At 37.9% G+C, this 72,089-nt stretch overlaps 2 protein-coding genes, 1 long non-coding RNA gene and 2 other non-coding genes across 9 annotated transcripts; 1 reads left to right on the top strand and 4 right to left on the bottom strand.

Moving 5' to 3' along the window:
• Positions 1–9,187: 9,187 nt before the first annotated feature.
• LOC122306134 (zinc finger protein CONSTANS-LIKE 4-like) lies at positions 9,188–10,444 on the bottom strand. Of its 2 annotated transcripts, none has more exons than XM_043118547.1 (2): positions 9,786–10,444; positions 9,188–9,661 (listed from the first exon to the last, which is right to left on the bottom strand). In XM_043118547.1, the coding sequence occupies exons 1-2, from the start codon at positions 10,299–10,301 to the stop codon at positions 9,416–9,418; spliced, it is 762 nt and encodes a 253-aa protein (XP_042974481.1). In that variant the 5' UTR covers positions 10,302–10,444; the 3' UTR covers positions 9,188–9,415. The 2 variants fall into 2 exon arrangements, with proteins under 2 accessions (XP_042974481.1, XP_042974480.1); XM_043118546.1 differs by having other exon boundaries at positions 9,188–9,664; positions 9,786–10,442.
• A 9,895-nt stretch (positions 10,445–20,339) lies between these two features.
• On the top strand, positions 20,340–20,447 carry LOC122308585. The gene has a single exon (XR_006242105.1). It is a non-coding gene; the product is annotated as a small nucleolar RNA R71 (small nucleolar RNA).
• Positions 20,448–26,405: 5,958 nt separating this feature from the next.
• LOC122308564 lies at positions 26,406–26,512 on the bottom strand. Its single transcript, XR_006242085.1, has one exon. It is a non-coding gene; the product is annotated as a small nucleolar RNA R71 (small nucleolar RNA).
• A 19,270-nt stretch (positions 26,513–45,782) lies between these two features.
• On the bottom strand, positions 45,783–47,745 carry LOC122306786. Its single transcript, XR_006241515.1, has 2 exons — positions 47,271–47,745; positions 45,783–46,317 (listed from the first exon to the last, which is right to left on the bottom strand). It is a non-coding gene; the product is annotated as an uncharacterized LOC122306786 (long non-coding RNA).
• Positions 47,746–58,106: 10,361 nt separating this feature from the next.
• Positions 58,107–63,115, bottom strand: LOC122307993 (G-type lectin S-receptor-like serine/threonine-protein kinase At4g03230). Of its 4 annotated transcripts, none has more exons than XM_043121141.1 (8): positions 61,704–63,115; positions 60,693–61,220; positions 60,316–60,486; positions 59,966–60,199; positions 59,698–59,895; positions 59,332–59,569; positions 59,044–59,194; positions 58,107–58,955 (listed from the first exon to the last, which is right to left on the bottom strand). In XM_043121141.1, exons 1-8 carry the CDS (start codon positions 63,064–63,066, stop codon positions 58,647–58,649), a joined length of 3,192 nt encoding a protein of 1,063 aa, XP_042977075.1. In that variant the 5' UTR covers positions 63,067–63,115; the 3' UTR covers positions 58,107–58,646. The 4 variants fall into 4 exon arrangements, with proteins under 4 accessions (XP_042977075.1, XP_042977077.1, XP_042977076.1 ...); XM_043121143.1 differs by having other exon boundaries at positions 59,966–60,196; XM_043121142.1 differs by having other exon boundaries at positions 60,316–60,483.
• Between the last annotated feature and the right edge of the window lie 8,974 nt (positions 63,116–72,089).

Genomic DNA, 72,089 nt, shown 5'->3' with positions numbered 1-72,089 from the left:
TCGGTGGCTATTTTCGTTGTGTCCTTTGGAGAGATGAGGGTGTTCATTGGCATGCACCCTTCCATTTGAGCTCGCTAAATGATATCAAAAGCATATTGGGACTGTGACAAGAGTAAACCATTAGAAGTATGAGTTATTTGGACACTGAGGAAATAATGAAGAAAGCCAAGATCTTTAATATCAAATTCTTTATAAAGATCAAAAATAAAATTGTTTATAAGAGTAGTATTGGACCCTTTTAAAAGAATATCATCAACATAAAGAATGAGCACTAAGATGTCACCCTTATTTTTGTAAATAAAAAAAGGGGGTTAGCAACACTACAAAAAAAAAAAAAAAACATATTTGGTCAAAAACATGCTAAAACGTGCAAACCATGCCCGTGGTGCTTGTTTAAGACCATGCAACGCTTTGTGCAATTTGCAAACATGATTTTGAAAAACAGGATCAATAAAACTAGGAGGTTGTTCCATAAAAATAGTTTCTTGGAGAGAACCATGTAAAAAAGTATTTTTAACATCTAATTGACGAATATCCCAATTTTTTGAAAGGGCAGAAGAAAGCAAAAGTTTGATGGTACTTTGTTTGATTACGGGGGAAAAAGTCTCATGGTAATCGATGCCATCAACCTGAGCATATCCTTTGGCGACTAAACGAATCTTAAGGCATTCTAAAGTACCATCAGGATTGAGTTTTGGTTATAAACCCATTTATTGCTAATGGTGTGCATGTTGGATAATCTGGAAACTAAACTCCAAGTTTCATTTTTTTCAAGAGCATGCAATTCTTCTTGCACAATGTTGACCCATCCCTTATGTTGTAAAGCAATTTTAATAGTCTTAGGAACTTGAGGGATGGATGTAACAGTATGAAGATTTGCATATTTAGGATTGGGTTTAGAAATACCTACCTTCCCCCCATGTGATCATGGAATGGGCAATGTTTGTAGGAATACTCGAAGGTAAAGCCGTAGGAGGACCAAAGGACGTGAGAATAGAGGGACTCTCTATTTCAGTGGCAACGATGCTTGGGCTAGTGGTTACCTCCAAGGTCATGCTCGGGTGGGGAAGCTCAATGATGTGTGAGGGTGAATCAATGGGAGATAACATGGATGATGTGGATGCAAATGAAGGAGGCTGATCAAGCCAGTCCGAAAATGATGTAAGGGTGTGAGTGGCATGTGGATGTGAATGAAGTGTGTTTTGATATTTGTAAGGAAATGTTTTTTCATCAAACACCACATGTCTAGAGACAAACATTTTGCCTGATTGAGGTGAAAAACATTTGTATCTTTTATGCTTGTTACTATAACTCATAAAAATACATGGCACAGTTATAGGATCAAACTTATTATTTTTGGTGTGCCAAGTATAAGGATAACATTTACAATCAAAAATTCGAAAAGATTTATAATCAGGATGCTTGCCATAGACTTTAAAAAAGGAAGAGTCACTATGATTAGCAAGGCATGGCAAACCTCAATGATAAAGCATAATAAGGCCGAGCTCACGAATGATTTGATGACGACACTCAACAACACCATTTTGTTCTGGGGTATGTGGGCAGGACAGATGATGGACTATACCAAGTTCCTGCAAGTAATTAGTGAAAGTGGTGCTAAAAAATTCGCTCCCACCATCACTTTGCAAGATTTTTATCTTGCGAGAGAATTGGCGTTCAATAAAAGAAGCAAAAGCATGAAAATGTGTAAAAAATTCAGTTTTTTTTTTTTTTTTGCAAGGAAAGAAGCCACAGATATCAACTATAATCATCAACAAGGCATGCATGATATATAAATTTGTCATTGGAAATAATAGGTGTTGGTCCCCAAAGATCACAATAAAATTTTTCAAACAGTCCATAATCATTATTTAAATGAGATAAAAATGGTAATTTGCTAAGTTTGCCTAACTGACAACTTTCACAAACCCGAACTTTATTTTTGCCTTGCAACGAGATAAATCCTCTAGAATGCAAAGTTTGAACAACAGCAGATTGCGGATGGTCGAACTGTTAGTGCCAAACATCACTATCCACTTTTTGAAACTGCATGGAAAAATTTGCCTCTGGTAAAGTCTTGATGGTATACAAGTTACCCCTCTTGATTCCTTTTAGTAGAATCCGGTTTGTCCCCTTTTCCTTAATAGCAAAGCCAACACCATTAAACTCACAATTGATAGGATAATCATTGGTCAGTTGGCCTACAGATAAAAGATTACGCTCTAAATAGGGAACAAGCAATACATTATCAAGAGTAAGAGCATGCGATTTATGACATAAGATGGCTTGTCCAATATGTGTAATAGGTAATAGCATACCATTTCCAACCATAACATGATCAGTGCCATGATAAGGTGTGAGATTCTGTAACATACCAGCATTGGATGTCATATAAGATAAGGCACCATTGTCGGTTGTCCATTCCTAATCTTCAATAGCATCATGAAGTTGTAAAGCAGCGAAGGCCTCTTGATCAGGGGTATTGTCATCAGATTGGTCATAGTGAAACCAACACACAGAAGCCTCATGACCATAGTGTTTGCAAATCTGGCAACGAACAGTGGCATTGGATGGTTGACCTGAGGATTTGGAGCTAGTGGGTTTGTTCTATGGATTATTCTCACAATGTGCAAGTTTGGGTGAAGAATGAAATTTTTTGTTTTTGCCCAAATGTGTCTTGTTGTGCCTAGATGAAGGTTTTTTTATTTGTGGTGCCTTGATTTTGGTGACTAAAGAAGGCAACATAACTGTTGAATTGTTGTGTATGGGTGGTAGTACGTATTTCAAAAGCTTGAAGTAAAGGATTCATTTCTCCATAGGATGGAGTAGGTGGTTTGAGCATAGAAGAGACAAAAGGTTCATATTGAGCACCTAAGCCATTCAAGAGAGAAAATACATTTTCTCTGTCAGGAACAGGTCGTCCTACAGCTGCAAGACTATCAGCAATGCGTTTGAATTGATGAATGTAGTCATAAAGTGTCATTTCAGAAGTTTTGGTAAGGGAATTAAACTAATGCAAAAGCATGAATTGCCTATCTTGAGAAGGCTGGGCATATGCCTCTTGAAGTGTGCTCCAAACCTTGGAGGCTAAATCCAGTCCAATAACAAGGCTAGGAGCTTCTTTAGTCAAGCTTCCAATAATCCAACCTTGTAAAAAAAGATCATTCTTCTGCCATTTCACATGTTTGGGGTCGGGGATGAAACTAGTTGTTGACGATTCTGACCCAGAATGATTGGTGTGGGTTCTTTTATATCACCTTTGAGGTAGCCAAATAAGTCTTGGGTTGCAGCAAGGATCAGAATTTGCTCCCTCTAGAGAGCATAGTTGTCTGATTTCAATCGAAGGGTAACAGAGTTACCAACAACAATTGTTGCAGAAGCTATGGAAGAGTTGCACAAGATTGAGTGGAAGAGAAGTTCTTGTGTGGATCAATAATGGTGATTTTTTTTTTTTGTGTCAGCAGATGGCTCTTGATACCATATAGAAAGATACAAAACAATGAAATTTATGTGCACAACTCTCCTTAATGAGAGGTGATAGACTTTTTGATGTAAATAAGATTCAGTTACAAAAAGAAAGGAATGAAGACTTTTGCAGAATAATACAACTTAATTGTAACATTGGAGGGATTCCTTTTGTGGCTCCAATGGCTCTGTTTCTCCAGCATTTCGGGCCAGATTTGTGTGATTAGTTGTATCCTTAGTTGCAGAGGGTGACATATGATTAATGGTTTCCTAATATTATATACTCCATGATTATATGTAGAATTACTCTTTTTAGTGAAGAGAAGTGGGTTTGAAAGATAAGAAGAGGAATGATATATTTGTTTTGTGTGTATGGATTTAGAGGCCAGGTATGTGGCAATATGTTAGCCTTTTGTGCCAGTCTTTCGACAATTTTCCAAGTGAAATGGATTTGGAACATCAATAGACATCGAGCATTGTGATGCAATGTGAATGATGTTTTGATGATTGGATGACAATATGAGCATACTACGACTTAAAGAAAGGATAGAAAATATTTATAAATATATTTTAGAGGCCCAGGTATGTGGCAATACATATTTATAAATATATCTTATTAGTTTTACTATATAAATATAGTAATATGTTTCAAGTATAGATCTTAATACTTTGTGCAAGTTGTAATATAGTAGGTGTGGGCAAGGGGTGGGGCAGATGAGGGGTTCGCCCCCGCCTCTCAACACCGGGATGGGAGACCCAGCCCTCGGAATGCGAGCTTTGGGCTCTCCACTAGTGCGGTTGAGTCTATCTCTCACCTATCTCTCCAAGCCAAGCTTCACTCTAGTACCTAACATGGTTGAGTCATCACCTACCTATCTCTTTAAGCTAAGCTTCATGCTCGTACCTAACACGGTCAAGTTATTGACCGCCTAGCTCCCCAATTGAGCTTTGCACTCAGTTCTTCACTGCTTAGCACAAACAAACAGAAAATCGAGAACCAATTCTTAGAATTTATTTTTCTATAGTATTTCATAGATTCTCTGTATCATGTATTGACTTGAAGATTATCAAGGCCTTCTTGTTGAGAAAATTGACCTTAATAATTGCGGGCATGCTAAAGAGGATAAAAATAGCAAGTTTAGATATACCAAGTCTATCTCATCAAATGGTCATCATCAGGAGGCAAATGGGGAAATAAAAGAAGGGGACAAGACAAAAAGGAAAAGCAGGGTGTTAGAGAAAATGTGAAAACTAACAAGAAAAATGAGAAATAAGAGGAAGAGAGGGGATCAGACACGAAAAGTAGACAATGAGGTGACATAAGGCTTGTATTGTACACTCTCAAGACGAAAGCAGCTTCTTCTTCTTCTTCAACCTCAAACAAGGCGAGACAACATTTTTTTTATCTTCTCTAGGTAAAAGGGATCTTGACCCTTGCTATATTGTGAGATATGGAAGACCATGAAAGACTGTAAAATACAGCTTCTATAATAGAGGATTTGCCCTCCAAACAACCTGTGAATGTAGGCCTTGTGCCAATCATATAAATATGTGTGTGTTGATCTCTATTTATACCTTCTATATTTATTTTTTATCCATTGCCAACGTGGATTTCAGACCACATCATTGAGCTCCGTGTCACCTTCGTGGGCCGAGAATGATTTTTTCTCCCATTCCAACCTATGGGGCGATTTTCTTCCTTAACAATCTAACCCACGACTCTTGGAATTGATTCTTTGTAATCATTACATACTATGTATATAATAGATGTACGTAGCAATTTTTTAGTTTAGAAAAATTCCATTTATAAACATGCATGGATAACACACTAAGTATTTGCATGACATAATTTGATTTGAAAAAAAAAATTTAAATTTAAATATTATAAATCAGATTTTACCATTTAAATGATATGGATGATGTTCTCTATACACTGGCTTGATAATACAATTACTCTTCAGTTTAAGGTAATATAATACATGTACAATGTTAAGGTGTGCAATCTTGCGTATTCCATTTGAGAAAAGTGCGTAAAGATGAGATTCGCGTGAGCCCAATATGAACACGATACTGGATTTGTATTTGACATAAACGGGTTCACATCCAAACGGGTTAACTTGTTAAGACATAAATAATAAATTGGTTAATAATGAGTCAATTTTTTTTTTCCTCAACAAGTAGGAAATTTTATAGATAAACTATCGGATACAAGATACAAGTTCAGTGGGGTGAAAATCCCCTACAGTATTTCCAAAGCCAACACATTACAACACAAAATAAAAATAAAAAAAGTGGGTGATTGGAGCCAAACAATTGGCTTCCACCCAAATCCCACAAAGGAAGACCCCCTTGGTGACAATTTTGAAATAGTCTGATGAACAGACCATAAGTCTACAACTAAAAGCTACAGTAAGGGGTGTACTGCAACGTGTTGGTCAGGACTGGACAAAAAACTGCCACTATCACTTTCACTCGATCTTTGGTTAGAGAAAGCGGTAACATAGGAAAGCAAGGAACTGAGATGAATCTCCGATGAAGGACCTCCACTGTCAGTGATGGCGAGTGAAGCACACGCGCCGCTACTGGACAGGATAGAAAGGTTGAATCATGAACGAGAAATGTCACTGATCCCAACCGTGCCGCACGTGGCGGCAGAAAATGTCCCCAGGCACGGTGACACGTGGAACTTGTGCACAGCATAAGCCGCTCATAAGACAAATGCGCCGCTTGAAATAACAAACTCTTGCTATCGACTTGAAGATCGGCGCTCGAGGAGGCTAATGGTGGGGTGCGTGACAGACAAAGAACACCGGAAGTCAGTAGATCGCCTAGTTTCAAGGCTAACGGAAATAAACTAAAAGAAAAACCATGAAAAAGGGAAGAAAAGTGCCCTAAGTGGCAGCTGAGGCAGGCGGAGGAGGGAGGTTGGTGGAGTCGAAGCTTCAGCCCCTCTCCCCTAGGCGAATGGAGCAAGACTCTGGCGATGGGTTTCACAGGGAGTTTCGCATAGAGAGAGAATGGAGAGAAAAAAATATGAAGCTAACAAAGTCAACTTGCTTGAACTAAAATCAACTTGCAATAATCCGTTTATTTCAAAATTAGAATTTTGCTATTATTAGGTTGTAATATTAGTATTTTTCAATATGGTTATGTTTTTATTGTTAAGATTTTAATTATGGACCTATGCTCATAGTTGTTATTGTTGGGTTTATAATATTGGTTTTTATTATAGACTAAAATCTAAAAAATATTGATATGTTTTGTTAATAGGTAGACTTATTTTTTTTTAATATGTTAGCTACTAATAAATATAGGTTTTAACTTTTATGTGAAATTATAGAAATCAGATGAAATAGATTATATGGGTTAGTTCAATCCATTTAATGAAATTAGTTAAAATGAGTTATGTCGTATTGACTCGTTTCTAATTAATTATTAAACGGGTCAAAACGGATGACACGATACAACTTGTTATTTAAATGAATTCGTATAGGGTTTGAAGATCTGACTTTTTAACTTAACAGGTCGGATTCGAATTAATCTATATAATCGAATGTATTTAACACTGCACAAACACGAGCTGCAACACTAATTGCCGCATCTAAGTAGTACACATACTCAGTTGTAGCTTGCAATTAAAGCAAGTTATGGATGAAGTAGTTAATATACACATTTGAAGTTTGGCCATTTTACGTGCCACACTTAGGAGTCGTTTGGATTAAAAATTCATCTCATTTTCTTTCATCATTACAACTTTATTAAATTTTCACATAAAATATAATAAATAATTCAACTTTTTAAATTTTAAAATTATAATAATATTAAAAAATAATATTCTAATAATATTTTATTCAACTTTCAACTTTAATCTAAAACCATCTTATCTCATTTCACTACACAAATAACTCATTAATATATGCACATATGGGCATGCATTTTGGGGTAGAGAGAGAGACTTCTTTATTAGAGGGCTCTGTAATTAGTATATGTATCTTTTCTTCTTTCTCCAAGTGAGTTCTTCCTCTCATAATTCTTATACTATATATTTATTAAGAAAAAAATAAAAAATAAAAACAACAGTATGGTATAAAACTGATGAATAAAATTTTTCTATTAAGCAATTCGATGTAGCCCTCTGTTGCCGTAACAAACTAGTAATGGTGCCATTATAAAGCAAACCCACATCCATTACCTGAGTTGAGAATCCAGAATTTAAATAAACGACTAGTTTTGTCAATATGATAAAAATCATGAAAGGATGGCCAGAAGAATCCTAAGAAGGTTCATGGTCATGAATGAGACGGCGGTGATAATATCTCTAAAAAGTTTGTTTTAAGAAATTCCAGAAGTTAAACAACAACAACAACAACAACAACAATAATAATAATAATAATAATAATAATAATAATAATAATAATAATAATAATAATAATAATCATCCAAGTGACATTTTACAGACTAATTGCAAGATGATACATTGAGGCTGTAATTTTTTTTTTTTTTTAAATAAGAAACCCCACATGATTGATTAGACATAAACTAAAACACTATAATAGACCGACTCCTAATATCAAATCTCCATATAAAATATAATAAATAATTTAATTTTTTTAAATTTTAAAACAAAATTAATATTAAAAAAATTATATTATAATAATATTTTATTTATTATTATTCAAAACATCTAATCTCATCACATTTAAAATGTATAACTAAACAGAGGGTCTCGAAAATTATTCTGATTGGTGGCCAGAGTAATAAAAATTATGTTTGATGGCAATCATCACAGACCACGGTTTGTCGGGGTAGTTGCCTAAGCAGAAGTTAGAAAACCTTCGATACAAATCGGGTGCAAGTGTGCTGGATAAAAAATGTTACTTGTATTTACAAATTTTACTTACGTAACCGCACGTATTGACGTGTTAGGTTAATACGTTGAAAATTTTGAAATTTAAAATTTAAAATTTATATATTACACTTATTTTTTATTGCTTTCATTCTGTTAAGCGGAATTAGAATTTAAATTTAAAAAAAAAACAGGTAGAATGAATTTTGCACATAAAATTATAAGAACATATAGTACCATTCCTATGACATTTGGAGGCCAGACCCAATATTGAATCTAATTGAAGTTAACTTCACAATAAAATCTCTTGGACGATAAAATATTTATTTAAAAAAGAGTAGATCACTATCTTGGACTGTTTATTTTCTTTAATTCGAAATGGATTAATGAACGTGCTGTTTTCAACTAGAATAGAACCCATGATAAACCAAGGGTGGATGCTACAAGCCTCTCACTAGCACGTGCTGTAAATGTCTAAACCCACACGTTATGATCATTGCACAGAATAATGCAGGAAAATCACCAAAGCAACAACTTCTAAATTCATAACATTGCTGTGACATAAATTCATTTATAAAATTTTTCACTGACAACTTTTTTAAAAGGGCAACACGATACACATGCACTTCCACGAGTCCCCACAGGTGACCCCCACATCCCTTACCCTTCACGTTTACAGCTTTAACTGGCGTGCCTCAGTTTTATACACACCTCAAATCTTCTGACACTTAGGCCAATTTCTACGACGTTTACACTCTCACATTCCTTTCCAACCAAACTGTCCCCATTTCTGCATCTTCCATCAACAAATAACAACTTCAACCATAGATTAGGTTGGATTGCCCGCCTTTTCTTTTCAAGAATTTCAAGTAAATAGATTCCCAAATTGATACGACGTCTTTATCTAATATGTTAGCATTGCTTACAACAAAAATTACGACCACAATCTCCTCCTTCGTGAACCGTTCCGTTCCACCAAATAATATCTATCTGAACAAGTTAAATTAAATAGTCAACAACTACCGCTCTTCTTGTTAGAAGAGGGCTTAAATTATGATTAAATAATATTTCTACCGTAACCGCAGACTACTTCAAATCCGACGGCTAACTAACACTATTCGAGGGATCCTCATCAACGGCTACGGATTCTTTGCTCTGCTCACATAAATCTCGCCCACGGATTCTCCTCACCGACTCCATCATCGCCGAAGAAGATGCCGCACCGCCGTCAACCTGAACCGCCCGATCCTTCCATGGCCTCAATGAAGTCGCCTCGCCGTCGCCGTCACCCGCCTGAGCCGTCAATGCCGCATCGTTCCCCCGTTTATATGAACAAAGGCAGAGATCGTCCTGCTATATTAACAAAAACGTAAATCCTAACCGTTCATTCGAATCTCGATTACCAAACATTACAAAACGTAAAGAATCAGCCAAGGCGAGACATATATAGAAATATAACAGAGGAGACACACACCATAACCCGAGGGTTTCGAAGATCTGAACCATTCTCACGCATTCGCTTTAAGGAAAGCGTTGTGACCGACACTTCTTCGCTACTCGAAGAGCTGGTAGCAGGCGGAGGCAGTGTCGTAGACAGTGGCACCACTTGATTATCAGCTTCCTCCTCCACTTCCTCCTCCTCATCACTTTCATCATCAAAGTCATTATCATTGAAAATATTATCAACCTCATTATCATCGTTGTCTTGTAGGAGATCAACATCGTTGCCTTTGTCGCTTTGTTGTTGTTCTTTTTTGTTTCCAGTTCCACGGAAGCAGCTCTCGCACACGGAGACCGTGTGGCCAAGCTTGGATCCGGATGCTTTCCAAGGGGTTTGGGAATGGCACGAGTGGCAGAGGAGGGTCCTAGAGTGGCGAGCCACGAGGAAGTTGGCTCCGTGGACCTTGGCGTCGCAGTTCCAGCACAGGCTCGCCTGGTCCGACTCGCAGTAGGTCCGAGCCGGGACCTTGCAGAGCTCGCAGTTCTTCATCTCTTCCCTCCAGAAAAGTTTCGATTCGGTCTCTGTATTTTCTCTCCGCTCTCTCACCCTTTCTAGGGAATTTCCTCCCTCTACTTTCTCTCTCCTCACCGATGGATGCGTGAGAGGAAGCGAAGAGAATAGAAAAGGGCAAGTCGCAGTCTTTACAGTAACCAACCCCTATGTTTCTCTTAAATTACGAAAATACCTGGACTAGAACTACATTGGAAATAAGGGTATGATCGGGAATTTAAAAGTGAAAGCGAGATGCTCGAGACGAAGATGGGGTATCGGGCGAGAAAACGATGATTCACACCGTTCCAAGGGTGTGGTGTGCCATGGTGCCAGGTGTTGGCTCCTGAGGGAACAACAGGCTCCTTCGGTTTGGCTTCCTGGTTCGTGCAGCGATATTTCTCTTGGCTCGACTCAGAGTCTACATGGCAGTTAGATGGCAGAGATTCTGATTCGCTTACGTGGCAGGATTTGGTTCAACAACTGAAACCATGTGGGCTGCACCGATTTGAGGGCCCCCCTTGAATATTTTATCTCTCCCCTGTTGTCGATGGCGATTTCGTGAATCATTCCACTCAGGCGTTCCTGGCTGCTGGTTCGATTCTTTCTGAACCTCCAAAATGAGTATTTCTATATGGAAAAATCCTGCAAACCGGTCGGGCTTACTAAGGGCAAATAACAGCCCACCAATAATACAATGACACGTAGCCTTTCTATCATAATAATATTATCATGCACTACATCAAATTGGAAATCCCTTTCTCGTTTCCCAACCCCCTCTCCATGAAAGATGAAACCCACCTCTCCAGGAATCGCACGACCCACTCTAGTCTCTCGCAGCCTTCGCACCCACTCTCAGTAGGGAACCCCCCTTTCGCACGGTTGCCTTCGCCCTCCGTCTCCACCCACTTCATCTATCTCCCCTTCATCTCCAGTGACCCACTCCGTCTAACGCCCCTTCATCTCTTCCGATTTCCGCATCTTCATCTTCTTACTCTGCTTTCCGCTTGAACCAAATCAGTTGAAGATTTATCGTGACAGTATCCACTAGAAGGCATCACTGCAGCTGTAAGAGAATGGCAGCCTCTTCACTGTAACTATACATGCATGTGTGTGCACGATTCTATTTTCTTTCACCTTTCTTTACTGTAGAATCCATTCTAATTCTCCCTCAAGAAGACAATTAACAATTGGACTACGACATCCAATCGATGTATGTACCTGGCAATCCGACACTAAATCCATTTCTTTTTGCATGTACGCCCCCAAAACAATAAAATAAACTCCTGATCATCAACACCAAGTATATTAAAACAATTCAAACATCGAGAAAGAAGAAATTTTACTCAAACTGGTGCAAACGAAACAAGAAATTGATCGCGCAACATTTACTAGTCAAATTCCAGACCATGAAATTGGGAAAAGTATACATCAAATTCAAAATATTAATAACGGTAATAATGAACACAATAAAATAAAATGATCACTTGAAACAATAAAACCTTAGATGTACATGTAGAAAATGTAGAGAACGAGTTTACGTAATTACACCAAGTCCATGAGACGAGTGAATTAGAGAATCGTTCACTAAGTTAAGGGTTGCAGGAAATTTCACTGCAAAGCAATAGCACCATCAGTACTGACGGAGAAATGGGTGTTGTTGCCTTTTCGGCCGTTCATATGCATCACAACAATTATGGGTGGAGGATTTTAATGGAGGAGAAATGGGTCTTGTGCCATGGAGTATATAAAGGAGAATTAAGAAAATTAGAGAGGATTATTCGCGAGAGAGAAGGGTGCACGTAGGAGGCATTCGGAAGGGGGGAGAAGAAGATGAGAGAGAGGGGGAGAGAGAGAGAGAGAGAGAGAGAGAGAGAGAGAGAGAGAGAGAGAGAGAGAGAGAGAGAGAGAGAGAGAAAGAAAGAGTGGAGTGCGGTTTAGAGTAGATATATTGTCTATTCCATGTGCACGAGTGTAGATTTAATTTAGTGTGATTTCTGATGTGGCAGCTTGTAAGTGGGAGGCTGTTATTTTACGAATAGCAGACCGACCGCTTGGAAGCAGTTCTCTTCTATATGTCCTCTTACACGGCACACCTAACAAGTAATGTGGAATATCTCTTTTTTTTTTTTTTTTTTTTTTTTTTTTTTTTTTTTTTCTAATTATTTATATTTTTTGTTACTGAAACGTGCGTTCTGGTGTTATTTGGCAAATGTTCTCCATCCCCCATTCGAAAGCTTCTCCCGCCCCTGCCTCTCAACATCTTCTCCAGCCCACCCTCCTTTCGGCACACGCTAGCATCCTTCATATGTGCTCCACCATGTCAGTGTATTCCTCTATGTTCTCTTTGAATCTCCGAAGAAAGCTTTGTCATCACCGATGATCTGTTCAAAGCATTCTTGTGAGGGAAAAAGGGCCCCAGACCTAACGATTCGACCCAGAACCTCCTGGTAACCTCAAATCAAAGTATATGAGGAAATCAATTGCAGCCTAGGGTAGGGGCCTGACTAACAGCACGTATGGGGACCCTGGAAGAGGAAGGACATGGCCTACCCCAATAACTCCCTCTGTCTCACAAAAGGGTCCCCAATTCAAGGCCTCGTAGCCGATCAAGAGGCTCATTATGAGCCCGGACCACCCTAGGCCACATCAGGGAGTTAGGATGTAACAGCAGGTACACGGACAAGAGACCATGAGTATGCTGGCAACAATACATGCCTAGTCATGGGCATCCTAGCCAGAGACATGTCGCATTTCAAGCGTATCAGGAAATACGAACATGTGATAGCGCACCTCTAGGACGACCCGAACTTGGCATGGCGCTGCACTGTAGCAGCAGAGGTGTGGTAGGTATGACCCGAACATGACCTGGCACCCCACGATCTCTCTCAATAACAGATCCCAAGTTAGGTATAAATACCCTAGGGATCCACGAGAAGGGGTCGATTCTCTTTTCACTTCAATATTTCATTCACTTGAGAACTTTCAACTGACTTTAATATCGGAAGATTCACAGGCTCCACTGGAGTCCACTCTTTGCTCTTTTTACAGTCCCTCACGTGTGGGTCCTATGGAGCTGCTCAGACCGTGAAACATGATAGCAACATTGGTGTCATATCTTTTTCTTTTTCCTAATAGTGTGTACTTCGCATGCCGGTAGCGACACGGTCCCAAGTTGCTTAGAGAGAAGAGAGTAGGAGCAACGTGACGCAGGCAAGGTTGGCAGAGATGGAGGAGACAATATGGAAGCTCATCGAGGAGATGGGAACACTACGCCAAGAGAATGTAGCCCTGTGGCGAACTAAAGAGGAGCTGGTGGGGGGAGATGAATCTAGCGGTAATGATTAAGACCAAAGAATAACGCAGTAGTTGTAGCACAGTTTTGGGGTGTCGATTCCACAGAGGGACAAATTAAAAGAATAGTAGAAGGGACAAAAAAACTAAAAACTTAAGCAAACTAAAATCAAAGTAGCAATGTATGATAAATCCTTTCTGAAAAGAAATAAATTGAAGAGCCAAAATGTAATAATGAAAGGGTTTGACCAAAATTAATAGCAATGAAGTATCAGGAATCTCTTACTTGAACTTGATAATTCTATCCATATCAGATTCATTAGATAATTAATTAGAGATCGTAGCACTAGACTCTTTAATCAGAAAATATATCTTTATAACCAATTTGTTCAAATGTAATTTTTGAAAACCACTATTCTTTTGAAAGCATGGATTGCTATCCTATTAGATTTAGATTCAAAGACGACAATATACTTAATAGCAATATTGCACTAGAGAATCACACTAATAAGATCAATAACCAGATCATAAACACCTCAATAATCCTATAGAGAAAGCAAGACTGAATTTATGAAAAGTATTGGTTGTAAAATTATCCAAATGCAAGGAAGACTAATAAGAGATGATAAACAAGAAATGTATCAATAAGAAGGTTTATTACATGAATCTAATAGAATTGAAATCATCGTCATTCAAGCAAGTTTATCCCTAAGCTCACCAAGGAATTAACTCCACATTCAAAAGAAGAAGAATTCTTTTTCTAGAAGATAAATTTCTTTAAATCTTAGCAACCTCTATCCCCAAAAACCAGAAGGACCACCTTTTTTTTTTTTTTTTTTTTTTTTTTTCTGCCTTTGGCTCTCTATTTTCCTCTTTTTCATATGCTATCCCTAATATGGAAAGAAAATTGCTTGCAAACTCGGTAGGTAATATTCTAGATTTCCACGTGCATATTTCGAGCCCTTTTTCACTTAGTAAATGGTAGAATTAGAAAATGAATCCCATCGAGTTAGCTTTCTAACACATCTTGAATCGCCTTAATCGAATATCAATAGTGTAAGATATGACTATAATACTAACAGATACTCAGAGAAGCTGCAAGTTCTAAATATTTTTCATTAATTGGTCTTTCCTTCCTTGTTTATGACTCGAATTTCTTGGATTTTGGATATATGAAATTCTCCTTTGATTGTTCTCTTCTTCCTTATTAGCCAGACTTCAGCTCAATCCTTTTTAAAGTCATTACTGCAATAAAATCATTATACACTAAATCAAGACTTGGGTATTATGAAATTAAAGTTTAATTTGAAAAAACATAATCAAAATGCCTAAATAACACATATAATCTAACAATTAAACTCATAAAAGTAATGTTTAGAATACACTTTCGTGCACTAATCAAGTTACGAACACATCGATTCGCGGCATGACCAGGCAAGTGCAGCGACGGATGAGGAAAGGGGCTGGATGCACCTCTAGCTACAAGAATTGCATGACAAGCACGGGAAAATAGCCAAATAGGTAATTGCACCTGATTACACCCAAAGAATAACGCGGTAGTTGTAACACAACTTTGGGTATCGATTACACAGGGAGACAATTTAAAAGAATAGCAGAATGAACAAAGAAACTGAAGAAAATATTAAATAAGTAATGGAGAACAAAGATTAATTTTAATTATAAATTAAAGTGAAGCAAAGTGATTAACGAAAAAAATACTCAAATTTGACTAACAGTAGAGTGTCGGGAGTCCCTTGTACAAATCTGGTATTTTAATTATTCTTAATTCATTGGATAACTCAATTAGGAACTCAATTCCCGAAATTTCCAATTGAAAGATATAGATTTATAAACTAAAATTAAATCAAATGTAACCCTTTGAAAAATCATTCACCACCTTTAAAATACGTAAATTACAATCTCTGTTGAGAAAATTCAACGACGACAATATACTCAGGGAGCGATATTGCAGCGAAAAACTAAGTCAATATAGATAAATAATTGATTCAAATATAATCAATGAAATAATTCATTCAATAGAAAAAGTATGATTGAATCCATAAACATAATAAATTCTATAATTATTCAGAAAAAAACATCAACGATAAATTGATAATGATAAAACAAAAGAGTTTTAGCAATTGAAAATCAAATACATGAATTAAAAATAAATTAGAAATACCATCTAATGTGCAAGTTCATTCCCAACCCTACTTGAAATTTAGTTACCCATAAATATAATAGATAACAAAAATCTCCAGAAAAAACTAAAGCAAACGGCGGCCATGGAAGTAATTTTTTCTTCTCCTCAAATCTACCTCTTGTGCCTCTCTTCCCCCCCTATTTCATACTAATGATATGCTTATATAGGGTAGGAAAGAAATCCTAATGTCTTCATAATTTTCGCATAAAAAAATCGCATAAATTTTAGGACTTATCGTGGAAGCCACGTACGTGTTTCAGGAGTTTGAATTTGGAAATCCTTATTAGAGACAAATATATAGACCTTTAAAATAGATTTCTAATTCATTAAGAATCGTATCAATCCGATATGTGAGTAAAAAGTTATAGTCAAAAGACTAAAGTGTATCCAGACTGTTTCCTAGCAAATTTCAGATTTGGACTTCTTGTGGTTTGCTTTTGTGATTATTTTTTCTTTTTATTTTCTTCCAAAATACTCTCAAACCCCATGAATCTCCTCCTTTGAATTTGACTGGGTTTGACTTACTCTTTTATAAATTCTGAAATTAAACATAAAAAACTGTTTAGGAGTATTGTAACGTAAATAGAAATTTAATTTAAGAATACACATTAATTCTTATGATTTCTATTCACATTTTAGCATTTTAATCTAATAATAGGGTATTTAGAGTGTACTTTCATACACTTATCACACCCCCAACTTACTCATTGCTAGTCCTTATCAATTTTCATGTCAAAACAATGAAAGAGACCAAAGAAAATCACACATAACAGCCATCAAGTCACACTTTCCATATTCACATATCAAAATAATCTAAGGAATCCAATAAACCATCAAGATCAATTCACCTATAGCAATCCACAGAGTGTGTATGTATTCTCCAAGCCATAATCATCTTACCACTAACCTTGACACATGCAACATCAAGAACGTCTCAAGCAAAATGTTCAACTCAATAACTCATGGGTATAATAGTGTTTCATGTAAGGACTCTCTCTATGGAGTTGACAATAGATGTACAAACACTCTCATGAAAAATTAGGCAATTATGTACAAGCAATAAGCAAACATTGATCTTATGATAGGAATACTAACAAATGAGACTTTTACCAGTCTTTCCAACAGTTTACTTAGGATCAGAATGGTCAATATAAAAAGTTGCAAAGTGGCTTGGGTTTGGAGCTATATGAAAAAAAAAAAAGATGAAAAGGGATCCAAAAACTTCCAATTACATACAAAGGAAATTTTATTAAATATTTCAATAGACCACACTTCTCACTTGATGTACTCTCCAACTTTTCAGATCATCAAATAATAATGATTTTCCTTCTTCTTCCTCTTCTCTTTTTTTTTTCAACAATTTGATGGACAAACACATGCCACTTTGGTATTTTTTCCATTTCTACCAACCTTTTCAACTTTTTTTTTTTCGGAGCTCACTCAGTTGAACACTTTGCAACTTGTACTCTTCTCTTCTTCTTTTCTTTTTTCTGTCTTCTCCTTCTCTTTTTTTTTTTTTTTGTTTTTTTGTCTTCTTCTTCTTCTTTTTTTAATTGAAAATGATAAAATAAAAGAAATAAAATGCAAATTCCACACCTAGTATACACTTAGAAATAAAAATGGTAGAAAAATTAATATATAGGTTATACTCCAATGTGGAGAGGTATGGATGATATGGGCATATGAAAAGAAAAGGAAATCTGTGTTTATTGGCTCAAAATTGGCTAATAGGGGTCTATGATGGAAAATGGTTAGCTTGAAGACTCAAACATTGATCCTAAGTTAACCTTCGTCATATCCCTAGTATATCCACAATCTTACCTCAAACCAGGTAATGATATTCTCAAAAGAAGTGTCCAATTCAACAGATCAATAAACGTTTATCACAATTTACTGCATTTGTATGCTCTCAATCCTCTCCAAACTCATATAAATACTTAAGCAAAAGAGTTCTCTAGTTACATGTGTCAAACCACCATCTTACTACAAAACTTGGATGAGTGCATTAAGGGTTTTGTGAATACTTTAGCAAAAATGATTATGGTGGGTTTGGTGAATTCACGAAGATGGCTATAAATGAAAATAAGTACACATATGAAAATGGTGAACGTGTGATGCAAAAAATTGACACATAAAAATATGTCAGAGAGTTCTAACAAGCATTTTAAATACTGAATTTGCAACACCACCCCCAACTTAAATAAAACATTGTCCTTAATGTTTAAGAATCAAAATTGAATGAGGAGTAATTAAAAATAGAAGAATACACCTGATGAGTGACAAGGGTAGCTAGCTAAGCACCAAAGATGGTAACCTGAAATGATGAAATGAAACTATTCTGCAAACAAAAACAAAGAAAATAACAGCAAACAAAAAGGAAAAGAAAGAAAATAAGAGGAAACAAAAATAAAACAAAACAAACGAAACAAATAAAGCAAAACATACCTGCATGGTGTGGTCAAGGTTGATAGATCAGATCCACAAGTGGAATGCCTTTCACTTCTGGAACTTGCCTATCAATTAATACTTTAAGGTGTTGACTATTTACTTTATAAATCCGATCATCATCCTTAGGATCCTTTATTTCTACCGCCCCGTTTTCAAAAATATTTTTACTACAAAGGGGGCCAATCCACCTAAACTGAAGTTTTCTTTGATGCTTGTGAAGTCCAAAATCATATAAGTATACTTGATCATTAGGCTCAAACCTCTTCGTAAGAATATTTTTATCATGAAATGCATTCATTTTAACCTTATAGATTTTTAACTTAGGCAAAGGTTTTCATTTAACTATTCTTGCTCCCATACTTATAGGAATCTGTCTTTCATTTTTCTTAGGCAATTTCTCAAATTTCGGTTGCCATGCCTGTGTGCCATAATCCTTGTATATGAGTGTGTCAATTATGTACGTTTGGTGGCACTCGTCATTTGTTGGCTGTTTCTCAATATGGAAAATGTTGACATCTATGGTTATGTTTCCAAAAGCTTCATCAACCCATTCCTGCAATTTATAAGTGCATTAACCATAGTAAGGAAAGTTCTACCTAATATGAGAGGAACCATAGAGTTAGACTCAACAACTGATTGAGTATCTAAAATTAAGAAATCAACAGGATAATAAAATTTGTCAATTTGGATCAAAACATCCTCAACTATCCCTCTCGGTTTCTTAACTGAATGATTAGCCAACTAAAGCACAATAGAAGTAGGCTTAATTTCCCCCAAACCAAGCTGCAAATAAATGGAATAAGGCATTAAATTAACACTAGCTCCTAAATCTAGCAAGGCATATCTAAACTCATGATTCCCAATACTACATGCAATCTTTGGACAACCAGGATCCTTATACTTAGGAGGAATTTGCTGCTCAATTAGAGCACTAACTTGCTTTGTCAGAAATGCTGTCTTTTTAACATGGTGCTTCCTCTTAACTGTACACAAATCTTTAAAAACTTTTGTATAAGTAGGAACTTGTTTAATAACATGCAAAAGAGGAAACTTAATTTTTACCTGCGTGAGGTTCTCCAAGATTTCACTACTAGAATCCAAAGTTCGCATACTAGATTTTAAAGCTTGAGGAAATAGTACCTTAACTGAGCTCTTGATTACCTCGGCTTCCTTGAGCAACTCGGTACTATCATTGCTTTGTTCCTCTTCGACATCCTCTGGCTTATTAGTTGTTGGGATGTGTAAGGACTTACCACTTCTTGTCACAATGACATTGACTTCTTTCAAATTTCCTTGTGCCATATGCTGACATTGGGGTGTAGATTGAGGTTGAGAAGGGAACTTGCCATACTCATTCACTTTCAAGGAGCTCATCATCTTGGATATATAACTCTCGATCTCTTTGTTTTCTTGAACAACCTGCATAATTAAAGATTCAAACTTTTAGTTAGCCTTACCCTGTGCCTCAATAAAAGCATGCAAGTGTCTTCTAAAGGACTCCTAGAAGATAAATGTGCATGATATGGTGCAGGATATAATCTAGGGTGTTGTGCAGGCTACTGGTTTTCAGACTTCCAGCTAAAATTGGGGTGATTGCGCCAACTCGGATTATAAGCATCAGAGAAAGGTATAAAAGGCTTATTGTATATACCTAAGGCATTACATTATTCCTCATACATCCCTCTTATCTCAGCAAATGTGGACACTCCTGGGCAAGATGATCTATCCCGCCACACACAAAACATAGTCCAAAAGACTTTGCATGATTAGCCACGTGTGTTGGCTTTAAGTCTTTATTTTTCAACACCTCTAGCTCTCTAGTGAGCATCTCATCTTTAGCCTTGAAGTTATCATCTTCCCTGAGATGGTAAATTCCACCACCATTTAGGTTTCCTATAGGTCGTGACCTATTTGTGCTCTCAGTAGCACTAGTCCTAGTCCAAGTGTGAGCTTTTTCAGCAAGCTCATTGAGGTATTCTATGGCCTCATCAAGATTTTTCTGTAAGAACTCACCATTTCATATCATCTCCACAAATTGAAGCTCTCTAGGTGTAAGTCCCTTATAAAAATAACTCACGAAACGCCAATTCTCATACTCATGGTGATGACACATACTCAATACCTCCTTAAATCTCTCCCAAGATTGATACAAAATCTCACTGTTCTTTTGTGCAAAGGTGGAGATTTACCTTTTTAAAGTATTGGTTTTATGTTGGGGAAAATATTTATTAAAGAAGACCTGATTCATCTTATTCCATGACCCAATAGATCGTTGTCTCAATGAGTATAGCCAACTCTTAGCTCTATCCTTCAAAGAGAAAGGAAAGAACTCGATGACTATTAAAAGTTGCAACTACTTTCTCAAACTCCCTAATGTGCACATATGAATTTTCATTTTCCAAGCCATGAAAAGTAGGGAGTAAATGTATCATCCCTGTTTTAAAATCCAATTGGCGAGTATTAGCTGGAACATAATGCATGATGGTGTGGCTGTGTGTGTAGGGTGAAGGTAATCCTGAATGGTCCTAATGGGTTGATCTTCGTGTTGACTCATTTTCTCAAAATTAGAAGAATTATCAAACAAATTAGTAGAAAAATTAGACTCTGACTCTAACACAGGTCTACAAGCAAACTGACCCAAGACATCTCTATACACATGCAAGGTAGAGAAAGATGCAACACTACAAAAAAAAAAAACCAAAACTATAAAAATAAAAAGAAAATAAAATAAAGATGCAGCAAGCTAAAAGAGGGAATGGAGTTACTGCCTTTACAAACTGCTGAAAAGAAAAACTATCTAACCATTGTTCTACCATCTCCTCAGCAACAGCGCTAAAATTTGATTACACCCAAAGAATAATGCAGTAGTTGTAGCACAACTTTGGGGTCTCGATTCCACAGGGAGACAATTTAAAAGAATAGCAGAATGAACAAAGAAACTAAAGAAAAATATTAAATAAGTAATGGAGAACAAAGATTAATTTTAATTGCAAATTAAAGTGAAGCAAAGTGATTAACGAAAAAAGTACTCAAATTTAACAAACAGTAGAGTGTCGGGAATCCCTTGTACAAATCTAGTATTTTAATTATTCTTAATTCATTGGATAACTCAATTAGGAACTCAATTCCCGAAATTTCCAATTGAAAGATATAGATTTATAAACTAAAATTAAATCAAATGTAACCCTTTGAAAAATCATTCACCACCTTTAAAATACGTAAATTACAATCTCTGTTGAGAAAATTCAACGACGACAATATACTCAGGGAGCGATATTGCAGCGAAAAACTAAGTCAATATAGATAAATAATTGATTCAAATATAATCAATGAAATAATTCATTCAATAGAAAAAATATGACTGAATCCATAAATAGAATAAATTCTATAATTATTAGGAGAAGAAAACATCAACGATGAATTGAGAATGATAAAACAAAAGAATTTTAGTAATTGAAAATCAAATACATGAATTAAAAATAAATTATAAATACCATCTAATGTGCAAGTGCATTCTCAACCCTACTTGAGAATTTAGTTATCCATAAATATAATGGACAACAAAAATCTCCAGAGAAAACTGAAGCTAACGGCGGTCATGGAAGTAATTTTTTTCTCTCTTCAAATCTATCTCTTGTGCCTCTCTTCCCCCTTATTTGGTGCTAATGATATGCTTATATAGGGTAGGAAAGAAATCCTAATCTCTTCTAATTTCCGAATAAAAAAATTGCCTAAATTTTAGGACTCAACTTAGAAGCCACGTACTAATTCAGGAGTTTGAATTTGGAAATCATTATTAGAGACAAATTTATAGCCTTTTCAGATAGCTTTCTAATTCATTAAGAATAGAATCAATCCGATATGTGAGTAAAAAGTTACAATAAAAAGACTAAAGTATGTCCAGATTGTCTCCTACCGAATTTCAAATTTGGACTTCTTGTGGTTTCCTTTTGTGATTTTTTTTTTCTTTTTCTTTTCTTCCAAATTGCTCTCAAACCCCATGAATGTCCTCCTTTGAATTTAACTGGACTTGACTTGCTCTTTTATAAACTCTAAAATTAAACATAAAAAACTGCTTAGGAGTATCCCAACGTAAATAGAAACTCAATTTAAGAATACACATTAATTCCTATGATTTCTATTCACATTTTAGCATTTTAATCCAATAATAGGATATTTAGAGTGCACTTTTGCACACTCATCAACACCCTCCACCGTCAACTAGTTGTTCGGCAGCACAAATCTGCCCTATAATGCCGGGGTCAATGCGGTGCCCTTACTGCCAAATTTTGAAGTCCTCCAGATGGAGCTATATGATGAGACCAAAGATCCCTTGGAACACTTTGACACGCTCAAGGCCCACATGACCCTACATGGCTTCCCCAGGAAAGTGGCCTGCCAAGCCTTTTCACTAATGCTGAAGAGGGGAGCCCAAACCTGGTTTGGATCCCTGTTGTCTGGGACTATAGGGAGCTTTGACAAGCTGGCGTAACTGTTCATGACATACTAGCAAGCCGGAAGAGGAGACAACAGGCTGTGAATCTCCTAACAGTGAAGCAACGAGACAATGAGAGCCTAAAGTCGTATCTCACCAGCTTCAATCAAGAGCGAATAACTACCAACGATCAGGATGGAAAGATCACCTTGGCTCTTAGGTGGAATCTAGCCCAAGAACCCCTTCATGACAAAAATAGCCTGGCACCACCCTGAGAGAATTTATGGACTGGGTGGACAAATTCATTAATGTGGAGGACACATGGGAGGCTCTGAGTACCCCTCAGATGATCTAAGATAGAACAGGCAAACCTCAGGGCGGCCAGGCTAAAGGGGAACCTTGGGCACGAAGGAGGAAAGAAAGGAACCGCTGAATCGAGAAGGAAGGGAGAAGCCTCCACGTAGCCGCGGAGTAGCCTTCGAGTGCACTCTAGCCTAGCAGTAGAAGGGGAGAAGGAATTGAGCCCGTGAAGAAACTTAAGGTGAGAAACAAGGGGACATCAGAACTACAACTACCACATGACTGATCGACACAGTGCTGAAGATTGCTATGCCCTAAGGAGAAGGAGAAATGAGGATCTGTAGAGCCAAGGGCACCAGTTAGAGGACCGCCGAGAACGATATCAGGATGCCTTGTGGGGGACCAGCCTGAGGGAATGTGTGACCAGGAAAGAGACTCGGAGGAGCCCCTAGAGGGCAGAAAGGGCCCATCGAGGAAATTCACATGATCGTAGGAGGATATGCGAGGGGAGGGACCATCTCGTCGACTAGAAGAGCATGATATGAGGAGGTCTTCACGACGGGCAGGGTCCCACCTAGGACCTAACGGTTGGCCAAGGGGTTCACCATAAGCTTTAGCAAGAAGGATGAAGAGGGGATCCTCCACCTGCATGAAGACGCACTTGTGGTTACAACGCAAGTAGCGAACTTCATGATGCGGCGAATCCTAATTGACAATGAAAGCTCGACAGACATCCTATTATGGGAGGCCTTCATCAAAATGAGGATCAGCCCCGATAGGTTATGTCTAGCCCCCGTACCGCTCAAAGGCTTCACAGGCAATGTGGTGAAACTGATAGGGGTCATCACCTTGTCAATCCTGGCCGAAAAGGCTCCAAGGACCACAGCAACCATGTCAAACTTTTTGGTGGTCAAGGCTCCTTTTGAATACAACGTGATAGATAGACGCCCCACCTTAAATAGTCTGAGGGTTGTGACCTCTAAGTATCACCTCAAGATGAAATTTTTCACCAACTTGGAAATGGGGGAGATTTGTGGCGAATAGGTCCTAGCTTGGGAATGCTATGCTTGTGAGCTGAGACACAAGGTGCAGGTAGTTATGAGTGCTAAAAGGGCAGGGAAGGAGGCTAAGCCACCTATGCCCTCATTCCCCCCCTCGACCTCGTTGAATTGGATGAGGAAGTTCGAGACAAAGGGGCCCTGCAACAAGCTGAGCTGAATGAAACTTTGGAACATCGACAACCAAAGACCGGAGTGGAATGTCCGGGTTGGGACCAAGCTAGCCCTCGAGTTGAGGCAACCATTGAAATGCCTCCTCATCGAACACCAAGAAATCTTCGCTTGGAGTCATGAGGACATACCCGAGATAAACAGTTTGATCATTGAACACCGACTATGCGTCGACCTGGCTGCTTGAAAAGTCAAGCAGAAATGATGAAACTTCTATGCAGAGAAGTATGTTGCGTTTTCCAATTAGGTGGATCATCTTTTGGCAGTAGGGTTCATCCGCGAGGTACATGATGACTTGCAAAAATTTCATATTGCAGATTTTACAAGTTCGCTCGAGCGGAGGCTTTTGGCCGCTCGAGCGAATTCAGGCAGATTCAAACGCTCGACTGCCGCTCGACAGGGAGCTCGACAGGGTTGTTGAAAAACAAAGATCGCTCGAGCGAAATCAGGCAGAGTCGAAAGCTCGACATGCGCTTGATAGGACGCTCGAGCGAAATCAGGCAGAGTCGAACGCTCGATGCGTGCTCGACACTCCGCTCAAGCGAACATCGTATTTTCATAGATTTAAGGTTTTCCGCCATCGCACCATATAAAAGCAATTTTTCACTCTAGGGCCGCGACTTTTGACTGGAGAACACTTTTTGGGAGAGAAAAATATAGCTAGAGGGATTCAAATCATCTGTTTTGGAGAGGGAATTCCAATTATTACACGTACGTTGGAATCATACACGAGCACGGACGGGAGAAAAGCGTTGAATCGTTCCCTTGAGCTTTTAAAGACGAGTTGCGACTGCAAGGAGGATTTTTTAGTGTGTATTTTCTTCCAATCTTCTCAGAACAATTATGGTGAATTCGTTTATGTTGAATTCCATTTCTAGCATGAGCTAAATTTTCTTCATTCTAGGAAAACGATGTAACCTATTTCTGAACTATGCTTAATTGTCTACGCTAATTTAATGCAATTCTCTCTTTGTTTATCTGATTTATTCTGAGTTTATTGCTTCTAATTAACTGGCCATTGATTAGATGATTTTTAATCTTGTGATTTGCTATCGAAAGAGGGAATCATAGGGTAGATTTTGAATATTTCAGCATAGGTAAGTATAGAGATCGAAAGACTTGTATGAACCTATGTAGTAATTAAATCATTGATCTTATTGCTTTCTTGATTATTAAATTTGCATATTCTTGTGTAAATTGATAAACAAGAGTCATTTTCAATTGACTATCGAAAGAGGCTTTTGGATGAATTAGAGATTTGCTAATAGATAAAAGAGAATTAAATTAAGTTAGCTGGATGAGAAAAGCATAGTGAAGAATTAGATGAAATCGATTTCCTAGAAGTTTTCTTCCCCATTAAGTTAATCTTCGAACGTCAGTTTTATTTCCTTTGCATATTTCCCTTTGAGTTGATCTTATTTTAATTTGCAACTAAAAAAATCTTAGTGATTCCTCTAGATAAAATCAAGTTTAGTATAATTTTGGTATTTGGCATAAGTAAGGTACCAATCCCTGAGGACGATACTCTTCTTATTACTTTACTATAAAACTACGATACTGTGCACTTGCAGTTTTGCACCGGTTAAGTTTTTGGCGCCGTTGCCGGGGATTGGTTTATTCTTATTCTTTTTGTCAATATCGATACAAAGTAATCTTGATTTTAATTTAGAATTTTGTTTTAATTTGTTCTACAGGTGTGTTTTTGACGTTGGATGCGGCGTGCTAGATCTCGTGATATTATTCCTGTTGATCCGGAGATTGAAAGAACTCTTAGATCACTAAGAAGAAATAAGATACTAGCCATGGCTGAAGAAGAACGTGAAGTATTACCACGCACCTTGAAGGACTATGTACGGCTAGTTGTGAATGGAAATTACTCGAGCATAATGCGCCAGCCAATTAATGCCAACAACTTTGAGCTCAAACCAGCTTTGATTAGCATGGTGCAGCAGGCTCAATTCAGCGGGTCGCCATTGGATGATCCCAATATTCATTTGGCAATGTTCTTGGAGATTTGCGACATTGTGAAGATCAATGGTGTTATTGAAGACACCATTAGATTGAGATTGTTTCCTTTTTCTTTGAGGGACAAGGCTAGAGGTTAGCTACAATCTCTACAACCGGGAAGCATCATTAGTTGGCAGGACATGGCTGGGAGGTTTCTTGCTAAATTCTTTCCTCCTGCAAAAACAGCCCAACTCAGGAGTGAGATTGGCCAGTTCAAGCAAAATGATTTTGAGTCACTCTATGAAGCGTGGGAGAGGTATAAAGACTTGGTTCGACGTTGCCCACAACATGGATTGCCAGATTGCAAGTTCAGGTGTTCTATAATGGGTTAAATGGGCAAACTCGAACTATAGTTGATGCTGCTTCTGGTGGAACTTTGATGTCGAAGACAGCTGAAGGTGCTACTGCACTTTTGGAAGAAATGGCCTCAAACAACTATCAATGACCAACTGAGAGGACTTTGGCTAAGAAGGTTGCTGGAATCCATGACTTGGAGCCGATAGCAGCCCTTTCCGCTCAAGTAGCTACTCTATCTCATCAGATTTCAGCCTTGACAACACAAAGGATACCACAAAGTACAGAATATGTTGCATCTACAAGTATGATAGTTCCAAGCAATGAGGCTAGTCAAGAACAAGTTCAATATGTCAACAATCGAAACTACAACTATCGTGGTAATCCTATGCCAAATTACTATCATCCAGGGCTTAGAAATCATGAGAATTTGTCATATGGAAATACAAAGAATGTGTTGCAACCTCAACCTCCTCCAGGATTTGATAGCCAACCAAACGAGAAGAAGATGTCACTTGAGGATGCCATGGTTTCCTTTGTTTAGGAGACCAATGCAAGGTTTAAAAAGACTGATTCACGGTTGGACAACATTGAGACTCATTGTAGCAATATGGGAGCCACTATGGAGAATCTTGAAGTGCAAATTGGGCAACTAGCCACTACCATCAATGCCCAACAAAGAGGAGCTTTTCCTAGCAACACTGAAGTGAATCCAAAGGAACAATGCAAAGCTATCACACTTAGGAGTGGAAAAGAAATTGAGAGGGCACCATTAAAGGAGAGCAAATCCACCCCTACCACTGCGAACAATGGCCAAAGCAAAGATCAAGTAGAAGAAGAGGAGATTGTCAATGATACACTAGAGGAGACCGACTTGCCTCCTACAATTTCATTTCCTGACAATCCTCCTATTCTTGCTCCTCCACTTCCTTACCCTCAGCGTTTTCAAAAGCAAAAACTAGATAAGCAATTTTCTAAGTTTTTGGATATTTTTAAGAAAATTCACATTAATATTCCTTTTGCAGATGCCTTGGAACAAATGCCAAATTATGTCAAATTCCTGAAGGACATCATTTCCAAGAAGAGAAGATTGGAAGAGTTTGAAACAGTGAAGCTTTCTGAAGAATGTAGTGCCATTCTTCAAAAGAAATTGCCTCAAAAATTAAAAGATCCGGGGAGTTTCACTTTACCTTGCACTATTGGAGATTCATTTTTTGATAGTCTTATGTGATCTTGGTGCTAGCATTAATCTTATGCCACTTTCTGTTTGCAGGAAATTAGGATTTGGAGAGATGAAGCATACAACAATTTCTTTGCAACTAGCGGATCGGTCCATCAAGTATCCACGTGGAGTCATAGAAGATGTATTAGTAAAGGTGGATAAGTTTATTTTTCCTGCTGATTTTGTGGTGTTAGATATGGAGGAAGATGAAGATGTCCCTCTAATTCTTGAACGACCATTCTTGGCAACGGGAAGAGTTTTAATTGATGTTCAAAAGGATGAATTAACATTGAGAGTAAACAAGGAAGAGGTTATGTTCAACATTTATCAAGCCATGAAATTTCCAGAAGATCCAAGTACTTGCTTTCGGATAGATGTCATTAAGCAATGTGTAGAAGAGGTCTTTCAGGAAGATATGCCATCCGATCACCTAGAACACTGTATCACCACTTCATCTCATGCTGTTGATTTTAATAATTCTGCTGTTTGTGAATCTGACTTGTCTTTTGTTAGTGAAGAATTTCTCCACTATGTTTTTGCTTTGGGAGCATTGCAGCAGGTTACATCACTTAGTAATGAAGTGGGGAAGCTAGAGCCGATGATACCAAAGGATGAATCTGAAATTGCTAAAGAAAAGATGCAGAAAAATACAACTCCGGAGTTGAAGCAATTACCTGAGCATTTTCGCTATGCATTCTTGGGTGATAGTGATACCTTTCCAGTGATTGTTGCTACATCACTCACACTCGAAGAAGAGGAAAAGTTGCTGCTTGGGAGCATAGAACAGCTTGGGATGGACTATTTCTAACATAAAAGGAATAAGTCTCTCCATTTGTATGCACAAGATTTTAATGTAGGAGCTTTACAAGCCAACAATCGAGCACCAAAGAAGATTAAATCCAGCAATAAAGGAAGTAGTGAGAGCTGAAATTTTGAAACTCCTTAATGCTGAAATTATATATGCTATTTCAGATAGTTCATGGGTAAGTCCAATGCAAGTTGTACCAAAGAAGGGTGGAATGACGGTGGTGAAAAATGACAATAATGAGTTCATTCCTACAAGAACGGTCATGGGATGGTGTGTATGCATGGATTACCGCAAGTTGAATAAAGCAACAAGGAAGGATCATTTTCCACTTCCATTCATTGATCAGATGTTGGATCGATTGGCTGGGTACTCCTACTGTTGTTTTTTGGATGGTTATTCGGGGTATAATCAGATTGCTATAGCTCCTGAAGATCAAGAGAAAACTACATTCACATGCCCTTATGGAACGTTTGCTTTTAGAAGGATGCCCTTTGGATTGTGCAACGCCCCTGCAACATTTCAACGTTGCATGATGGCTATTTTTTCTGACATGGTGGAAGATATAATGGAAGTATTCATGGATGACTTTTCAGTTTTTGGTACATCTTTTGATCATTGTTTGCATAACTTAGCTCTTGTTTTGCAGAGATGTGAAGATAAAAATCTAGTCCTGAACTGGGAGAAGTGTCATTTCATGGTTCAAGAAGGGATCGTGCTAGGCCATAGAGTGTCATCTAAAGGAATTGAGGTGGATCGAGCCAAAATTACAACCATAAAGAAACTACCACCTCCAAAGAATGTGAAGGGAATCAGAAGTTTTCTGGGACATGCGGGATTTTATAGAAGATTTATCAAGGATTTTTCTAAACTCTCTAAACCTTTATGTAATCTTCTTGAGAAAAATTCTGTATTTGACTTTGATGTTATTTGTTTGCAGGCCTTTAATGCACTCAAGGAGAAGCTAATTTCAGCACCAATTGTGATTGTGCCTGATTGGAGTCAACCTTTTGAAGTTATGTGTGATGCAAGTGACTTTGCAATTGGAGCAGTGTTGGGGCAAAGGCGAGACAAGCTGTTTAGAGCCATCTATTATGCAAGACATTGAATGAAGCTCAGTTGAATTATACGACAACTGAGAAAGAGATGCTTGCTGTGGTGTTTGCTTGTAATAAATTTCGGTCTTACCTCATTGGGATAAAGGTGATAGTGTTCACTGATTATGCAGCACTTCGTTATTTGTTTGGCAAGAAGGATGCTAAGCCAAGGCTAATTTGTTGGATCCTCTTTCTTCAAGAATTTGACTTGGAGATTCGAGACAAGAAAGGAAGTGAAAATTTAGTGGCTGACCATCTCTCTCGGTTAGAGCAAGAGGAAGAAAGACCAGATTCAGTAGTCCAAGAGGCATTCCCTGATGAGCAATTGTTTGCATGTGAGATCAGGCTTCTGTGGTATGCTGATATTGTTAACTATCTAGCTTGTAAAGTTTTACCACCTGATCTTACTTATCATCAACGTAAGAAATTTTTGCATGATGTGAATTATTATCTGTGGGATGAGCCTTTGTTGTTCAAAAGATGCCCTGATCAAATCATTAGAAGATGTGTGCCAGAAGAAGAGATGCAAGACATCCTCCATCATTGCCATTCATCATCATATGGAGGACACTTTGGAGCCACCCGTCCAGCAGCTAAGGTACTTCAAAGTGGGTTCTATTGGCCTTCTATTTTTCGTGATAGTTACACTTTGGTGAAAACTTGTGACCGGTGCCAACGTATGGGAAATATTTCAAGGCGTCATGAGTTACCACTGAAAGGTATCTTAGAAGTTGAGTTGTTTGATGTTTGGGGAATAGATTTTATGGGGCATTTTCCTCCTTCTTTTGGTTTTGCTTATATCTTATTAGCAGTTGACTATGTGTCAAAATGGGTGGAAGAAATTACTACAATAACAAATGAAGCAAAGGTAGTGCTCAAATTTCTACACAAGAACATATTCACAAGATTTGGCACTCCACGAGCTATTATTAGTGATGAAGGGACTCACTTTTACAACAAGTTGTTTGAGAATCTTCTTTCTAAATATGGTGTGAAGCACAAAATAACACTTGCTTACCATCCTCAAACTAATGGTCAAGCTGAAATTTCAAATAGAGAGATCAAGAACATCCTTGAGAAAACGGTCAAAATCAATAGAAAGGATTGGGCGAAGAAGCTTGATGATGCTTTGTGGGCATACCGTACAGCCTTTAAAACACCTATCGGGATGTCTCCATACCGATTAGTGTTTGGAAAGGCATGTCATCTTCCTGTAGAGTTGGAGCATAGAGCTTATTGGGCTGTAAAAAAGTTTAATTTTGATTTGAAGGCAGCAGGTGAAAAGCGACTTCTTCAATTGAATGAGATGGAAGAGTTCCGGAATGATGCATATGAAAATGCAAAGATCTATAAAGAAAAGACGAAGAAGTGGCATGACAAACAAATTCTTAGGCGAGAGTTTGCTCCAGGACAACAAGTTTTACTCTTCAATTCACGACTCAAACTCTTTCCAGGAAAGTTGAAATCAAGATGGACGGGTCCTTATACAATTCATGAAGTTTTCTCTTTTGGAGCAGTAGATTTGAAGGACAAGACTGAGAATATTTTCAGAGTTAATGGTCAGAGATTGAAGCACTACTATGGAGAACAAATGGAGAGGAACTATGCATTTATTCCTCTTGGAGATCCTAATTGATGATGATTGAAAAATCTGGCTGTAGACTTTAAAACAAGCGCTTATGGGAGGCAACCCATAGATCTATCTTTCATTCTTTCATTTATTTTATTATCTTTATTTATTTAAGTTTTAATAAATTGGTTTTTTATGCAGGTTTATTTAGCATGAATAAAGAGCTGAAAAATTCTAATCCGCAGAAGGTTCACCATGAAACCAGAGAAGTTCCTTTATTTCTTCAATCTTTTTTACTTTTGCATCACAATGAGGACATTGTTTAGTTTAAGTTTGGGGGTGTAAACTCCTATAATCATTTGATCCTCTTGCTTTCTAAGTCTTGGGTTGTTGATGGGTTGTTTGATTCTCTTACCAAGCATGCATTGGAGTAAGATTGAATTCTCTATGACTCTGAAATTTGTGATTGAAGATGGTTTTGAGAAAAATTTTCAAAAATTTCTTTTATGTCAAGTGAAGTTTTGTGGGTACTTTGGTTTAAATCTTTGACCTTGAACACAATTGAGCACATATTCATTTTTCTCTTATTCCATTTTGCTTATGAAGAGAAGAAGTTCATTTTGAAAGAGGGAGGTTCGATTTTGCTTTGCTCTAGAATCCATTGATGGGTCCTTGAGGCGAAATCCTAGTTGAGACCAAATATTAGAGAAATGATCTAGGCATTTCTTTGGCATAACCAAAAAGCTTTCCCAGCCGTCCTAAATATCATGCCATCATTACATGGTGTGTTTCCATAGTCAACCCCTTTGAGCCTTCATAAGCCTTTATTTATTCTTTGAACTACATAAACCATGACAGCTTTAAGCTTGAAAAACAATGAATCTACCTTTGATAGTTTGAGAAAATACTTTGGTGGAGAGTTACATTTAAAAGAGAAAAATTGGTTTCATGATGAACCGTATTATGTTTGCTTTGTTTGATCAAAGAAGAAGAAGAAAAAGAAGAAGAAAGGAAGTGACTGAAAAAAAAAATGAAGAAGAAGAAGAAGAAGAAGAAAAGAGAAAGAAAAAGAAAAAGAAGTCGCTAAGCGGAGTGTGAATTACTTCAGATTTTGTTAAGGGAATTGTTGGTATTACATCAGTGATTACAGTAATAATAATGCCACAAGTATGAGCATATTGCCAAGAAAGAGCTATGATTTGAATCATGTGGGTTTCTCTTTTAATGTTCTTTTCACTAAGTATTTTTTCAGTTTAATTTGATTTCGCATATCCAGTTCTTTCTTAACCCTCACCCTGTGGCCTATCATTACAACCTTATTAAAGACCTTTTGATCTCTGATTTTGGTGTTGACTACATTAGTGGAGAGGATTTCTGAAAATTGGACTTATGGGGTTAAGTTTTAAGAGAATTCTTCTGATTTTGGTTGTTCTACTTTTATCTGAGTTTGCAGGTGGTTTAGGTTAAATTGACTATATCACACACACACTCAAGGTCTTAGCTTTAGGTTGAAGTAAACGCCTAACTCTTGCTTGACAAATTGCAAAATTTTTGATTGATTTTCCTGCCATCTTTGATGTTAAAAGAGTAAGATACTAGAGATGAAATCTAAATTCATAAAAGTTTGGTGAGTGATGATACTTCTCTTTCGGGTAGAGTCGATATTGCCTAAACTATCATTTTCTTTTCTTTTTGTTTGAGGACAAACAAAGTTGTAAGTTTGGGGGTATTTGATGACTTGCAAAAATTTTATATTGCAGATTTTACAAGTTCGCTCGAGCGGAGGCTTTTGGCCGCTCGAGCGAATTCAGACAGATTCAAACGTTCGACTACCGCTCGACAGGGAGCTCGAGCGGGTTGCTGAAAAACAAAGATCACTCGAGCGGAGGCTTCTGGCCGCTCGAGCGAAATCAGGCAGAGTCGAACGCTCGACGTGCGCTCGATAGGACGCTCGAGCGAAATCGGGCAGAGTCGAATGCTCGATGCGCGCTCGACACCCCGCTCGAGCGAACATCGTATTTTCACAGATTTAAGGTTTTCCGCCGTCGCACCATATAAAAGTAATTTTTCACTCTAGGGCCGCGACTTTTGACTGGAGAACACTTTTTGGGAGAGAAAAACATAACTAGAGGGATTCAAATCATCTGTTTTGGAGAGGGAATTCCAATTATTGCACGTACGTTGGAATCATACACGAGCACGGACGGGAGAAAAGCGTTCAATCGTTCCCTTGAGCTTTTGAAGACGAGTTACGGCTGCAATGAGAATTTTTTAGTGTTTATTTTCTTCCAATATTCTCAGAACAATTATGGTGAATTCGTTTATGTTGAATTACATTTCTAGCATGAGCTAAATTTTCTTCATTCTAGGAAAACGATGTAACCTATTTCCGAACTATGCTTAATTGTCTACGCTAATTTAATGCAATTCTCCCTTTGTTTATCTGATTTATTATGAGTTTATTGCTTCTAATTAACTGGACATTGATTAGATGATTTTTAATCTTGTGATTCGCTATCGAAAGAGGGAATCATAGGGTAGATCTTGAATATTTCAGCATAGGTAAGTATAGAGATCGAAAGACTTGTATGAACCTATGTAGTAATTAAATCATTGATCTTATTGCTTTCTTGATTATTAAATTTGCATATTCTTGTGTAAATTGATAAACAAGAGTCATTTTCAATTGACTATCGAAAGAGGCTTTTGGATGATTAGAGATTTGCTAATAGATAAAAGAGAATTAAATTAAGTTAGCTGGATGAGAAACACATAGTGAAGAATTAGGTGAAATCGATTTCCTAGAAGTTTTCTTCCCCATTAAGTTAATCTTCGAACGTCAGTTTTATTTCCTTTGCATATTTCCCTTTGAGTTGATCTTAGTTTAATTTGCAACTACAAAAATCTTAGTGATTCCTCTAGATAAAATCAAGTTTAGTATAATTTTGGTATTTGGCATAAGTAAGGTACCAATCCCTGAGGACGATACTCTTCTTATTACTTTACTATAAAACTACGATACTGTACACTTGCAGTTTTGCACCGGTCAGTACACTACCTGGAGTGGCTCTTCAATGTGGTTCTGGTAAAAAATGCTAGCGGGAAGTGGTGGATATGTGTTGACTTCACCGATCTGAATAAAGCTTGCCCTAAGGAAAACTTCCCCCGGCCCCACATCGACCTGATTGTGGACTCGACATTGGGGCACCCCCTCCTTAGCTTCATGGGCACCTACTTTGGATACAATTGGATCAAAATGAGCCCGATTGACAAAGAAAAGACAGCCTTCGTCATGGATCAATGGCTGTATTGCTACAAAGCCATGCCGTTAGGCCTCAAGAATGCTGGGGCCACTTACCAGCGGCTGGTCAATTGGATGTTCAAACAACAATCGGTCAAAACATGTAGGTGTATGTGGATGACCTTCTGGTAAAGAGTAAGAAGACTGAGTTGCACTTGAAAAACCTCTAGGAGGCCTTCTCAGTTCTCCGATGGTACCAGATGAAACTCAACCTGACGAAGTGCACGTTTAGGGTGGGGTCTGGAAAGTTCTTAGGGTTCATGGTATCTGAGAGAGGTATCGAGGCTAACCCTGAAAAGGTTGAAGCAATAATAGGGATGCTTTCCCCCCGCAACCTCCATGAGGTCTAGAGGCTAGCTAGCAGGGTGGCAATCCTTAATTGCTTCATCGCTCAATTGACCTACCGATGCCTTTCATTTTTCAAAGTCTTAAAGAAGGCATAGGAGTGGGACACGGGGTGCGAATAAGCCTTCTTTGACCTAAAGAAGTACTTGACTTGCCCTTAGCTAGACAAAGCCTAGAGAGAACCTAACTGTGTATTTCGCTATGCCCTCACACGCGGTCTCGACAGTACTGCTTCGGGACACGGAAGAAGGACAAAGGCTTGTCTACTACATGAGCCAGGCCTTCCATGGAGTAGAGGCCCAATACCCACAAATGGAAATGCTGGTGTTCACACTGGTGGTCATGGCAAAAAGGCTAAGGCCCTACTTCCAAGCTCACCCACTAAAGGTATTGACAGGACTACCCATCAAGAAGATCCTTCAAAAGCTAGATACCTCCGGTCGGCTCGCTAAGTGGGAAATCAAACTTAGATAGTTTGACATCGAAAATCGACCCCGTGCTATGATCAAAGTTTAGGTGCTGGCAGATTTTATCACGGAATTCACTAGTTTCCCAGAGGAAAGGCTGGCGGCACCCCTTGGATAGCCCTAGCAAGTCTATGAAGATGGCTCATCCTGCCAAGTTGGTGGGGGTGTAGGGCTACACATTGTAACAGAGTAGGGCAAGGAGCATAATTACACGGCCAAGCTTGCCTTCAAACCAACCAACAACAAAGCCGAATATGAGGCGCTCTTAGCAGGAATGGCAGTAGTACGATTGTTGGAGCTGAAGAGGTTGAAGTTGATTCCCAGGTAGTTGTTAGCCAAGTGCTCTAACATTTCGCAGCAAAAGTGGAAAGACTGATAAAATACCTTCAACTCCTCTACAACTAACACGACCACTTTCGTTACTTCCAGATCTAGTAGATCCCAAAAGGGGAGAACCAAAAGGTAGATTGGTTGACAGGACAGGAAGAACTCCCACTCCTAAAAAAAATTGTGATTAGAGCAATTGATACCCCGTCAATTGGAGTGGAGCAACTTGCTATCATCCCAACATCCCCCGAATGGGCGACGAACATCAAATACTTCATACAAGAGGGTAAACTACCTAGCGACATTGAAGAGGCATGGAAGGTAAGGAATAGAGCAGTTTGGTTCACCATACTAGAGGGGCTCCTATATAAGAGGGGCTTCCCTGAGCCCCTCCTCAGGTGCTTGTTATCGGAGGAAGTGTAGTATGTGCTAGTGAAAGTTCATGAGGGTGTTTGCGGAAGCCACATGAGAGGCAGGGCGATGGCTACAAAGGTAACCCGAGCTAGGTACTACTGGCCCCATTCACTCAGAGATGCCAAAGATTTCGCAAAGAAGTGCCTGAGATGTTAGGAACACGGGTCGGTACCGCACTGCCCCTAGAGGAATTAACGTCGACAACTGCCCCTGGCCTTTGGCACAATGGGGCCTAGACCTTATTGACCCATTCCCAAGTTCGTAATGGTGGCAGTCGACGACTTCACGAAGTGGGTTGAAGCGGAGGCCCTGGCCAGCATGAATTTCCTTTGGAGGTCAATAGTCTGTAGATTTGGCATACCTCAAGCCTTCGTGTCGGATAATGGAAAGTAGTTTGATTGTTTGCTCGGCCGGGACTGGTGCACGGAGCTCGAGATCAAGGTAAAATACTCGTCGCTGGGACACCCACAAGCCAACCGTCAAACCGAGGCAACCTCTTCACCCTCAAGAAGAAGCTAGGGAAGCACAAGGGAGCATGGGCTGAGGAGCTTTCAGTCATTTTGTAGGCATATCGAACGATTGTCAGAACCCCCACTAGAGAAATGCCCTTTCCCTCACTTACAGGAGTGAAGCGGTAATCCCTATTGAAGTTGGGATGCCAACGCTCCGCATACAACACTTCAATCTAGCCATGAATAGTGAGAGGGTGGTAGAAGAGCTAGACCTCCTAGAAAAAAGGAGAGAAGTGGTAGCCATACAAACGACGAGCAATAAGCAGAAGGCGGAGCAATATTTCAACAAGCGGGTAAGGCCACACTCCTTCAGAGTGGGGGACTTGATGCTGAAGCAAACATGGGTCATGACACAAGAGGAAGGAAAACTCAGGCCGCGATGGGATAGGCTATACATGGTGACTCAGGTCGCATCAAGACCAGCGAGGGACTCGAGCTCCTCCATCCTTGGAACGTTGAGCACTTGAAGAAATATTTTGTATAAGGGCAGGGAGTAAAAACTTGTACGTGAAAGCAAATTTTATGAATAAAAATCTACCAAAGTTTGTCTTAAACCCCTTTGTCACCTTTGGCTCAGAAACACAGCCGAGTCCCTTGACTCGTTTTGGGGTAAGGACAAGTCTTTGAGACTAGCCGACTTCTCATCCAACAAAGACGAGTTACTAGACTCACAACAAAGTTAAGTCCTGCAAGACCAAGTCTCAGAGACTAGTTGACCCGCCGTCCACCAAAAACAAGTCCTAGACTCGCTGCGGGGTAAGGCCAAGTCTTTGAGACTAGCCGACCCCTCGTCCAACAAAGACGAGTCCATTGACTTGCAATGAAGTCGAGTCCTTTGACTAGCTATGGGGTAAGGCCAAGTTTTCAAAACTAGCCAACCCCTTGTCTAACAAAGATGAGTCCCTAGACTCGCAATGAGATCAAGTCCCTTGACTCACTGTGGGTAAGGTCAAGTCTCCAAGACTAGCCAACCTCCCGTCCAGAAAAGACAAGACTAGCCAACCCAAGACTCGCTTCAGAATCAAGCCCAAGACCCGATGTTGGAGAAAGGCCTAGTCGAGTCCATTAGGAAGATGTAAGGGAACCCGCCCCACTCTCAAAGTGCAAGGAATAGAAAGTATAAAAGACAAAATTCATATGTAGAGGAAAACACTTCATTAATCATGCGCACAATGAAGTAGTGTGCAAAGACGAGTCCTAAGACTCTTAGCAAAGTCAAGTCCCATGACTCTTAGTCCATCAAAGACGAGTCCCTAAACTTGTAACGAAGTCGAGTCTCTAAACTTACAATGAAGTCGAGTCTCTTGACTTGCTGCAAGCTAAGGCCAAGTCTCCAAGACGAGCCGACCCCCCATCTAACAAAGACAAGTCTCTAGACTTGCAACGAAATCTAGTCCCTTGACTCGCTACGGGATAAGGCCAAGTCCCCGAGTCTAGCCGACCCCTTGTCTAGCAAAGACGAGACTAGCCAACCCAAGACTCACCTTAGAATCAAGTATCAAGACCCGATGTTGGGGAAAGGCCTGGTCGAGTCCATTAGGGAGATGTGAGGGAACCCACCCCACTCCCAAAGTTCAAGGAAAAAAGTATAGAGAATTTCTACTTGCAACCAGGCTGGGAAACCCCATGCAATTGAGCACTTCTTTTGATGAAATCTTGTAAGCAACTTTTTCTCTCAGATGACTCTTTCTCCTTCAAACCCTCTAATCATCTCTCTCTCTCTCTCTCTCTCTCTCTCTCTCTCTCTCTCCAACCAAATACAATAAAGAGATTGAACTTTCCTGGAAAGTGCAGAAAAGAGAATTCAGAAAAGGGGCAGAAGAAAAAATATGAGAAGAAAAATAACAATTTTTCATGTAGGATTCGTGAGCATGGTAAGAAACAAAGGTCTTTAATTTCTACTCAATTTTCATATGGGAAACTAAGATGTGATGATAATGGATGGTGTTTGGTGTTATTTGAAATCGCAGTAAAATTGGGCCCTAGTTCTCAGAAACTGTGAAGGGAGAGCTACAGTTGGGGGCAAAAATAATTTGAGAAGGAGGGAGGGAGAATATATTCAAAAAACTTTTCATATTAGCGAAGGAGAGCAGATGTTGAAAATTTCACAGTGCTACTTATCCACAACAGCTGGCCCTATTGTAGGATTACTCTTTAAGACAAGAGTTACCTCTGTGCTTTTTTTGGGGGGGGGGGGGGGGGGGGGGGGGGGGGGGGGGGGGGGGGGGAGGGGGGAGAGAAGGGGAGAATCAGTGAAATCAAGAGGGAGAATGAGAGGATGAGGAGGGTAGAAAAAATGATAGAGAGAGAGGGAATGAAATAAAGAGGAAAAGCAGTGTCCGGTTGCGCGTGGGTTTCCCAGCCAGGTTACAAGTCAAATTTCTTGAAAGTATAAAAGAAAAAATGCATATGTAAAGGAAAAAAACATTCATTAAGCATGCATACAACGCATTGTTTATAGAAACAAAACAAAAAAAGAGGAAAATGAACGCCAAAGGAAGGAGAGGAGGCAGGAAGGCTCGAGCCCGTCATTGGCAAGGTGGGGCAGAACTGCCTGCTGGGTAGGGAGGATACCTCGGGTTCTTGAGGTTCTTGCAGTAAGCCCAAGTCTCAAGATTTGGCTTGAGAGATTGCAAGTTCAGCGTGCACAGATTCGACTTGGGGTGCGCTAGCAAATGTTTTTTCAGTAGCTCGAGGCCCTCACGATAGCCATACGATCAAGCTGTGTCCCAATGGCATTGGCATTTTTATCCGAGCTTGTATCTCCATAGCATTCTGGCCCATGCCCTCATGGTTCAACTTTAGACCCGTGATAGTGAGATCCTGCGCCATAAGGGTCGTATTCTTTTCAGACACCTCTTGTTTTAGTTCCTGGGCTTCCTGCTTGGCTCAGCCAAGCCTTTCCTTTAGGTGCTACACCTTAATTATGCTTCTAAAACTCAAGGACAGCAGCTGTGAGCACTGTCCACGAGCCTTGACATGGTCCCGATAGAGCTACCTTAGTGTTGTCTGGTCTCGAGCCAACGCGACCTCTTGAGCAGCCAGATTTTGCACGGCCGTGTCACGCTCCTCGGTGAGCTGCTTGCTATAGATAGCCAGCTTATATCTGTCATCCTCGATGCTATTGAGCCACTTCTTCAGGTCTTCCTTATGATGCTCACCCCTGGCGGCCTCTTTCTCCAATCCCTCGATGCATTTTCGCATGTCCTCAATCTCTAGTATCCACCCCTGATGATCAGAATCGAGCTTATCGTTTTGCCAAACTGCTTGCTTTAACTTATAATGTCCGAAATGGACCAAGGAGGCTAGTTGACAGTTGGCCTTAGGCTACTCTGGTTAGCAGCTTGGGAAAAAAAAAAAAAAAAAAACAACGCATATAAGCAGAACAAGTGGGCTAGAAAAGGGCACTCAGGTGTTTAGAGGCAAAGTGGGGGAAAAGTATACGGGACCATGCCGGACCGAAGGTGGGATGCAGCTTCTGAGCTGTCAGTTCAGTAGCAGCCGCATGAGCCTTCTCGAGATCCTACTCGGTTCTAGCTATATGAGGAGGGTTGGCAGGGCCTAGGGGTAGGGAGTTGCCCGATCCTAACACCCCCACTTCCCCTTGGCCAGAAAACCCTCCTAAGTAGCCTGGAAGGCTCGGCGATGGAGCTTGGGAAACAACCCTCTATGGGAGTCACGGTGAAAGTCCGGCTCTAACTCCTGAGAATCGTCATCATCACTCAACACCACAACTAGATGGGTGTGGCGGTGGACTTCGTCATCCCGACCTACATCGGGGGAAGGAGGGGAGGGAGAGTGGCTTCTCGGTGCTTCCTCCCTGCTCCCTTCGGGAGCTCTCTCCTCTTACTCTTCTTCTTTATCTTCCTCTTCGTCTTCCCTTTCTTCCTCCTCTTCCTTGTCTTCTTCATCTTCCTTATCATCTCCATCTTCTTCTCCCTCCTCTTCCTTCCCTAGTACTTCAACCACTTCCCTACTACTTCAATCACTGGGAGATGCGTGTGACTCCCAAACCACCTCCGAGTCTCCACGAGTAGTTTCCTCCCTCAGAGTGTCCTCGAAGGACTCGAACGTCTCTATCTCACTCGCACCACACGGGGGAAGGTGTGCAAAGGAGTCAAAGAAGACGGCCTCAAAGACCGAATCTTCCTCCTCTTTGGAAAGAGAAAATGGTGGCTTGACATGGATAGAGCGAGGGCTACAGAAGGGGAGGGCCTGGTGGTCATCAACTCTGCGGGGATCGAACGAGGGGCTGTAGAAGAAGAAGCACCAGCGGCGACACTCGACTCGCCCAGGTACGACGTTGTCCTCCCCCATGTGGAGGGAGAGGGGGCCTAGACGTGTGAGGGCTCAGTCCACCCTCCCTCGCTAGGAAAATGTTCCCGAGGGCTGGCACTCTTGGAGGACCCATGGAGTGGGTCATGGTGTGCCTTTGTCTGTCTGGCTTTGTCCCAAGAAAGGTCTGTCGTCCTCTTGTCCCCTGGGAGAAGATCTTCGATTAGAAGAGACCTGGCTAGTTCAGGGGGAACTATTGGGCGACATGTAGAATTCCTGTATGTTTCTGTAGGAAACGACCATGTCGGTGTTCGATTCGATCTTGTGGGCTTGTGCCTAGGCCGTAACCCTAGAAACACGTGCCTCTTTCTATAGAGTTAGTCTGATCTCCAGACTTTGTGAAGAAGGGAGGAGCCCTAGCTAGCTTGGATGGGGAACTCCCGCTGAGCCCATTCTTCCTTGGGGAACTCCCAGCCCGAGCATGATATGAAGAAAAATTTTCCACTGTGATTTTTGACACTTGAATGTCGAGACTCAAGCATAGCTATCCTTTGGCTTGGGACCCTAGCCTGAAAGCCACAAAAGTTTTCCGGGCAGCGATTCATGCAGTACACCGATAGGAGATCCTAAATCGTCAGGTCAGGATACGCCTAACCCGCTGCAGAGAGGGCCTTCATGGCAATAATGCAACTAGACACCAGAAGTCTCCAAGCATTGGGATTGAGGTAAGCAGGTGCCAACCCCAAATAGTGAAGAACTTTGAAGGGGACGAGAGAACGGGAGATGAACCCTACTAGCGAACATTAAGGGGTAGAGTGTCACCTAAGTCGTCAACCCATCTGAAGACACAGCGTGCTCCTGCGGGTGAGGAATCTATAGAATGGCTGACCGAGGAATGTTGTACTGGATTCGAATGGCATGAAGGTCCCCACTGGTCACCCACAAAATCCAACGTTTTCTGTCGTAGTAAGGGGCGAGGGTGCTGGTGGAAGCTTTTAGGGCCATAAGAACGGAGGAAGGATGGGTAGCATAAAGGGACAAAAAGAAAAATGAGAGGAAAGAGAAGTTGTTGCGGCCGAAGGAGAGAGGAGCCACAGAGAAAACACTAGAAAGAGGAGCTCTAGAGAAGGAGTTGAAGAAGTGTAGAAGAAGAAAGGAGAGAGGAAGGCTTATATAGCCAAGAATGATTGATAAGGGCACAGGAAACGAAGCAACATTATCATAAATGGCGTCAAGGAAGCGGCATGCTGATCCCAACCGGCATAAGTAGAGGAAGAGGTGTCAAGTGAGTGGCGAGCATGGGCTAGTGAGCTCTCGAGAAGGCAAGTGGTCAAACAACCAACCTGTCCTATCAATTACCATCAGGTATGGGTAGTGCGAGGATCATGGAGACACACGTCCCCCAAGGGATAGGTGGCACGGAAGCCCAGCCAATAGGTAAGTTAGAAAGTGGAAAATGCGGGAGGGGAAGAGATGTGAGACCACAAACCAATCAATGACGAGGAAAGGGAAGCTGTGCCATCACCTAACTGCCAGAGGGGTTGAAAACTCAAGGGGTGAACCTCCAACCGCCCCCTCACCCCTCCCCGCCGCAAAAAAAAAAAAAAAAAAATTTGAAACATTAGAGCACCTGTGAGGAAATAAGAAAATTTTGAAATCCCACCACTTACTGTTGTGAGAATTCACAGAGTAATGTGAGGGGAAAAGGGCCTAGGTCCTGGCCTAGAACCTCTCTGTAACTCCAAACCAAAGTGAATGAGGAAATCATTTGCAGCCCTAGGTAGGAGCCCAACTGACAGCACACATGGGGACCTAGAAAAGGAAGGACGCGGCCCTCCCCAATAACTCTCTCTGACTCATAAAAGGGCCCCTAGGTCAAGGCCTGTAGCTGATCAAGAGGCCCATTACGGGGCCCAAACCACCCTAGGCCAATCAGGGAGTTAGGACCTGACAGAAGGTACACGGACAGGAGACTGTGTAGTACATTGGCAACTAGACATGCCTAGTCATGGTACATCTTTGGGATGACATGACCTCGGCATCTCGATGCACCATAGTAGCAGAGGTATGGCAGGTCTAACCTGAGCACGACCTGGCACCCAACGATCTCCCTCGATAATAGAGTTCAAACTAGGTATAAATACCCGACCCCATCCACAAGAAGGGAAAAATTCTCTTTTTACTTCAACACTTCAGAACTTCAGAACTTTTGACTGACTTTAACATTAGAGGATTCACGGGCTGTTCCAGAGTCCACTCTTTGCTCTTCTTGCAGGTCCCCAGGCGTGGGTCCCATGGAACTACCCAGGTGGCGAAACACAACATCAACAATTCTCTTTCTCAAGGTAAATCTCTCAAATTGTGTAGCCCAGCTCTCTCTCTCTCTCTCTCTCTCTCTCTCTCTCTCTCTCTCTCTCTCTCTCTCTCTCTCTCAAGGTAAATGTCTTTTCATTAGCTTTTGCTTCAAATATTTGTTCTTTTCTGAAAACTATGCCCCTAAAGATAATGTCTTTGCTTTAAGCTCTCTTTCAATGGCTTCCGTTGCGTTTGTAATGGTCCTCAATGGGTAAAGCTGAGATCTTTATGTCTTATTAGGGATTTCGAGCAAGTCATTGTGAAAACTAGGGCTTCTTTTTGTTTCTACAAATTATTATTTTAAGTTTGGTACATATTGAAGCTTAGGGTAGTTACGAATGTTGATGTTGTTTTCTTGAATATTGAAGCTTGAAATGTTTCTCTATTGTTGAAGCTTATGAGGTTTTTTTTGTGTCACGAGGTGTTATTTTGGAACATTAGGATTGCTAGTTGTTCTTTTAGGGTGGGGGAAAGGTTCCAGATTTTTTGTAGGCAGAACCATTGTCGTGACTTGTCATTGTAAAATTTCCAATACACGAGTATAGGTAGAATACATTTGTGAGCTGTGCTGTGGTTAGGATTCTAGAGGGATTGCCTTCAGGCACCAAGTAGTGCTTGGAGTCTTATGTAAAATCCCCTCCAAGTTTGTAATATGTATGAGAATTCATCTTTTTTTTTTTATCCAATAGGAACATAGAACAGACTCTATTTTCTTACATCTTCAACAAACAGAGTTTCCACATGGGTTAGATTCTATGATTTTCCATACAAGTAGATTGATTGTCCTTTTCTACATCAATTTTCTAATTTTTAACTAAAGTTATAAGCTACAGAGTGTGGTAATCATTCTCTTCCCACCATCACTTCAAGACTTGAGGTTTGGATTAACCAAATACTCATATAGTATAAAAAGGTACCACTTTGACAAGCAGGGTCGCTATACAAGTTTACACACAGTCTAAAAGTAATTCTCTTTGCACAACAAAACTCACATTTAAATAGGTATGCAACCAAGTCATCAATAAAAGCTACTTCAAGGTATTTATATATTTAGGGGTGAAGCTGGTTATTCAGGGGTGAAGCTACTTTATATATTTATCAATCCATCAAACCTACAAAATATGTTTGACTAATTACAAGTTGATAATATATCTTCAAGGTATTATGTAACATGTTGATTCTCTACCTCTCTCTATGTGCCCTCTCAATTTCAACTTTTACAGATTGCATAATTTGTTTGATTTTGACATGATCATCATGGGATTTGCCTTTACTTGTCATGCATTTACTTGGGGTCTCTCTCTCTCTCTCACTCATTCTCATAGACATGAAAGATGGCTAGATGATGGATGTTTGTTTCTCTTGCCAAATGGTCATGGTCTTCCATCTTTGATGCATGACAGCAGTAGCAGTACACTACCTTTCCTTTTAGGTAATCATCCTCTTGTCCTTATTTTATACCCAAATCTCTCACATGCTTCTCACCTGTGTAATTCCATGGAGATTTTGAAAATTTAGACAATGTATAGACTAGTTTAATTATTAATGTGCTGGTCAGTTATTACTAAATTACTCGGCATAACTATTAACTATTGATCTGCTTGTGCTGTTTTAAGAGATGTGTTGGTAATGATAATTTGTAACATAGGATCCGGTAGGTGCAAGAACTTGGTGATTTTTTTGGCAGAATCGTGTGACTGGCCTTGAAGAATTTTTGGCAGCTTGGTTTTTCCCCAATTATGCAGCTTGTGGATTATGTATGATAGTTGTGTGCAGTAGCTTGTTGTGTGTTGGAGATGCTGTTGTGCAACTTGTGTAGATTATGTATGATGGTTGTGTCCAGTTGTGGAGATGCTGTTTGTGTAGATTATGTATGACAGTTTTGTTTGCAGTAGCTTGTGTTGTGGAGATGCTGTAGTGTAGCTTGTGTGGATGATGTATAGCATGTGTGCATCCACATGGGAGTGTTGTGGAGACCCAGCTTGTAGCTTGTGTAGATTATGTATTTCCACTGCAGTGAAGAAGGTTATAGATTATGTATATGAACTTAATTCAGAGAATCTCTGTTTATTTATAAAAATAATTAAAATACAATTTCTGGTGGGATTTGGCCAGTGAGACTGGCTATGTAGATCATGAGCGTCGTCTGGAGATTCTAAAGCTGTACCAACCGGCTTGGAATCTGTCCTAAAATACTTGGGGTGCATCTTAGCTGTAACTATCTTTTTGAGCATTTATTGTCATATCTTTTGAGGAAAAAACAAGATATTAAATATACCCTGGTGTTTCCGCTGGGAAGAAGCTCTGCACCATAGTCCCTGTTACCAATAAACCAAAGAAAAATCGAGTAGAATGATTAAATGCAATCTCATCTTAATTAAAAACACAAAACATATCATCCCATTATCAAAAGCTCGGTTACTCTAAAGCTTCTCCATCCCTGCTGAATTGCTTTTGATTGTTCCCATCCTCTCCAATATTTCACCCCAAGCTGCTTCGAATATGTTTTTTCATAGGCTTTTTCTTTTTTTTGGTTTGCTAGTTTGTAGTGAATATAAACCATACAGAACAAAAAACCAACTTAACTTAAACGTTCACTATACCTTTTGTACATCATAACCACAACAGCTTGCAAATTCACACCTAATCAGGCTTAACACAGTTAATTTTTGCATAAAATAATGACCACCTCAATGGCCGAGTGCTTGCAGAAACAAAGGGGGAGTATCATTATAGTTGATCCATACAAAAACTATCGAGAAAATACCCAGCTATTTACATGTGCCCTATATCTTATTCAAACCAAGTATAAACTATTACAATGGATTCAATTAAGTACAAACACAATAATATTCATGCATTTCTATTCTCAAACCTCCGCAAATTTTGTTCGACCTCAACCTTGTGAACATTTGTCTCTTTCTCTCTCTTAGTTTATCTTCCATTTTTCGAGCTTCATACTCGCGCAATAATACATCATCCTCCCTCTTCCAAACTGCATTATCTCTTCTCAGAATGTTCTCATTTATCAATTGAAGTATATCTGCTCATATGAAAAATTCACATCTTGCTTCTCCTTGCACACTGTATGAATATTTCACATGAGAAAGTAGACCCTGTAAATTGAAAAGCAAAACAAAATATTATTATTTTGTAAGAAAATGCACTGAGGGGCTAATTTTAATGAGCCCAAGTATGAATAAGATATTATTATTTTTCATTTTATAAGTTTATAAATTAATCACAATTAAGGAGTTTATGATCAGTGTATCACCTATAAAATATATTAGGAGTACCTTTTACCTGTATCAAAGGAAAAGATGAGGAAAAGCGAGCTCTCTGATGGTCTTAATTGTATAGATCATGCCCTTCCTTTTGATGCTAGTTATTAACAAAAGTGATTAAAGAGTACTCTTATTCCTTTGATTTTGGCGTAGATGGTTCAAATCGTTGGCATCAACTGGGCATGGTTTATGATTAATGAGCCATTCCCAGCACAAAAACAAAAGAAAAAAAGGGCAAAAAGATTGGTTTATGGTCCGTAACAATTAAACATATCAACTGACTATTGGGGCTCATTAAAATGAAAAACATGTGAAACAAACAAAGTCACAAACCCAGCATGAACCATAAATGTTTGATGACCAGTGCTTTGCAGTCTCAAGTAGGTGCACTGGCAGTTATGGTTCTGGGCATTGTGAGTCAGCGATTTTGTCGAAACAGATCCACCTCAACTTCATCAAACTCTCTCCAGCACCACTTTAACTAACTTGTGTATATCCCCCATCAAAAAAGTTTCAAAGAATAAAACCATAAAACCCAGTTAGATACTTATAAGGGCTACACAATGTCCATTTGACTTGGTAATTCCATCAAACAACTGATGGGCACAACAAAAATTCAAAAATTCATGCAAAATTTTACAGAAAACAACCTCCATACAAAAATTACACACAATCATAGACTCCTATCACGCCTCACCAACAAAAAGTCAGTGTATACCATAGAAACTAGTTTACCTTGTCACTGTACTGGGGAACCAAAAACCAGGTTTCGGTTAGAAACTTACCATGGCGTGGCCACAGATCTGGTCCCTGTCTCTCTTTGATGTCGACTTGAGTTTGTAAGGGACGACTTTGCCCTAGAATCACAGAGAGGAGCATGGGAGAGAGTGAGAGAGAAAAGCACGAGAGAGAGGGGCATGAGGAGAGGAAGGGTTTCAGTGATGAAATCGAGCATGAGGAGAGGTTGTAGCTTGTTTCAATGGAGGAAATCGGGATCGGGATTGAGGATTTCATCCAAAGCTGAGAATCGTGATGTGGCACCAGAGTGGGTTCGCCATATCATGTGTGCGGTGTAGGAAATTTAAACCAGATGCTAAATAGAGTTTCTCCCAAAATAATTGTTTTGCCTCGACAACAAGTTTTATTTTAGGCATATTGATGCATGATAAGAGTTAAATCAACTTTGTCAATTACCTTTCTATCTCTTTGGCAGGAGATGCTCAATTGGTTAATTCTTTTATTAAGGGAGAACTTACTGACTGGAAGATCACAAATATCATTGGAAATATTGCAATTATTTTGAAAATTCAAAAAGGCTGGCACTTTAAAAAAATTAATCGACCTTAAAATCAATTTGCACTCTCAGTAGTATAATGGGCTACTACCAACTTTGTGTTTGGTAGCATTCCACTATCTATAATTTCTTTTAGTTTTCTGATTATTGATAATGGAAAGGACCCTCCCTAATTCTATATAGTTTACTACCTATTTCTATCTAATGCAAGCTTGATTAGAGAAAAAAAAATGAAGAGTTAAATCAACTTTTATAAATGATTTAATAGGAAACTTCCTGTCCTATCCAACGTTATAAAGGACACTCATATATAGGCTTTGTTTCAACGTATTGTTGATACGTTATAACGTGAGATCACAGAAATCATAAGAAAATGTTAAATATACTTAAAAAAAACTTATAAAAAATTTCCTTTCTCTACATGTTAGTTATTAATAAGTTGAAAATTATAAAATTTGAAATTCAAAATTTAAATTTTAAAAGAAAACTAATAGAATGAATTTTATAAGTAAAAAATGTAAATATATGTAGCACTACTAAATTATATATATAAATATATATATATATATATATATTTATATATATCACTTAGTATGAAATATCACAATCTCTAGGGCTGTAACCGATTCGATTCGATCTGGTTTAAGACGCATTTTAGAACCGAACCGATATATATCGATTTTGATATTTGAAGAACTAATACCGTACCGATTACACCCATAAGCCGGTACTTCCAGTTTCACTGGTTTCAATTCAGTTCGGTCCGATTTATTATATAGTATATATTATAGTGATAATATATTGTAGTAAATTATAATTGCATTATAGACTATAATGATATATTATAATATATAATATAAGGATATATTAAAGTATATTATAATATATAGTGATATACTATTAGTATAACTACTAATATAATTGTCATGACCCGTTTTTACGTGTATTTTCACTGAAGGGTTGTTTTTAATTTAATTAATATATTGGTTTATTTATTTTAAATTATTGTATTTTAAATTGATTTTAATTTATTTGATGTTGTGTTTAATTTATTTAGTCGTTTTACGGTTTTTAATCTCGTTTTCGGCGGATCTGTTTTGGTTTCCAGAGTGAGGACTGGACCTCATTTCTTTTCTCCATCTTTTCTTTTCTCTTTTTCTCTTTTCTTTCTTTTTCTTTTTCTTTTTCTTTTTCTTTCTTTTTCCCTCCCTTTCTTTCCCGTGTGTTTTCCCCCTCCCCCGTGCGTTTTTCTCTCTCTCCTCTCCTTCATGCCGAAAGCTCCAGCCACCCAGACCCACCGCCGCCAGCCACCGTATGGCACACCACTACCACCAATCTCTTCCCCTTCGTCCAGTGAACCACCCCACAAATTTCCACCGCCAACGGAGTCGCCGTTTAGCCAGAAAACCACCATCAAGCCGAACGGCTTTTACTCCGTTTTGCCGCCGTCGCTCCACCTCCGACCACTACCTCTTCACCACTTCATCACCGACTCCTTGCCGTCCTAACCCGCCCATTTCCAGTCTCGATTCCTCGCCGGAACAGCTTCCACGAGCTAGTTTCCGATTTGGGCATTTAAGCCCTTCCTTCGCTATTTTCACCGCCACCCACGGATAAATTCCACTTCCCTTAACTTCATAAACATCCCTAGACCATTCTCTATCAATCCCGAGTTTTGGTTTGTCCCCGTTCAAAAGTGGACATTTTACAACCCACGGTCACAGTGAAACGCGAGCTTTCAAAAAATACCATATAGCACTGTAAATATTTTCCAAACCCTACTTTTAGATTTAAATATATTTTGCTCATTCAATAAATATTTGTTGTTGATTGGTTGATTCCGGACTGAGTCCGAGGAGTTCGGGGGTCGGATGGTTTGAGGACGGAGTGCTTGGTTTTGGTTGTTTGTGATTACTTGATTATTTGTGCCATATGGTTTTCGAGTGCATGTGTTTCACGAGCCCAAGCCGGGATGGGTTATTATCTTGGTAGAGCTCCTCTGGTCACTCGGGAGTGGATAATACTGAGTGAAATCTCCTGCGACAACCAGATCGCACGATACGGTATCGTTGTCGTATCGACTCTGTGGTCCCTAAAGTAGCGGGGACTAGAGGATGGCTTGGCCAGGTACGCGCTGGGCGCGAGTCTGGGCATCGCTCGTTTAGGTGTCACATGCGTAGTCATTACCTATGGTGTGGCACAGAGTCAGGGTGTGCGAATGATCCCTAAGGGAGATCATGGTGCATGCATAATTGGATCGTTTTTATGGTTTTTGGATGCGGGCCATTTTCTGAGAAAATGGATGAGGTTTGGTTTTGAGGCTTTTGATCCATTTTCTGGGAAAATGGTGGTTTGGGCCATTATCTGGGATAATGGCGAGTCTTGGTTTTAAGCGTTATGTTTTTAGGCCAAATGGGTTTTTGGCGTACGTGGAAAAATATGATTTTTCGGGACATGTGCATTGGTTTTTCTTTTATACATAGATTTGAGTTTTATATGTTTTTATCTAGTGGTGTTTAGATTTTACTTACCTGTGATACCAGTTTTGGTTCCGTAGATTTTGGTGCAGAGTTCGAGGAAGAAGAGGAGGCTAAGTCCGAGGATGCGGCTCCGCTGGAGTTCTGAGTTAAAGTTTAAGCTTAGTTGTTTGGTTTAAAATTATTTTTGTGCTTTGTAATATTTTATTATGTATGTTTTAAACAGCTTTGTATTAAGAAAAAAATTCTGGTACTTAGTTATTGACTTTGCTATCCACTGCGTGTTTTTCGTGCACATTCGTCACTTTTACACCCACTTGACACTCGTCGTTAGGATGGTGATCCGGGTTGTTATCATCCGGACGTCTCAATTTTGCCGTGTCTGTGCGTGGGGATTTGGATGCGTCACAATAATAGAGTATAATGATAATATATATTTATTATTTAGGATTTTAAAATTGAATATTATATTAATTACTAATTTGTCATATAATACAAAATTATTTTATATATAATTATATATTATATATACTCTATAAAAAAATCATATAAAAAATATTTTATATAGTATAAAAAAATTAAAAAAATATATATGAATCGATCCAGTTTAAACAAAAACCAAAACCGGACTGACTTTGATTGGTTTTGAGAAAAATAGAACTAGTACCAAACCAGACCAAACCCATCGATTTGATATGGTTTAACGGTTCACCGGTTTTTTTTTACCCCTAACAATCTCCAATTATTAGAGCATTTACATCCAATTTCCTATAATTTGTTTTCTAAATTTTACTCATCTTTAAAAGATCTCATATATTCCATTCTCTATAATTTCTCTAATCTATTAAAATAATTTTTTTCTATTCTTTTTTTATTATTTTTTTCTCTCACCTCCATTTATAATCTTAAATACTCATTTTTTTGTCTTTTTCCTCTATTGAGCATTTCCAGCTTTTACATAAATCTTAAATACGAAGTTGATTTTTTATCCCAATATGCAAATTGTTATGAAATTAATACAAATAATAAATATTCTTCTTTTCCAACGTTCTTTTATTTGTAATAGAGAAATACAAAATTAAAAATAGAAAAATATATCCATATTATTTTATCAATTCTACGTACAAGTACTAGTATTTCTCATTCCAACTAGCTCTAAAACACAAATATCATGTGCGAACAATAAACACAAGTTATAATTACAATTATTGAAATGCCCATATACCGGCCCAAAAGTTTAGTACATGATGTCAAAATCAAAAATTTTCAAAATAAATTGCCAAAACAAATAACCACGATATCAAAATCAGAATAATTAAACTGGTTTTCTCCAGTTTTTGCTTACATCTCTCTAAATGAATTTCTAGTTGATGTCTACTGGTTTGGATGTCCATTGAGACTTGTATCTTATAAACTTTGAGTTTTAATTAGTTAATTATCTTTTGCCCATATGTTAGAATTTCTGGGTCTAACCAATAGAAAAACCCGCAAGTCTGCCTAGCTTGCACAATTAACAAGTATTGAAATCTGTAAGCACAGCAGTACAACTACATCTATTGCAAATCAAACCACCAATAAAGCATGCAAAATTACTTAATAGTTTTGGCAACAGAAAAACTGATGCTCCTCATTATCCTTAGTATGAGCAGTTCGTCGACATACTTTAATATCAAAATAACATATTGGATATTTATTGCGACAGTAGTTCACAATAACATATTGGATATTTATTGCTACAGTAGTTTGTTGAGCATGAGATATTGGTAGTACTACTTGAGCCAGACATTGAGTAGTGTTATTTTATGCTTTGCTTTAAGTTTGTAGACAAATAGGGAGCATTTTCATTCAAGTTTGTCTACTTATTTTGCTAGCCGGCTTAATAACTAAATAGTAACATATAGGAAATTTGGCACCCTCTCTCAAATGGCTACAACAATCGGTTGCTACTACTTATTGCTCTTCTGGTTTACTGTGCATTGTAGGTGTGTGCCAAATTTTTTGTATCCCTATGAGACTTTGTCATCATCATAGCCGAGTGGGTTAGATAAGGACAATCCAAGGACAATAGGAAATCAGTTTGCAAATATCACAAGGCTTTGTCAAAATAGAAATAATATAAACAATATATGAATTAAAAGAGAATGTTCTAATATATGGATTAAAAGAGGATGGCTATAAATGAATAAAAGCATTCCTATTCGCTTCCATAAAGAATGTGTGTTTCAAAGGGTTCAAAATGATTTTTATTTATTTACAGCATGCGTAATACAGGAGCTCAACCTTGAATGGCCGCAAAATCATAAACCGCGGTTGCCTTTTGTGAAAAATATCACAAAATACTTGGTGGCCATCTGGGTTTGGATTATCTGCCATATCAATAGAGCTCCATGGCTGAATGCTTGCGAATTAACCCCACTCATCACAGCCTTACACTAGACATGCAACCCCACTCAATACACCTAAATTAAGACCAAAAACTGCAAAGGACGAAGGTAGAACTAAATCACAGCATGTAAAATCACAGCATCAATGTGGCTAACAAACACAAGACCGAACTAAGTAGTAGTTACACAAAGTAGAAGAGAAAAATTAGAGCTTGACTCAAGGATCGATAGGCATGCAAAATCACTGCCCCTAATGGCAAGTATTTCAACTGAAAAAGGCCTATCAAATGGCAAGTATTTAAATACCAAACAGGGCATGAAAATTACTTGCAAACAAAAGGTAGTTAAGTGCATCAATGTGGCTAACTATAAAAAGACCAAACTGAGAAGTAGTTACACAAAGTAGGAGAGCAAAATCAGAGCATGCAAAATCACAGCCCCAAATGGCATTTCAAGTGAAAAACTGAGCATGAAAAATAATTCCCAACAAAGCTAATGAATGCATCAACGTGGCTATCAAATTAAAGACCAAACTGAGTAGTAGAATCTTAAAAGTTTTGAGCAAACTCACAACCTACAAAATCATAACAATAGAGACGCAAAATCACAAACCCAAATGGTAAGTATATTTTATGAAAATGAAAGCATAAAAAATAATTCCTAACAAAGATAATGAATGCATCAAAGTGGCTATCAAATTAAAGACCAAACTGAGTAGTTGATTCGCTAAGAGTTAGAGCAAACTCACAACCTACAAAATCATTCAAATTAGGGATGCAAAATCACATACCAAATGGCTACAAATCATAGACTCAAATGGTTGCAAGTATATTCACCCAAATGTCAGTAGATTCATATATTTAGAGCAAACTCACAGCCTTCAAAATAAACATCTTCAATAGGGATGTAAATCATAGATCCAAATGGTTACAAATCATGACCCAAATGGCAGCAAACCACTAACCCAAATGGCAACAAATCATAAATGGCTGCGAATCATATAACCAAATGACAATAAATCACAATACATTCACCCAAATCACAGATCTAAATGGCAATAGATTCATGTATTTAGAGCAAACTCACATCCTACAAAATCAGCATTTTCAATAGGGATGCAAAATCACATACCCAAATGGCAAACCCTAAACAAATCCTGAGAGACCGACAGGGAAAATCAAAGCCCCAATATTGTATAACAAAGAGGTTGCTGCTATAGGTTTGAGTAGCAGAACACTTAAATGGGTAAATCACAAGCCATTTCGAATGTGTAAAATTAGACCCAACAAAATTGAGTAAAACACAACATTGATAAATCACAGAGTAATCAGAGGAAAAAATCACAAAAAGCACAACATCGATGGATGTAAATAATGAAGCATGCAAGGTGAATGCTAGGAAAAAGATGAATTAGCACAGAGCATCATATGTGCGAGAGAGAGAGAGAGAGAGAGAGAGAGAGAGAGAGAGAGAGATCATGTGTGTGCATAGGTCTTACCGAAGACGACGATGCAGGGGCTGCCAAATGGGAAGGTGAATGACAGTCGTAGCAAGGAGGTTTGAACTAGAGGGGCGTTGGCACTGGATGAAATCGACATGAAAGGATTGTGGATGTACAGTAGTTCCCCATATAGCACTGTAACATCCCAAATAGCAAACCCTAAAATGAGTAACGAGATGGAGCGTGTATCAAATACAAATTCTATAATTTAAGAAAAAACTTATTTCAGGAAACCGGATGTGAATACTCTTATAAGCCCAGCCTAAAACCTTTAGGCACATATAACATAGGGCTGGATAAATTTTTGAGCAATTTGCTTTTAACCTAACTATCATTATGTTGAACGTGAGACGTGTATCCCATATTCCCAAAACATGAGATATGGTACACATGTAGTACCAACATAAACCGGGCCCGACAATTATTATTTTTTACATGAATAAAAGAAAATATATATACTCTAAAGAGTCAATTAAGAAGCTAAGTGAGATGAGTTTTAGAAGAATCAGTGCTTATTCCAACATCCATCCGGACATTGTCAAGCATGCCTAGCAATTACCAAGGCCCAAGAAAGAAATCTCTAATGGCCCAAGGATTTTTATGTGCATCAAAGCCTGACTAATAATTCTTACTCCCACTGAGAAACTCTTGAATTTCTTAAACTCCATCAATACTTTAGTGGCCCAATGATTAAGTGTGTATATAATTTCAAACCCACAAAAAAATTCATAACAGAGTAAAATGTATGAATTGTGAGACATCTCATAAGTTCATGGATCTTGGTTGCTTAAAGTGTTGGCTAAATGTTAAAACTTATACAAATGCATTATTTTTTTCCATCCACACAGCATTCCCTGACATGGTAATCGGCACAGTGCCATGCAAACTGAGCTACTCCAAGCCTTAACAGTTGCATAGAAACAGTAGGACAATAGAGTGCTACACAATTCTTCCAACTATACTGTCAAACAAATTTATCACAATAAAGCACAACACAATCACCACATCATTCATTTTGTGTTTCTCCTAAACTAATGGTCAATTCTATATGTGTCTCCGATCGACTAGAAGAACTTGTTGTGCTAAAAATGCCTCTTTAGAATGAAAGTTGGTTGTTTCGGAGTTGGAACTATCGCAGTCTCACTGTCAAGCATGGTAACAATATTTGAGATGGTGGGGTAGTTACTTAGGTCTTCTTGTGTGCATGAGAATGTAATATTAACGCATTTCACAAATTGATCAACATCACAACTCACATGCAAATTTTGGTCCATTAAATCCAACACCTTGTTTTCTACCCACAATCTCGATGACAAATGGATTCCAAGGTCTAGTACTATGAGAGCACACGGTATTGCCAATGTTGGTGAGGACCAAGCTACTATTCAAGAACTGATTGATCTAGAGACAAACTAGTGGAGGAATGGTTTGATTGCAAGATTATTTTCAGAAGAGGATGCTGAGAACGTATTAAAAATCCATTAGTTGCACAAATGGCCAGTTTAATGTTAGAAGTGCATACCATTTTCAAAAAGAACTCAAGGATCTATCCAAAGGTCAACCTTCAATTTCCAATGACAAAAAAGAACTCTAATCTATGTTATGGAAATTAAATATCCCTCCTGAAGATAGGATTTTTGTGTGGAGAGCTTGTTTAGAGGGCTTGTCCACTAAGCTAAACCTTTTTAAGAGAAGAATTGTTGATAATCCTAAATGTCCCATCTGTTTTGCTAAAGAGTCAGTTGTTCATGCATTATGGTTATGTCTAGCAGACAAGATATTTGGTGCCTTTGCTATGAACAAATTCATAAATGTGCTATGTGGAAGATAAATTTCCTAAAGCTGTTGTTTGAGACTTTTTGCTCTGATTTTGATGTTGGCATCATGGGGGAAATTTTGGTAGTGGCAAAAAGGATTTGGTAGATAAGGAACAAGTTCATTTTTCAAAAATATTTTCAACATCCTAATGAGATATTTCCAGTGGCAGACCGCCTATTAAGGCCCTTGGGCCCCCCCAAAGTTTGAAAAAAAAATTAATAGATATTAATATTTTATAATTTAATAAGATAATATTAATTTTATCTTGTGTTGGCCCTCTCTATAAAAAATTAATTTGGCCCTCCTTTACAAAATTATTTGGATCATATAGATTATTTACTTATATTTTTTTGTTATTTCAATGATATATTGTCCTTAACACATGATATATTTTTAATATATAGATTGTATTAAATGTATTTGATTTTTATTTTAGATCTTACTATCTAATAGTTCTATACCGCAAAAAAAAAAAAAAAAAAAATTTGTGGAGAAATAAAATAAAAAAACATCTTTTTATACTTTTAGCTTCACTTGCCGAGGAAACAAATTTCTAGTTCTACCACTGGGTATTTCTGCAATCTCAAGCAGTGTTGAAGGAGTTGCATGAGGGGGGGAAAAAAAAAGAATGACCAGGAAGACAATGAAATGAGTAAGCAGATACAAGAAAGGGTACCTCCACCTACACACATCATGAAGGTCAACTGGGATATTGCCACAGACAAGGAGAGATGTCTTATTAGCATTAGTATTATCATGAGAAATAGTGCAGTCAGTCATCACAACATCAAGAACAAATAAATTCCTCAAGCATGATCTCCTATTGCTGAAGCTACTGATGTGTTACAAGCCACTCTTTTTAGTCTGAATCTAGGCTTTCAAAATATCATTTTGGATGGGGATTTTCTTTAGGTTATAAAAGACATTTCCAAGGACAATGATAATCTTTCTTGTTATGGGTTGCTGATTCAGGATATTAAGTTAAAGCTTTTGTGCTTTTCTAGTTGGTCTATTAGTCATGTGAAGAGGGAGGCTAATCATTTAGCTCATTTTCTAGCAAGATCAGCTTTATTAGCTACTGATGTAACTGTGAATCAGGAGTTTTGTCCTCCTTTATTTTGTTTCCTTTTTCTAAGGATTTGAATGAATGCAAGTTTCCTAAAAAAAACAAAAATAAAATAAAATGAATATAAATTGAAAACATTAGAAAAATAGAGATATTAGTGTCGAAAGACTAATATTAACAAAATCACAAACTTGAGTTAAGACAAAAAAATAATAAAAAAAAATAAAAGACTAGAGAAATTATTTAAAATAATGATAATAAAAAAAAAAAAAAAGAGAATGAGGACATATATTTAAATTTACAAAAAATTAAAATTATATAAATACCTTTTAGATTTTAGAGTTAATTAAATATTATTTAGATTTAAAATTTATAAAAATGCCTTCCAAACTTAGGAAAATTTCAAAAGTGCTAATAAAACAGTCCGGAATATAATAGAGTCCGAAATGTCAATTCTGGCCAAAATGACTAGAATAAGTCGAAACAGGCCATAATTTAGAATGGAAGAAAAAAAGATGTATAATGTACTGGGCATTGCACTAGAACATAAAATTCAGGAATGGCTAGAACAGATTGGGAATTGAAAACTATGGTTTGAACTTTGAAGCCTTAGTTCAAACATGTTTGCCTTAGATCAAGTTTATTGATCTTTTAGTAACGATGAATGATAGTATGATTATTTTGTATAAATGTGAATATTTATATTTTGTAAAATTTGTCACGTCACTCGGTACGCTACACTCCTCTCACTCCACTCTGCTTTACTTTTGACATCAGCCTGTTTTCTATATATACATGCACTCGATATGAGTCACATATTACAACAGTAATTACCAAGGCCCAAGGAGTTTTAGATGGCATCAAAGCCTGACTGATAATTCTTATTCCGGCTGTATGAATTGTGAGACATCTCATAAGTTCTTGGATCATGGCTACTTTACTCTTAGCTGAATGTTAAAACTCATACAAATGCATTATTTATTTATTTTATTATATTGCGTTCTCATTTATTAGACATGATCTGCTAATTGGACCCATCTAGCTTGTTATATGCTGAAAATTGATTGGTTATAAAAACATAAAAGCGGAATATCCCTAATATATTGACTGAAAATTCTCACAATAGCATAGGGGCATTCCCAAAATACAAACAAAAAGGTTCTTCAATAATATACTAAGCATCTTCAGTACCTCCTAAAACACGTCATAGACCAGACTAGAATATATAACACCAATCAATTTAAAGTCCAACTGCTTGAATAATACCATCAAACCAAATTCCAGTAGTAATCAATAATCAAACCAATAGTAAGGCAACTGCTTGAACATCAATATAGCTGTCATGGTGACATTCCCGATTTTTCCATCAGCATGGAATTCCGTGACAGTCAGAACAATACTATCAAACCAAAGCTGCTTCAAGCAACACAATTTCATACTAATCGGCACAGCGCTATGCAAACTGAGCTGCTCCAAGCTTGACAGTTCTAAATTTCCAGCAAGAATACAGCTAAAACCATAGTAAGTTGCATAGAAACAGCAGAACAAAAGAGTGCTAGACAATTCTTCCAACTATACTATCAAACAAATTTATCACAATAAGCACAACACAATCACCACATCATTCTGTATTTGTCTCCGATCGACAAATGGTCAATTCTGTATGTGTCTCTAGTCGACTAGAAGAACTTACTGTGCTAAAAATGCCTCTTGTTAGAATGAAAGCTGGTTGTTTCGGAGTTGGAACTATTGCAGTCTCACTGTCAAGCATGGTAACAATATTTGAGATGGTGGGGCGGTCACTTGGGTCTTCTTGTACGCATAAAAATGCAATATTAACGCATTTCACCAACTGATCAACATCACAACTCTCATGCAAATTCTGGTCCATTAAATCCAACATCTTGTTTTCTACCCACAATCTCCATGCCTGATACATTTTTTCAAAGAGATATTTATATGAAATAGGACGATAAAAAATACAGTTAAAAAATTGTGAAAAACAATAACACGCTTACATAAGCTATAAGACTCATGGCTTCTTCTGACCGATAAAATCCTGTGTTCTTTTTTCCACTAATAATCTCAAGAAGAATTACACCAAAACTATAAACATCGGATTTGACCGAGAAAAGTCCATCTAATGCATACTCCGGAGCCATATAGCCACTGCATTGGGATCATTTTCAGTATACAAAGTTGGAAACTTTCTTGAGTTTTGTTTAAATGGAATTTGGAGATTGGGAATTATGGTTATATTATACGAAAATCAACTTTCATAATTAAATAGTCTACCATAAACTTACTAAGTTCCAGCTACTCGGGTTGTGTTATCCCCAGTATCTTTTCCTGCGACAATCCTTGCCAAGCCAAAGTCAGATATTTTGGGGTTCATCTCCTTGTCTAAAAGAATGTTGCTAGTTTTCAGATCTCTGTGGATGATCCTCAATCTGGAGTCTTGGTGAAGATATAGAAGTCCTCTAGCTATTCCCAAGATAATGTTGAAGCGAATCTTCCAGTCCAAAAGCATGCTCAGATTTTGATCTTTCAAGGTTTCCAATTTTCATTGAAGAGAATAATTTTAGCAGCACCAAAAAATAAGCGTTTACTCTAAACAAAATACAATTTTATCAAGCACTACAGGAAGTTAATAGTTTGGTTTAGAAGCTAACCAAATATAAATAAGTCCAAACTTTTGTTGGGCATGTACTCATAGAGTAAAATCTTTTCATCTCCCTTTATGCAATATCCTCGAAGTCTAACAAGATTCCTGTGTTGGAGTTTTGAAATCAACACCACCTCATTTTTAAATTCCTGTAAGCCTTGTCCTGATACACTTAAGAGCCTCTTTACAGCAATTTCTTGACCTCCTGGAAATGTACCCTGTGACAAAATTACCCACAATATAACTAGTAACAGAACTAGTATATAGGAACATACCAATTTTTGCTTCTACGATTACCATGTAAACAGGTCCGTAGCCTCCTTGTCCGAGCTTGTTTGTATCTGAGAAGTTATTTGTAGCGGCTAGTATGCTTCCTAGATCGAAAAAAGGTACTTCAATGCCTTCTCCATCTTCTTCCATGGGCTCAATTGAGTCTATCAAGTCTATGACATGCCTTTCACTGTCTAATGGGCGAAGTGCTCGATCTCTTCTATCACTTCTTATAACTTCTGAGTGCCAAATACAAACATGTATACTTTTTACAAGATAATTACCGGATCATACTAGTAAGTATTTTCATTGTGATGTCATTGTAGAGTACGGTGTGATTGCACAAAGGAGTTACCTTGTCTCTTGACCCTCTTTCTTATCCACATGTAAATAATGATACAAGCGACAGCAGTCACACATGCAAGAAGTAACGCAACAATCAAGGTCAATCGAATCTTTCTCGTTGAAGGCTGATCTTTTGAAGGCTCTTTCGAAGGCTCTTCTAAAGACTTAGGAAAATTACCTACTACAAGAAAGAAAGAGGACATGTCTCATTTAGATATTTAAAATATTGAAATGACTCTTCTTGAATAGGTCTATGACGATGTTCAAGATCAAATGGAAAAAACAGATATTGCTAAACAAGATAGTAGTTTTAATAGAACAGACTCCTCTTAGCAATAACATCACACATGTCTAATCTGCATAGGCACCTGTCAAAGCCATCCTAACCTTTAGTACAATTCAAATTTGAGCCATCCCACAGGAAGTTTGGATGGCAAAGACACCTCAGCTTTCCTTCTCTTGTTGCATTGCAAGTTGAATTTGGCCAATCCTTACAGTCCGTGGATGAATTACAGGTTGGCTCCATTGGTGGCTCCCAACTAATCCGTAGGCCGACTTTATTTTTCATTTGTGATCTAGAAGCCTCCAAGCTGCCGTCAAATTGATCAGTGGAGTTGCCTACCTCAGTATTCAAAGTGTCGATCAAAGTAAATGGCAATGACTTATTGAGCCACAGAATTATGCTTGATTTTCTACTGTAAGGATTTTCTTGAATGACTTGGATGACAAAGTTTCTTCCACTTGGATCAATGCTTACAACACGATGGGCGCCACTGGGTGCCTTGAAGCTAACTTGGCCTAATGAGTTGTTGCAATCGAAACTGAAGTACATGGGGTCACCACAATCTTGTCCCGTGCTCAAGGGATAGGGGATCGTATATGTGCCACAAGGCTTACAAGTCCTTGAAGTTGATTCTGCAGGAGTATAAAGTTCAAAATAGAACATATACACTAAAAATTGAAATTAGCCCCTTGTAGTTTTAGGAACCTCTTTAGCATTAAAAACATGTTATAGATCTGCTATGCAGAGTTCTTAGACTGCCTAACAAAATTAAAGATTTTGAAGGTTGGCGGGGTTTGGATGGTGAAATGTGATGAGATAGTTTTAGATGAAAGTTGAAAATTGAATAAAATATTAATATTTTATCGGAGACCGATCTTCCGATATAACTCACCGATTATATCTAAAATGTTTATTTTTTACTTAAATATTAAGAAAAATATTTCTTATCAGTGAAGAAAATAAAACAAAAATAGAAAAATAATTTAATACATTTCTTAACAGTTTAGGGAAAAAAAAAATAAGAACATATAAAAAAGAAAAAAAGAAAAAAAAGAAGCACCCATCGGTGCAAATGCTTCGGTAGACCATCTAGCATTTCTCTTTAAAAGGATTACCTATGTCAGCTTTTGCTACGCGCACAGAGAGGTTATGACCCTGGTTCGGATACTCCTCTTGAAGATTATGTATATCCTCGGTCCAAATCCAGCAAATGTTGTCACTACCAGTAGAATCACGTCTTTGCATGCTGTTTCCAGCTTCCTGATATGAATAAGCGACGCACTGCCTATTTTTAAGGCAATACTCCTTTTGACATTCTGTTTCATCTGCTACCTTGAAATGTAAACCTGTGTCGCTCACTTTCTTCATCTTTAAGCTAAAAAATATATTGAAATCAGTTGATGCCGAATTTCTGGTGCAGCCACCAGAAAAATATCTTTTCTCCCAATAATCAACAGGGATAGTAGGCTTGAACCCCGGCAAACATTTGCATAATAAAGGCCAATTGTTAATATTGCAGCTCCCGAATTTCCCACAATAGTTATAAATGCCACATTCGTCTTCCGGTTTCGACCATAGTATAGACCAATTGCGTTCCAACTCATTCCAGGTCAGATACTCTAACTGCCCACTGCTATTCATTACCAGCCTTGTGAAATCTAAACTTCGATTAGTCGGCAGCTGCATATTTGGTTTTTTCTGAAATTCGGATTTATTGGATAACAGGTCGGCTATGTCATAACGAATTATTTCATCCGAGCTCGAGAACGTACCTGACATCTGACTTTTCCAGTAAAATCCCAATTGTTTTTTTGTGACAACATAGTGGCCTTCTCCTTGTTGATCTTGCGTAAACGTGTATAGCCCACTTCGAGGGTCATCTTTGCCTTTCCATGAAGTTAATGCCAGGTTTTCATCCATCTTCATTCCTGGAAGAAAAGTATCGGTTGGATTTTCGAAGCTCTCCCACAAACTCTGCTCCATGTGATCATCATCTCTTAATACCAGGTTTCCAGAATCCATCAGCTTCACATGAGTTCGATTTGTAGGGGAGGAAATATTAAGACCCGTAGAAAAATACTCTGTCCCGGCGGTGTCCAATAGCTTAAGGTTTCCATCGTCTGCAATTCCAAAAGAACCAGTGAAATTCCAAGGCAATGGGTCGTCCCGGTTGGCAACCCATACAGCTGAATTTCGATCCCATTGATGATAGAATATTCCAACGAAACTTTGGGGGCCTGTGGCGCTAATGCTGCTAGTGGTAAAGAATCTCAGTTCAAACTTTTCCCCGGCAGAGACAAGAGTTTTGTTCAAAACAATAAGCTGGCCATGCTTAAGAGTGTCTCCAGCATAGCAATATACAGGAGAGGAACACAAGAAGAAAAAGATAGAAGAAAGCAAAAGACTTGCAGACCATCGTCTGTTCAGTTTTCTTCTATGGCTTGCCATTTCCAAGAAAGCAGGTGTACATTGGTTCATGACTCCAAATCAGTTCTTTTTATTTGAGGTTTTGATGGCTTGACTTTTCTTGTCGTCTAAAGGAGGTAATGGTGTGGTTTGTAACATAAAACTTTGTCGATATATATTACAGACCACACGTCTAAAGCATTAAATCTGCCACGCGTTTTTTTGTTGATAAGATGGATAGAAACTTAAGAATAATGCTACTTTATCAATCTATTTTATCTTTTTATTTTGATCACTAATATATTTAATTTTTTTTAATTTTTTTCTTTTACTTACTAAGAAAATTATTATTAGTATATTAATAATTTTTTATATTTTTTAAAAATATTTAAAAGTATTAAAAAATATGAATAAATAATATGAAAAAAAATTAAAAGGTTGAATTTTACCTATCCGTCATGACTAGCTGTCATTACTAATTTACTAGACCTAGCATCACTCAATCTTAAATATAAGTGTTATTCCTAAAAACAAAAATAGTAGAAAAGATGAATGCCAAACAAAGCTATGCACATGGGTTAAGGATGAGAAAATTTCTAGAAAGGAATCTAAACATACATTGTTTACTAGTAATTGCCTCAAAATGTTCTTAGACATTTTAAAAAATTATAATATATATATATATTTTGTCGATGGGAATCTTTTCCACACCAACCAATCCTCGGAACGTAGCAATGATATGATTCTTTCTTGCATCCTTAATATTAAAAAAGCAATTACATTTCACATCTTGCAACAGAAAATTAATTATAAACAAAGACTGAAAGAAAATCTCTGCCATCCATTTTAGAGAAAATCTGTATCTTTGATGACGGAAACGTGCACGCTCTTTCGTCTTCTTAAGATTCACCGAGCTGAAATTTGTAAAGAAATGGGCCAAGTTGACCATGCTAGCCTGCTGCATCTTTCATTTGTGGGTGAATTTCAACTACTGTAGCATGCGCCAAGTTGACCAAATACTGCAGCATGTTAGCCGAGTCGGTAAGGAGAGTACGAAAGAAAGCTTATTCCAAGATCTATCATTTTAATAAGCAGTTTGTATGTCAGATATCATTCATTTATGCTGGCAATCAGTATGCACCGCGTGATCACTACATTGTATAAGGGTTTTTGCATCGAGTTTATTTTTGGCAAAGTCAAAGTCGTCAATTAAGTAGTTTTATTGGGATGAAATTGTCTATCTTAACTAAGGCCGACCAAAAATATATCCTACTATTGACTCCAATACCAACAACACCTAGTTGAAGTCGAAGTTTCAAGCAAATAGAGCTAGAGTCAGAGTTTTTAGGATCATTTTCGTTGGAATTAGAGCTGTTTCTAGACCAACTCCGACCTCCGACTCTGACTTGAGGACCTGGCATATGACTTGTGCTTCTAATCCTGAAATTAGTATAAATAAATTATAAAATATGTATTATTGATATAATGATCATATGTACTCATATTGAAAGACTATATATAACTTATATAGTTATATGGTAATATGTGGCAGCCCCAGCTTCTTCGTCCATATTCTTATTGGGTCGTTGTGGCGTCGCACTTATAACCCCTAGTTATGGTCCTACCGTGCTATTAAAACTCACGAAAAAATGATCAGGTGTATATTTTTGTCTCTCCAAATTGTCTCTCCAAATTATTGTTACTGCAGTGAAGTCTGTGGTTCCGTTACAGGTAAATATCATAACCGCAAGTGGACCACCATGGTGAGATTGTGTCTGATATCCATAAAAATCAATTTTTTGTGGTTTTATTTCTTTGTGTGCTAATACAGGTGATCCAACTAAAGCTTTTGGGTGGGGATCGAATTAGTTATTGGTTGGGTTTTGGGGATGCTTTGAAACTTTGTGTGAAACTTAATTAATTTTCTTTTTTGTTGACTTAAAATCCAATTCCCATGAGCTTGTAGTAGTATTTAATAGGTTGCTTGGTCAGATCGGTGCCACTACATATAATATTTGGAAGAGTTTGAGATTTGGGAAGAGCTATACAAGCTATGAGATTATATGTTTCTATCCGAAATTTGAAAGTCTTTCTCTAGCGGAGGAAGTCTTTCAGTGTTTAAATTATTTTACTCTCGCATGTCTTAGCATATTTTGATATGATTCATTAATGTCTTAGAATGATTTGTGAATGTTTAAATTGGAGGTTGAAAGTATGCCATGATAGGTTTCAATTCTATCTTGTGTTGAGCATCCAAGCATGCACAATTTTGATTAAATCTTGCTTACTTTGTGAAGTTTTGATTTATTTTGCCTAGGCTTGATAAATGAGTATTTAGAAAACCTTGCGATTGGAATAAGAATGAAAATATATGATTTGGGTGAATTTTGAAGCATGCCTTTGTAATTTTTATTTTTTTTAAAGACACGAAGGTCACCTATCTCTAAGTGACGCTCTTTCAAATTTATTAAAAGCCCTCACTTATGGCGGAGGAATACCGTAGTAACAAACTGAGAGCCAAAGCCAAAGAACAACAGAAAACCAGTCTAAAGTGAACTCATATTAACGACATAAGTATGGTAAGCCCAACTTGTACAACCTGATGATGCTCCTTAAATGACTAGGCATAGAACCTTCCCCCTCAAAACAACATGTAAATCCTTCCTTAATGCAATGCGCCAAAAAATCCACAGCTTGGTTTGCCTCTCAAAACTGATGTCGAATTGAGAAATTAATGCCTTCTAATTCTTGAAGAACTTGCTCCCAAATATACCAAACTAAACACCTCCCAACAATAACCCAACCCACCACTAATTGCTAGTCACATTCAATTTCCAGGAAAAAAAAAAAAAACCCCATAGATTTGCATAGAGCGACCCCCTCTTTGAGGTAAGTTCTGCCTCATTATTGGTAACTTTGCCAAAATAGGTAGAGAAACCCTCTAAACAGTACCACCACTATCCCAAATCACCTCTCCTCCACCACAGGTCCTTGGATTTCCTCTACAACTTCCACCGACGTTGAGCTTTACAAAACCAGATGACGACTTGCACCACGAAACACACCTCACCCAACGACTTTGAGTGGACTACATGGGTAGGCTTAAATTCTGTAAAATCTGCTCATCCAAAAGAGGGAGAGTGCACTTTCTTATATTCACTCGGCAATATATTCAGCCACATTTTTAACGAGAACCAGGAACCATCAATAGACACCACACAACCCTCCATCCTAGCTCTGCAACGCCTAGCCATAGTTTCCAAGTGATAATACGAGGAAAGACGCCAATTAGCATACCTAGTTGTGAGTTCTTCTTAGCTAGAGCAAACCATTGAGTCACATCCCCCACCAAGTTCGCAATGGCAACACCAAAATTCCAAGCTCCCTTGCTGCCCTATGCCATAGTTGTGCCACAACCTCTCTTGACCATAAAACATGATCAAGAGACTCAACCTCTTTAACCACATAGCAATCACATCTGGATGCCAAGGAAATACCACAAGATTGCACCTGAGTATCCATTGGTAAACACTGAAAATGTGCCTTCCACATACATAGGGGTGTAATCGGTCCGGTTTTGGATAAAATTTAGAACTGAACCGGTATGCACCGGTTTTACATTTTTTAAAACTGATTACGTATCGTTTACCCTCCTAAACCAGTACTCCAGTTCCAGGTCCGGTTCAATTTGGTTTTTCGATTTTAATGTACTATATATATTATATATTATATAATATAATATATATATATATAATATAGTATATTATAGTATATAATATTATAGTGATAATATATTGTAGTATATTATAATGATATATTATAATGTATAATATAATCATATATTATAGTATATTATAATATATAGTGATAGAATATCAGTATAACTATTAAGACAATAAACAAAATGATATAAAATTTTAAAATTTAATATTATATTAATTAGTAATTTATCATGTAATACAAAACTATTTTATATATAGTTATATATTAATTAAAATATATATATATAAATCGGTCCAGTCCGGTTTTAGAAAAAGAAAAATCGGAACCGAACCAATTTTGACCGGTTTTAAGTAAAATAAAACCGGTACCGAACCAAATCAAACTCAGGACCGAACCGATCCTACCAGTTTGGTCTGGTCCGGTTTACCGGTTTATTGGTTTTTTTTTTTTACACCCCTACACATACACAAGGAAATTTTCTTTGGTAAGAGTCTATGCCAGATCCAATGTAAATCTAGAGGCGTATCTGACTTAACTCGAATCATCTCCCAAGCACTAGTTGATGAAAAATTTCCATTAGTTGCAAGCTTCCACACAATGATATCTTCCCCAAATTTACAAGCATAAATTGAAGAAACAATGTGCCCCATGAGATCAATACCAACCAGATTTCAAGGGACTCAAAATCCCAAGCCCTGTCAACCCAACACTCCCGAAGTTGAATCAACGGGTTGGTCACGTCTGGCACACTCAAGAAAAGTGGTCCATTCTCTAACCATCGATCAAACCAGAAGGATATTCATCCACTTTTAACTTTCCAGTTGATATTCTCACACATCTCAGGCAAGACAAACATGATAGACTTCCAAACCCGAGAACAAGAAATATCATTTTTTGCAAGCATTAAGTGCCCACTTCAAGCATATTTTGCTTTGAAAAACCAGGTCCACAGATTTTCAACTACCATAAGATGCCAGGAAAATTTCATGTGAAGGGAGTGTTGAACCTCAAAGAAATCTCAAAGACCCAGACCACCCTCTAACGTCGACCTGCACACCTTGGACCATGAACACCACTTCTTTTTAATAATGCCATTTATCTCTCCCCAAAAAAAGGAGGATAGGAATGAATTAAGCCTCTTCAAAGTCACTTTAGGAACATTTAGAACAGATAGGAGATGTGTTGACATGCATGAGAGTAAATGTTTAGGCAGAATAATCCGCCCACCCTATGACAATAAGCTAAACTTCCACCCTACTACCTTATCCTGAATTTTATTAACAAGCAGCTCCAAATGTCTAGCCCTAGGTAAAGAGTCAGAACGTACCTTCCGAGAAACCGTATATTCTTAGTAGGCCACGACGCCTTGTGTGACGCCCCCAAATTCCGTTTGGGATCGGACGGACATTTGAAGCGTCGAGACATGCAACATAAGGTTACCTGCCCCCGTTCATGACATATAAGATATAATGTTCCTAACATGCATCTAACATTATACAATATTCGCAGCAGATAATTTTTTTCTTTAGCAATACTATGCACCAAATTGAAAATATCACAAATGCTTAAAACATACTTCATACATAAAGACCCATTAAACAACTAAGATCACAATACTAGTCCAAAATGGTTATGATCCAAAAAGTACTAGAGATGCAACTCCATCGTACAAGTAGTAATTTACTTTAACTATTATATTAACATTGACGTTGTACCGTCGCTTAGTCAACTGTGTCTAGTTGATCAGCTCCTGATTCTCCTTCAGGTCCTGTAACAAGATTTACCATTCGGGGGGAATGGTAGTTGGGACTACCAAAGTGAGATTTGATTACAAATCTCAGTAAGTTAACAAAAAACTTCCACACAAGCTAATGATGCATGGATGACAGTAAAAGCATAAATGCATGATCAAATTCATAAGTAATTAAAGCATAACTTAGCGTACAACATAACATAATTGACATAACTTAAATTGAAACATGAACTGAACTTGACTTGACATGAACTTGATCTGAAACTTGACTTAGTATGAACTTGCTCTAAAACTTGAATTAACATGAACATGATATGAAACTTAACTTAACATGAACTTGTTCTGAAACTTGACTTAACATGAATGTGATATGAAACTTGACTTATCATGAACTTGTTCTGAAACTTGACTTAACATGAAAAATACATACTCCACAGTTGTTGTGGTCCCATGTATTCTACGTGTAAATACATACTCCACAGTTGTTGTGGCCCCATGTATTCTACACAAACTTGACTTAACATGAAAAATACATACACCACAGTTGTTGTGGCCCCATGTATTCTACGTATAAATACATACTCCACAGTTGTTGTAGCCTCATGTATTCTACACATCACAATGCAGTTAAATACATACTCCACAGTTGTTGTGGCCCCATGTATTCTACGTGTAAATACATACTCCACAGTTGTTGTGGCCCCATGTATTCTACGTGTAAATACATACTCCACAGTTTTTGTGGCCCCATGTATTCTACACATCACAATGCAGTTAAATACATACTCCACAGTTGTTGTGGCCCCATGTATTCTACATGTAAATACATACTCCACAGTTGTTGTGGCCCTATGTATTCTACACATCACAATTGCTGTGTCTCACGTAGTGTATGCGTCACAATTGCTGTGACCCCATACTTCGTGTGACACAGATGATGTAGACCCCATGAAACTGAATGTACTCAAAATGAAACGTGACTGGAATACGAAAGGACTGAAGCTCTGACGTAACATAACGTGACTTGAACATAACTTGAAATACATGACCAACTTGAGATAGAAACATTTCGTAACATGGCATAACATATAATAGACAACATATTTAACATGATATACTTGCAACAGTGAATATTACGTGACTTGACATACATATAATAGATGGCATACTTAGCATGACGCACTTGTAAGGTACAGTAATATATGACAGAATATATTATGTAACAGATAAAAATTGATGACAGAATAAATTCTGTATAATAGACAATTACGTGATAACTTGGCATGTCATGACATATATGATAACACACATACATACACTGTAGTTCCTTTACTTAGCACACATACACAGTAGACTGTTAGTAAGTTAAAAACTAACTTACCTCGATCTCCGCGTTTCTTATAAAACCTCAAACGCGATCACGAGGAACTGTAATTAGTGATTCTAAAAGTTAGCACTAAATCACTAATAACTTGAAATATGGAAAATGCTAACTTAAAGTGTAAAATTTCCATTTTAGTCTCTACATGTAGGAAAATGACAGTTTTACCTATAACTTAATGATTTTGCATACTAACTCCAAAAGTCACCAAAATTTTCATGCCTCATGTAAATTTTATCCTCAACTCAAATATCAATTTAGAAAAATTTAAAACTAATCACAACTATTAAAACTCCATAGGGCCGAAATTCCCATATGCTATTTTCATTGATTTTTGTTTCCAACTTGTTTTGATAACCTTTTGATCTATGACTTATAAATATGTGATCTTCAAACCAAACCATCACATGGTTTAAAAAGATGTCCTAAAACATATATAAGCTTCTAATTCAAGATCACATGGTTAAAAATTAACCAAAATATAAATTTAGCCAAGAACATCCACACTTTGGCTTATTTGAATATCTCTTTGCATAAAATTTCATATCTTTGAAACTAACATCAAATATCTTCAAAATAATAATATAACATGTATATAAGATGCTTAGAATCCTCCAATAAAATTATCAAATTCATTGGAATAGGTTTAGACCACCAAAGAGTTAAACTTTCTCAAAACAGAAACTGTTTTTCCTCTTCCAGTTTCTAAGTTTCTAAATCTAAGAAAAACTTTCATCAAAACCTTTAATCATGCAAAAATCCTCAACCAATAATCATTTACACATGTTAACAATACTCTATAAAAATTTCGGACCAATGTCTATCCATTAGCTTGGTCAAAAACTCCAAATTATAACATATTCTCCAGTTTATCTCCCAGAATGACCTTTCTATAGTTTACACAATATTTTACTGACCAAATGATTTTCAAATGGGACAAATAAGATATCCACGTAAACTAGACTAAAAAAGGAACAACTTATATGAATGAGACTTTATAATAAAACACTTACAAAAGTTTCGAAATGGGCGTGCAAAAGAACACCTAAAAGCTATACGAGAGAGAGTGTTTGGTATTCTTTCAATGGAAAGTGTAAATGAAGATAATTTCGTGGGGAGGGGTGGCTGGAGATACTTATGGATAAGATATGGAAGAGATGAGGTTGGAGTGAGAGTTAAGTGTAGGACTCTCTTACCCGAAGTGAGAGTGGAGTGTAGGACTCTCTTACCTAATAATATCTACAAAAATCAACTCAAGATATTTTCACCCAATAATATCCACAAAATTAGCTTAAAATATTTTTATCCAATAATATTCACAAAATTAGTTTAAGATTTTTTTATCCAAAATATCCACAAAATTTAGCTCAAGATATTTTTATCCAATAATATCTACAGTTTTGAACAGATGTTTCGTTCGAAAATATGAAAAAGTGTTATTACACCATAAGACCTTAAATGACCCTCCGACTCTAATGGCACAAACCACAATACATTTTGACACTTCTAACTATCTCCAATAATCAAAAACACACTTCTGGTACCATAATGAGTAATGACACTAACTATGTAGTTAGACTAAAACCTATATGATTAATGGATTCGTGAAAACTTATAGAGTCTTTACGAGGTTCTTAAAGTCAATAGAAATTCCACAATTGAATTTCTAGCGGGCTGTTACACCTTGCATGTCTAATGTGCTTGGAAAGAAAAATCGCCAATTTGCTCTTGTTAATAGTACTTTGGCCAAACTAGCTCTCATAAAGTTCAAAAATCTGAGTTAATCTTTTAATAGATTGAGCATCTCTATTAACAAATACCAGAAGATCATCCACATAAAATAGATGAGAAATCAAAGGTCCACCTATAGGATGATAAAATTTTGCAATGCGACCTTCCTCAAAATTCCTCTTGAGTAAGCGGGATAAAACTTCCTCCATAATGATAAACAATTAAGGAGAAAGAGGGTCACATTGGCGCAGCCCTCTAGATGGTTTAAAAAAGCCTTTATACATCCCATTCATCATAATTGAAAACCAAGGAGACTTCACAGACTCTGCATTTAGACAACAAAATTTATCGTTAAAACCAAATCTAGAACATCTAACAGAAATTCCTAGTGGACTCTATCATAAGCTTTAGTCATGTCAACCTTCATAATAATATTACCTGCTTGAGTTTTCCTATGTATTGAGTGCACCATCTCCTGAGCAAGGGTGATATTTTAAAAAAATACTA

This window comes from Carya illinoinensis, chromosome 4 (genome assembly GCF_018687715.1).
Source record: "Carya illinoinensis cultivar Pawnee chromosome 4, C.illinoinensisPawnee_v1, whole genome shotgun sequence".
Taxonomy (NCBI): Eukaryota; Viridiplantae; Streptophyta; class Magnoliopsida; order Fagales; family Juglandaceae; genus Carya; species Carya illinoinensis.
Note: the sequence above shows the minus strand (reverse complement) of the source record. Positions and strands in the feature narration are given on the sequence as shown.

What these genes read in the sequence shown, in the direction of transcription:
- LOC122306134 (XM_043118546.1), bottom strand. Translation starts at nt 10,301, where the DNA reads ATGAAGAACTGCGAGCTCTGCAAGGTCCCGGCTCGGACCTACTGCGAG. An exon ending in TTCGAAACCCTCGGGTTATG is followed by an intron (nt 9,665 to 9,785) that starts GTGTGTGTCTCC and finishes TTGTTAATATAG; the next exon opens with CAGGACGATCTCTGCCTTTG.
- LOC122307993 (XM_043121141.1), bottom strand. Translation starts at nt 63,066, where the DNA reads ATGAACCAATGTACACCTGCTTTCTTGGAAATGGCAAGCCATAGAAGA. An exon ending in AAAGAGGGTCAAGAGACAAG is followed by an intron (nt 60,200 to 60,315) that starts GTAACTCCTTTG and finishes TTTGGCACTCAG; the next exon opens with AAGTTATAAGAAGTGATAGA. An exon ending in TTTGGACTTATTTATATTTG is followed by an intron (nt 59,570 to 59,697) that starts GTTAGCTTCTAA and finishes AAACCTTGAAAG; the next exon opens with ATCAAAATCTGAGCATGCTT.